This window comes from Anolis sagrei, chromosome 12 (assembly GCF_037176765.1).
Source record: "Anolis sagrei isolate rAnoSag1 chromosome 12, rAnoSag1.mat, whole genome shotgun sequence".
Classification (NCBI taxonomy): Eukaryota; Metazoa; Chordata; class Lepidosauria; order Squamata; family Dactyloidae; genus Anolis; species Anolis sagrei.
In genome coordinates, this window is record NC_090032.1 from 2009346 (window position 1) to 2080527 (window position 71182).

The following is a 71182-nucleotide window of genomic DNA, read 5'->3' on the forward strand; positions in this document are numbered from 1 at the left end:
AAGGAAGGGAAGAAAGGAAGGAAGGAAGGAAGGAAGGAAGGAAGGAAGGAAGGAAGGAAGGAAGGAAGGAAGGGGAGAAAGAGCAAGGGAAAGAAAAGGGGGGAAGGGAAGAGGAAGAGAGGAAGGAAGGAGAGAAAGAAGGAGAGAAAGAAGGAGAGAAAAAAGGAGAGAAGGTTGGCCCCAGCAACGAGTGGTGGGTACAGCTAGTTAAGTATACATTATTATATTCAATCTGTCCCAAAATGGGAAGACGAAAGCTTAAACGGGACTTGTCGAATCGAAGCAGTTGGAGGGGGTGCCGAGACAATATCAGGGACCCTTTGGGCCATTTGACGGACACAAGGTGGGAGAAGACAGGAAATATTCAAGTGCAAGTCTTGGCCATAATGCTGAGAACAATTGACAATGCCAGGACGTGTTGGACAACGAGCTACGGCGCTCACAGGAAGCGTGGAGAATCCAGTCCCAGCGGCACAGATGTGCTTGGAATGCAAGTTCGGGCACATCCAATGGAGGAAGGAGATGGTTTCCGTTTGGTTTCCAAAGACCTTTGGATTTCGAAAGATGTCAAGAGCTTAAGCCTCACCTGGTTATTGATGGTCCCGACTGTCATTAGAAAAACAAACAAACAAACAACGCAAAGAGTTCATCCGTGTCAGATTTTGCGGAGGTGGCTTCCTTGTCGGGTTGGATGCCATAGAGGTTATTGTGGGCGATGGACCCACTCTGGGATTTAGTCCAGACTTTTTCGCAGTTTTCTAAGACCATGAACCACTTCATAGAGCAGTGGTTCTCAACCTTCCTAATGTGGTGACCCCTTAATACAGTTCCTCGTGTTGTGGTGACCCCCAACCATAAAATTATTTTCATTACTCCTGTTATGAATCACAATGTCAATATCTGATATGCAGGTTGTATTTTCATTCATTGAACCAAATTTGGCAGAAATGCCCGATAGGCCCAAATTTGAATTCTGGTGGGATTTTGGGGGGGGGGGGGGGGAGGATTTTGTCATTTGGGAGTTGTAGTTGATGGGATTTATAGTTCACCTACAATCAAAGAGCATTGTGGATTCCCCTAATGATGAAATTGAACTAAACTTGGCATACAGAACTCCCATTACTAATAGAAAATACTGGAAGGATTTGATGAATATTGAGTTTTGGAGTTGTAGTTCACCTACATCCAGAGAGCACTGTGGACTCAAACAGACAGAGACTGTGCTGGTCTCCATCACGGATCACCTTTGATGACAGCTTGACCAGGGCAGGTCAGTGCTGCTTGTGTTATTGGATCTCACAGCAGCATTGGACACAAGTCGATTACAATCTTGTGACCCACCGCCTTGCTGTTGCTGGAATCAGGGTGACAGCTTTAAACTGGCTCCCTTCCTTTCTTCACAACCGTGGACAGCGAGTGGAGAGGGGAGGCCTGGTCTCTGAGAGGTCCCCCCTCTCTCTCTTGTGGGTTTCCTCCTCAGGGGGCCATTCTCTCCCCTCTGTTGTTCAACATCTATATGCGACCACTTGCTCAGCTGGTTCGAGGTTTTGGGCTTGAGTGTTACCAGTACGCTGATGACACTCAGCTGGTGCTGAAGATGGAAGGCCAACCAGACTCTGTACCCGATTGTTTCCATCAGTGCCTTGAGGCCGTGACTGGATGGCTGCGTGCCAGCAGGTTGAGGGTGAATCCAGCAAAGATGGAGATCCTATGGCTGGGCCAACCAGGCAGTGGGGATATCCATCTGCCCACCCTGGATGGCGAGGCGCTATGCCCATCATTGTTGGTCAAGAGTCTGGGAGTCCTTTTGGACCCTCTGCTGACGATGGAGGCCCAGGTCTCTCTCCGCCGTGAGCAGAACCGCCTTCTTTCACCTGTGGCAGGCTAGACGGCTGGCCCCCTCCCTGTCCAGGGACGACCTAGCTACGGTGATCCAGGCCACGGTCATCTCAAGACTGGACTACTGTAACACCCTCTCCATTGGCCTTCCTCTGTCGGTGATCCTGAAGCTCAAGTTGGTACAAAATGCAGCTGCTTGGCTTCTTGCGGGAATTCCGATGAGATGCCACATCACCCCAATCTTACTACAGCTGCATTGGTTACCAATTGAGCACCGGATCACTTTCAAAGGGATGGGACTCACCTTGAAGGCCTGGCATGGTCTGGGGCCGATGTACCTGAGGGACCGCCTCACCCCCTCCCAACCCCAGAGATCCCTCCGTTCTGAGGACCAAGATCTATTGGAAGTCCCCAGTGTCAAGACCTTGCGTCTAACAGCAACCAGACGCAGAGCCTTCACAGCAGTGGCACCATCACTCTGGAATACTCTGCCACCCGAAGTCCGTGCCTTGCGGGACTTATCAGCTTTCCGCAGGGCATGTCAGACAGATCTGTTTCAACGGGCCTTTGATCTCTGATATTGCTGTTTTTAAATTGTTTTAAATTGTTTTTAAATTGTGTTAGATTTTAGCCTGTTCTTGTAAGCCACTCCGAGCCCCAGGGGAGTGGCGGCATAGAAGTTCGAATAATAAATATATAAAAGAAATAAATCTTACCAAACAGAAGCCCCATGGTCAACAGATGGTCTTTGGTGACCCGTCTGACACCCCCCTTGTTGGGACCCCCTGCTCAGGGGTCCCGATGATGGCGAAAGGGCAAGGCGGGCGAGGGGCCTTTGCGCAAAGTCAGGTCTTGCGTGAAGGAGCTCTCACCTGGCCCGTGCCCTTGGGGCAGGGCCAACGGAGGTGGCCTCACGACCCCTTCAAAATGGCCAGGAGACCCCCCTGGGGGTCGCAACCCCCAGGTTGAGAACCACTGTCATAGAGGATTTCATTAAAACTGGGATTACTTACTTACTTAGTTACAGTATTTATATTTCATAGAATCATAGAATCCTAGAATCCTAGAGTTGGAAGAGACCTCATGGGCCATCCAGTCCAACCCCGTTCTGCCAAGAAGCAGGAATGTTGCATTCAAATCACCCCTGACAAATGGCCATCCAGCCTCTGCTTAAAAGCTTCCAAAGAAGGAGCCTCCACCACACTCTGGGGCAGAGAGTTCCACTGCTGAACGGCTCTCACAGTCAGGAAGTTCTTCCTCATGTTCAGATGGAATCTCCTCTCTTGTAGTTTGAAGCCATTGCTCCATTGCGTCCCAGTCTCCAAGGAAGTAGAAAACAAGCTTGCTCCCTCCTCCTCCCTGTGGCTTCCTCTCACATATTTATACATGGCTCTTATCATATCTCCTCTCAGCCTTCTCTTCTTCAGGCTAAACATGCCCAGTTCCCTAAGCCGCTCCTCATAGGGCTTGTTCTCCAGACCCTTGAACATTTGAGTCGCCCTCCTCTGGACACATTCCAGCTTGTCAATATCTCTCTTGAATTGTGGTGCCCAGAATTGGACACAATGTGATTCCAGGTGTGGTCTAACCAAAGCAGAATAGAGGGGTAGCATTACTTCCTTAGATCTAGACACTAGGCTCCTCTTCATGCAGGCCAAAATCCCATTGGCTTTTTTTGCCACCACATCACATTCCTGGCTCATGTTTAACTTCCTGTCCACGAGGACTCCAAGATCGTTTTCACACGTACTGCTCTCGAGCCAGGCGTCCCCCATTCTGTATCTTTGCATTTCATTTTTTCTGCCAAAGTGGAGTATCTTGCATTTGTCACTGTTGAACTTCATTTTGTTAGTTTTGGCCCTTCATCTCTCTAATCTGTCAAGATCCCTTTGAATCCTGCTCCTGTCCTCTGGACTATTGGCTATCCCTCCCAATTTGGTGTCGTCTGCAAACTTGATGATCCTGCCTTCTAACCCTTCATCTGAGTCATTAATAAAGATCCTGAACAGGACCGGGCCCAGGGGGGAACCCTGCGGCACTCCACTCGTCACTTCTTTCCAAGATGAAGAGGAAGCATTAGTGAGCACTCTCTGTGTTCGTCCACTTAACCAATTACAGATCCACCTCACCGTAGTTTTGCCTAGCCCACATTGGACTAGTTTCCTTGCCAGAAGGTCATGGGGGACCTTGTCCAAGAAGGCCTTCCTGAAATCCAGACACGCTCCATCCACGGCATCATTCCCCGCATCTACCCAGCTTGTAGCTCTATCGAAGAAAGAGATCAGATTAGTCTGGCATGACTTGTTTTTGATAAATCCATAATTTCACCCTTCTCACCCCGAAGGGGACTCGGGGTGGATAACGGAACACATATATGGCAAACATTCAATGCCAATTATATAAGACAGACAACAGATAGAGCAATATCTATCGCCAGTCTGACAACGATGGATCCGCACTACTGGTACTTCTCAACCTTACCGCAGCGTTTGACACCGTCGACTACGATCTAATGATTCACCGTCTTGCCATGTCCGGGGTTTGCGGTCAGGCCCTTAATTGGTTCAACGTTCACTTTTGTGGAGATGTGGCTGCCAAGGGATTGTAAAGGGTCAATATTTTCTAATGCTACACCGTTGAGCTGTATTTCCGGCATTGCAGAGTGATTGGCTGGTGCTCCCTTGGCAGCCACCTCTCCACAAAAGGCAACATTGACACTGAAATACAACACCACCTGAGCTCTGTGAGTGCAGCATTTTTCCGAATGAAGCAGAAAGTGTTTGAGGACTGGGACAACCATAGGGAGACCGAGATGCTGGTTTATAAACTGGAGGTCAGCTTTGACTAGCAATGTTGTTGAAGGGGCATGAATGGAGGGTGAAAGGGAGAAATGTGCCAAGAGGAAGGCGTGTCAAACAAACCCTGATCGTGACCGCCTTCCATCTGGAAACTGATGCCCTCATTGTGGAAGAACATGTAGATCAAGGATAGGGTTCCACATCACCTAGGGACCCACCACCAAGACACTACACTTGGAAGGCCATCATACTTGGCCAATGAGGGGTTGTCTAAGTAAGTAAGTAAGTAAGTAAGTACTCGCTGTTCCAAAAAGCTTTCTCTGGGGTCTGGATTGATCCAAATTGTGGTAGACATACTCCCTATTGCTGAGCTTCTTGTTCAAGCGGTCCCTTTTCAATGTGGTCCCTGGTCAAAGTTGTCCCTGGTCAAGTGATCCCTGATCAAAGTGCTCCCTGGTCAAAGTGGTCCCTGGCCAAAATGGTCTCTGGTCACGTGGTCCCTGGTCAAAGTGGTCCCTGGTCAAGTGGTCCCTGGTCAAAGTGGTCCCTGGTCAAAGTGGTCCCTGGTCAAAGTGGTCCCTGGTCAAGTGGTCCCTGGTCAAAGTGGTCCCTGGTCAAAGTGGTCCCTGGTCAAGTGGTCCCTGGTCAAAGTGGTCCCTGGTCAAAGTGGTCCCTGGTCAAGTGGTCCCTGGTCAAAGTGGTCCCTGGTCAAAGTGGTCCCTGGTCAAGTGGTCCCTGGTCAAAATGGTCCCTGGTCACGTGGTCCCTGGTCAAGTGGTCCCTGGTCAAAGTGGTCCCTGGTCAAAGTGGTCCCTGGTCAAGTGGTCCCTGGTCAACGTGGTCCCTGGTCAAAGTGGTCCCTGTTCCAGTGGTCCCTGGTCAAAGTGATTCCTGGTCAAAGTGGTCCCTGTTCAAGTGGTCATTTTTCAAAGTGGTGCCTGGTTAAACTGGTTCCTGGTCAAAGTGGTCCCTGTTCAAGTGGTCCCTGTTCAATGTGATCCCTGGTCAAAGTGGTCCCTGGTCACAGTAATCCCTGGTCAAAGTGGTCCCTGGTCAAAGTTGTCCCTGGTCAAGTGATCCCTGGTCAAGTAGTCCCTGTTCAAGTGGTCCCTGGTCAAAGTGGTCCCTGGTCAAAGTGGTCCCTGGTCAAAGTGGTCCCTGGTCAAAGTGGTCCCTGGTCAAAGTGATCCCTGGTGGAAATTCTCCCTATCGTGAGCTTCCTGTAAAGGACTATGTTTTGGAATATCTCCCAACTTTGGTTATCTTAGTTTAAAGTTCTTAAAGCATTGGCATGAAAGGCTCTATTTTGAAGACATTGGTTACATTGGTTTAAGACCCATCAAACATTGACACAAAGGGCTTTATTCTGGAGTATTTCCTGACTTCGGTCATCTAGGTTCAAAGCCCAACGTCAGTGTAGATGGGCCCCTTGAGGCGGAAACTCAAAGTTTCCCATATTTTTTCCCAAGGACCTTATCCAAACAAGCATTACACAACCCACCAAACACTGTCAAAATTAAGACTAATGGCAGGGCACTCCCACCACACGAAGGGCTACATTTCAGAATGTTTCCTGACTTTGGTTCTCTTCGTTTAAAGCACGTAGCAACACGCATTTGTGGCATGCGTTGGATCACTGATGCACTGTTACATGTGGTCTCGGGTCAAAGTGGCCCCTGGTCAAAGTGGTCCCTATTCAAGTGGTCCCTGGTCAAAGTGATCCCTGGTCAAAGTGGTCCCTAATCAATGTGGTCCCTGTTCTGGTGCTCCCTGGTCAAAGTGATCCCTGGTCAAAGTGGTCCCTGGTCAAAGTGATCCCTGGTCAAAGTGATCCTTGGTCAAAGTGGTCCCTAATCAATGTGGTCCCTGTTCCAGTGGTCCCTGGTCAAAGTGATTCCTGGTCAAAGTGGTCCCTGTTCAAGTGGTCCTTTTTCAAAGTGGTGCCTGGTTAAACTGGTTCCTGGTCAAAGTGGTCCCTGGTAAAGTGGTCCCTGTTCAAGTGGTCCCTGTTCAATGTGATCCCTGGTCAAAGTGGTCCCTGGTCAAAGTGGTCCTTGGTCAAAGTAGTCCCTGGTCAAAGTGGTCCCTGGTCAAAGTTGTCCCTGGTCAAGTGGTCCCTGTTCAAGTGGTCCCTGGTCAAAGTGATCCCTGGTCAAGATGGTCCCTAATCAAAGTTGTCCCTGTTCTGGTGGTCCCTGGTCAGGTGATCCCTGGTCAAAGTGGTCCCTGGTCAAAGTGGTCTCTGGTTTAGTGGTCCCTGGTCAAAGTGATCCCTGGTCAAAGTGGTCCCTGATCAAAGTGGTGCCTGGTCAAAATGGTCCCTAGTCAAAGTGATCCCTGGTCAAAGTAGTCCCTGGTCAAAGTGGTCCCTAGTCAAAGTGATCCCTGGTCAAAGTAGTCCCTGTTCAAGTTGTCCCTGTTGAAGTGGTTCCTGGTCAAGTGATCCCTGGTCAAAGTGGTCCCTGTTCAAGTGGTCCCTTTTCAAAGTGGTCCCTATTCAAGTGCTCCCTGGTCAAAGTGATCCCTGGTCAAAGTGGTCTGTGGTCAAATGGTCACTGGCCAAGTGTTCCTTGGTCAAGTGGTCCCTATTCAAAAAAAAGTTGGGAACTGCATTCAATGGTCAATGTAGATGGTCCCCCCGAAGCTGAAACCCAAACAGGGCTAGTAGACACCAACCAATTAAGCTATTACACAACCCATCAAATGCTGCCGAAATTGCGACTAATCCGATGGCAGCGGTAATCCCTTGCCACTCACTGCAGTGGCAGAGCCTTGCCTTCAGCGCATTGTCCTCTTTTGCTGTCCCACCCAGATCAGGGAGACAAGTCAATCCTTAACAAATTGGCATCCATAATCCCATCCACTCCTTGGTTTGTTGTGACATTTGGCACTGATGCCGAGAAATCAGAATAAGTGGCAGGTTGGACAGATCTTAGATACACCAATTACTTAGACAATGTCACGGGATTTGGGTGGGAGGGGTATCTTGGTCCTTTATTTCCCCGGCAAGCATAATCTTGGCAACAAAGCGAAGCCCAACGCCCAAAAGAAGGGTCTAAACAAAGAAGGACTGGGTGGGGTGGATATGGTAGAGCCAAGAAAAGGAGGACATTGGGCTATAAATAAGACGAGCCTTCTTTGACATCTCCATCCCATTCATCCTTCATTGATCTGCTTGGATCCTGAGCTTGGTAAGTTTCAATTAGAAGACATCCTTCTCCCTGTCTTCTGTATGTCCTCCCGCTTTTGTTTCCTCCATAAGTTCTTCTGTCCGTTTTCTCCAAAGTTTCTTCTGCTTGGAAGTCAAGGTTCTTCTATATGTTTTCTCTAAAGGTTCTGTTGTCTGGAGACAAATGTTCTTCTCTCTGGAAACCAAGGTTCTTCTATTTGTTTCCTCCAAAGCTTCTTCTGTCTGGTGACAAAGGTTCTTCTGTTTTCTCCAAAATTTCTTCTCTATGAAAACCAAGGTTGTTCTATGTGTTTTCTCCAAAGGTTCTACTGTTTGGAAACCAAGGTTCTTCTGTCTGTTTCTTCCAAAGTTCTCCTGTCTGGAGACAAAAGTCCTTCTTCTGTTTCCTCCAAAATTTCTTCTGTCTGGAAACCAAGGTTCTTCTATATGTTTTCTCCAAAGGTTCTTCTATTTGGAATCCAAGGTTCTTCTATCTGTTTTCTCTAAAGGTTCTACTGTCTGGAAACCAAGGTTCTGCTGTCTGTTTCTTCCAAAGGTTCTCCTGTCTGGAGACAAAAGCTCTTCTATCTGTTTTCTCCAAAGGTTCTTCTATCTGGAGGCCAAGGTTCTTGTATCCCTTTTCTCCAAACGTTCTTCTATCTAGAGGCCAAGGTTCTTCTATCTCTTTTCTCCAAAGGTTCTTCTATCTGGAGGTCAAGGTTCTTCTATCCCTTTTCTTCAAAGGTTCTTCTGTCTGGAAACCAAGGTTCTTCTGTCTGTTTCTTCCAAAGTTCTCCTGTCTGGAGACAAAAGTCCTTCTTCTGTTTCCTCCAAAATTTCTTCTGTCTAGAAACTAAGGTTCTTCTATATTTTTTCTCCAAAGGTTCTACTCTTCTGGAAACCAAGGTTCTTAAATCTGTTTTCTCCAAAGGTTCTACTGTTTGGAAACCAAGGTTCTTCTGTCTGTTTCTTCCAAAGGTTCTCCTGTCTGGAGACAAAAGTTCTTCTGTTTCTTTCAAAATTTCTTCTGTCTGGAAACCAAGGTTCTTCTATATGTTTTCTCCAAAGGTTCTACTGTTTGGAAACCAAGGTTCTTCTGTCAGTTTCTTCCAAAGGTTCTCCTGTCTGGAGACAAAAGTTCTTCTGTTTCTTTCAAAAATTTCTTCTGTCTGGAAACCAAGGTTCTTCTATTTGTTTTCCCCAAAGCTTCTTCTGTCTGGAGACAAACGTTCTTCTTCTGTTTTCTCCAAAGTTTCTACTGTCTGGAAACTAAGGTTCTTCTGTCTGTTTCTTCCAAAGGTTCTTCTGTTTGGAGACCAAAGTTCTTCTTCTGTTTCCTCCAAAATTTCTTCTGTCTGGAAACCAAGGTTCTTCTATATGTTTTCTCCAGAGGTTCTACTGTCTGGAAACCAACGTTCTTCTGTCTGTTTCTTCCAAAGGTTCTTCTATTTCTTTTCTCCAAAGGTTCTTGTATTTGGAATCCAAGATTTTTCTGTATCTTTTCTCCAATGGTTCTACTGTCTGGAAACTAAGGTTCTTTTGTTTGTTTCTTCCAAAAGTTCTTCTGTCTACAGACAAATGTTATTCTATCTGTTTCCTCCAAAGGTTCTTCTGTCTGGAAACCAAGGTTCTTCTGTTTCTTTCTTCCAAAGTTTCTTCTGTGTGCAGACAAATGTTCTTCTGTCTATTTCCTCCAAAGGTTCTTCTATCTGAAGACCAAGGTTCTTCTATCCCCCCCCAAAGGTTCTTCTGTCTGGAGATTAAGGTTCTTCTATCCCTTTTCTCTAAAGGTTCTTCTGTCTGGAAACCAAAGTTCTTCTGTTTGTTTCCTCCAAAGGTTCTTCTATCTGAAGACCAAGGTTCTTCTATCCATTTTCTTCAAAGGTTCTTCTGTCTGGAGACCAAGGTTCTTCTATCTCTTTTCTCTAAAGGTTCTTCTGTCTGGAAACCAAAGTTCTTCTGTTTGTTTCTTCCAAAGGTTCTTCTGTCTGGAGACCAAGGTTCTTCTATTCCTTTTCTCTAAAGGTTCTTCTGTCTGGAAACCAAAGTTCTTCTGTTTGTTTCCTCCAAAGGTTCTTCTATCTGAAGACCAAGGTTCTTCTATCCCTTTTCTTCAAAGGATCTTCAGTCTGGAGACCAAGGTTCTTCTATCTCTTTTCTCCAAAGGTTCCTCTCTCTGGAAACCAAGGTTCTTCTACCTCTTTTCTCCAAAGGTTATTCTTCTGTCTGGAAACAGACCTGTAGTCCACAAAGGAAGGAATTGCTATAACCCTTATAATTGCCCTCCATTATAGAAGAAATCCCTATAGCATGGTGGCCTTGGTTAGGGTCAAATGGCCAAGGAAGGATATCACTAATGAAACCATTAGCCCTATTAGATGTTTGCTTCCAACAAATAGGATATCTGGTTTCTTTATGCGCTCTTCCTTGGTCATTTGGCTATAAACCAAGACCACCATGCAGCAGAATCTTTTCTGAATGGCACCGTGGATAAAGTGTGCCCAAGATGGTGGTGTTACAGTTCTTCTTTCTTCTAAAACTAGGGCCAGTTATGACGGTTGTACCAGTTCCTTGCATCATGACCTATGTGTGTGTTTTCAGACTCGATTATAATTCTAGTTATTGCTGATGATGTCCTATACAGCTTAGGTCCAGATGGGCTGTGTCTTCCCCTATAAGTCTGCCTCAACCCCAAAATCCGCAGGGGAGATCGTTCACCACCTTTCCAGATAAGGTTGATTGACAACCTGAATAATTCCATCTTCCGCTCCTATAAATCATGGTCAATCCTCCCCAAACCTCTGGGTATGCGTACTCAGCAGCAGAGTAGCATAGCGCAAGGGCGGATGTCTTCACTGTGTCTGGTTGTGATCCCCAGGTTGTGCCAGTCAGCTTTCGTATGATATTGTTTCTAGTGCCCACATTTTGCTTGATATTCAGGCAGTGCTTCTTGTAGGTCAGAGTACTGTCCAGAGTGACTCCCAGGTATTTGGGTGCGCTGCAATGCTCCAGAGGGATTTCTTCCCAGCAGAGGCGGCCCTAGGTAATTTTCAATGGTAAGCAAACAGTATTTTGGCACCCCCCCCCCCCCCACCAATCACTGATATATATTTTCTGTTCATCGTGGGAGTTCTGGGTGCCATATTTGGTTCAATTCCATCATTGGTGGAGTTCAGAATGCACTTTGATTGTAGGTGAACTATACATCCCAGTAACTACAACTCGCATATGTCAAGGTCTATTTTCCCCCAAGAGCGCTCAAGAGTGCCCCTGGGCAAAATCAACTATACTGCAAATGCTTACTTTGCGTAATGGGTTGAGCCGCCCCTGCTTCCCAGGTAATCCTCAGAGCTCGGGATGCTTGTCTGTTCTTAAGGTGAAAGGCACATGTCTGTGTTTTGGATGGATTAGGGATCAGTTGGTTTTCCCTGTAATAGGCAGTAAGGGCACCTAGAGCTTCGGAGAGCTTCTGTTCTATTATTTATTTACTTTGCTTATATACCGCTGTTCTCAGCCCGGGGGCGACTCACAGTGGTGTACAACATAGAAACAAGTTCAAATTCAAGACACACTCTAAAATAATCGATCTAGCATTAACCAAAAACATCGCCATCAAAAACATCATCAATAATACTACCACCTCAAAGCTCCCTGCTTGAGCGGTGATGGCGCGATCATCAGCATAGATGAAGCTCTCTGTCCCTTCTGGCAGTGAAGGGACAGAGTGTAGATGTTGAACATGGATGGAGTGAGCACGCTCCCCTGAGGCAGGCCGTTCTTCTGTTTCCGCCATCTGCTTCTCTGGCCCGGGAACTCAACAAAAAAGCTCCTGTTCTGTAGCTGATTTCCTTGAGTGGTGATGGCACGATCATCAGCATAGATGAAGCTCTCTGTCCCTTCTGGCAGTGGCTGGTCGTTTGTGTAGATGTTGAACATGGATGGAGCAAGCACGCTCCCCTGAGGCAGGCCGTTCTTCTGTTTCCGCCATCTGCTTCTCTGGCCCGGGAACTCAACAAAAAAGCTCCTGTTCTGTAGCTGATTTCCTTGAGTGGTGATGGCACGATCATCAGCATAGATGAAGCTCTCTGTCCCTTCTGGCAGTGGCTGGTCGTTTGTGTAGATGTTGAACATGGATGGAGCAAGCACGCTCCCCTGAGGCAGGCCGTTCTTCTGTTTCCGCCATCTGCTTCTCTGGCCCGGGAACTCAACAAAAAAGCTCCTGTTCTGTAGCTGATTTCCTTGAGTGGTGATGGCACGATCATCAGCATAGATGAAGCTCTCTGTCCCTTCTGGCAGTGGCTGGTCGTTTGTGTAGATGTTGAACATGGATGGAGCAAGCACGCTCCCCTGAGGCAGGCCGTTCTTCTGTTTCCGCCATCTGCTTCTCTGGCCCGGGAACTCAACAAAAAAGCTCCTGTTCTGTAGCTGATTTCCTTGAGTGGTGATGGCACGATCATCAGCATAGATGAAGCTCTCTGTCCCTTCTGGCAGTGGCTGGTCGTTTGTGTAGATGTTGAACATGGATGGAGCGAGCCTGCTCCCCTGAGGCAGGCCGTCCTTCTGTTTCCGCCATCTGCTTCTCTGGCCCTGGAACTCAACAAAAAAGCTCCTGTTTTGTAGCAGGTTTCCTATGAGGCGGGTGAGGTGGTTGTCCTGTGTGATATTATACATTTTCCTCAGGAGGAGGCAGTGGTTGACGGTATCATAAGCCGCTGACAGGTCTATGAAGACAGCTCCTGTGATCTGCTGCCTTTCAAAGCCATCTTCTATGTGCTGAGTTTTTTTTTTTAGTGATGGTCACTCCTTGGATTGTAAGTTTTGTTGCCAAATTTGGTGTCATTTGGCCCCGTAGTTTTTTTGTTTTTAAGGTACTCGTTATGCACAGAGCATTTTTTATATATATAGATTATTTTTCTTTAAAGAATGCGGATAGAAAGAGGAATTGACAGATTGTCCCCATTTTCTCCTTATTCGTTCTAGGTTGCTCCCTGAAGCTATTCAAGATGTCTAGGACTAAGCTGGAGCAGTGTGCCGATGACTACATTGACATCTTCCAGGAGTTTGCTCGGCAATCCAAGGATACGGAAACAGACACTCTGAATAAGACTGAATTTAAGAACCTGATCGAACAGCAGATGCCTTGTTTCCTCAAGGTGATGTTTCCCAAACTTAAACTGGCACCTATCTTCTATCCCTTATTCCCCACTTTTCAAAGTTCCCCTTTCCTAGGAATTCCGGTCATTTATTTCTCGTGTCAGGGCAGCCAGTCAATTATATTACATTTCCAACAGAACAAAGCAAACAAACAGACAAAATACAAAATGTGTGAGTTTGGTAGTTGATTAAATGTCCTTTGACCAGTATCTGGTCACTTGGAGTGCCTCTGGTGTTGCCGCAAGGAGGTCCTCCCTTGTGCATGTGGCAGGGCTCAGGGTGCATTGCAGCAGGTGGTCAGTGGTTTGCTCTTCTCCGCACTCGCATGTCAAGGATTCCACTTTGTGGCCCCATTTCTTGAGGTTGGCTCTGCATCTCGTGGTGCCAGAGCGCATTCTGTTCAGTGCCTTCCAAGTCGCCCAGTCCTCTGTGTGCCCAGGGGGGAGTATGTCATCTGGTATCACCCATAGATTGAGGTTCTGGGTTTGAGCCTGCCACTTTTGGACTCTCGCTTGCTGAGGTGTTCCAGCGAGTGTCTCTGTAGATCTTAGAAAACTATGTCTGGATGTAAGTCGTTGACGTGCTGGCTGATACCCAAACAGGGGATGAGCTGGGGATGTCTCTGCCTTGGTCCTTTCACTATTGGCTGCTCCTTCCCGGCGGATGTCTGGTGGTGCAATACCAGATAAGCAGTGTAATTTCTCCAGTGGTGTAGGGCGCAGGCACCCCGTGAGAATGCGGCATGTCTCATTCAGAGCCACATCCACTGAGATGTGTTCCACACTGGGCATGCATACTCAGCAGCAGAGTAGCATAGCACAAGGGCAGATGTCTTCACTGTATCTGGTTGTGATCCCCAGGTTGTGCCAGTCAGCTTTCGTATGATATTGTTTCTAGTGCCCACTTTTTGCTTGATGTTCAGGCAGTGCTTCTTGTAGGTCAGAGCACGGTCCAGAGTGACTCCCAGGTATTTGGGTGTGCTGCAATGCTCCAGTGGGATTCCTTCCCAGGTGATCTTCAGAGCTCGGGATGCTTGTCTGTTCTTGAGATGAAAGGCACATGTCTGTGTTTTAGATGGATTAGGGATCAGCTGGTTTTCCCTGTAATAGGCAGTAAGAGCACCTAGAGCTTCGGAAAGCTTCTGTCCAACCATCTCAAAGCTCCCTGCTTGAGCGGTGATGGTGCGATCATCAGCATAGATGAAACTCTCTGTCCCTTCTGGCAGTGGCTGGTCATTGGTGTAGATGTTGAACATGGATGGAGCGAGCACGCTCCCCTTCCGGTCATGAAGGTAGGCGGGTCCCAAACAGTTTAGGAGCAGCTTTTAGAGCTGGAGAAGGGAGAATGAAGAGCGGAAGAAAAGAAAGAAAGAAAAAGAAAGGAAAATAAATGAAAAGAGAAGGAAAAGGGAGGAAAGGGAGGAAGAGAAAAGGAAAAGTGTGAGGGAATCGAAGGAAAGAAAGAGCAAAAGAAAGGAAGGATGAAAAAAAGAAAAGGAAGGAAGGGAGTGTCATGACCTTATTTCCTGGTTTTGTGTGAAGCAAAACAAGCGTGAAGGTTGCCATGGAAACTGAAGCAATGGAGGGGCCGGTATGAGGGAAAGAAACTGGCAGTTGGAATTTTGTTGCGTTCTCTAATGCATGCTTTTGAATTAAAGCCTTCCAACTTTGCTCGTGAGGCAATTAGCTACAGTATGAGGGAAATAAACTGGCAGTTGGAATTTTGTTGTGTTCCCTAATGTATGCTTTTGAATTAAATCCTTCCAACTTTGTTTGTGAGGGAATTAGCTACAGTATGAGGGAAATAAACTGGCAGTTGGAATTTTGTTGCATTCCCTAATGTATGCTTTTGAATTAAATCCTTCCAACTTAGTTTGCGAGGCAATTAGCTACACTATGAGGGAAATAAACTGGCAGTTGGAATTTTGTTGCGTTCCCTCATGTATGCTTTTGAATTAAAGCTCTCCCCTCTTTCTCTTTGCAGCAAGTTCGTGATCCCAAGGCTCTGAACCAATTCTTTGCCAAGGTGGATGCAAACAAAGATGGGAAGATTGATTTCGTGGAATGCACAAAACTTCTGTCGGAATTCTTGTTGCTCTGCCATGAGAAGCTCGTCCAGCACGAGGGTGGACCCCACGGCCATCCTCATTGCCACTGAAAGGCCAGGCTCAACGGTTTGGGCAAAATAAATCAAATCAAACCAGCCTTCCGAAATACGGATGTATACACCTTCCTAGAATACCTGGAATGGAATGATTGAAGCAGCAAATTAAAAAAAAGAAAATAAAAATATATTAACTTGCACCTTCTCTGAGGGTTTCTTCATTTGATTCCACCGCATAGGACAAAGGTTCCCAATCTGTGGTCCGTGTCTCTAAAGCTGGTGCTTTGCTTCGAAAGTGTCTTGAAAGTTCTGTTGGTGAAAATTTCAGAGCTCTATCAAAACTTTCAAAATTTCATTATTATTTCCTAAATGGCGATTTTTTTAAATGACAGAACCAATTAGGAATTGCCATTTATAGAACTTTTGAAAGTTTTTGTTAGAGTTCTGAAATTTTCACCATCAGAACTTTCGAAACACTTTAGAAGCAAACCAGCACCACCTAGTGTTGTAAGTAGTTTAGAACCATTTAGAACCATGGATTGCACATGCCTAGTATCTTGGTTCTTCTATCTGTTTTCTCTAAATGTTCTTCTGTCTGGAGACAAGGGTTCTCCTGTCTGGAAACAAGGTTCTTTTTTCTGTTCTCTCCAAAGGTTCCTCTGTCTGGAAACCAAGGTTCAATCCGTTTCCTCGAAATGTTCTTTTGTCTGGAAACAAAGGTTCCTCTGTCTGGAAACCAAGGTTCTTCAATCTGTTTTCTCTAAATGTTCTTCTGTCTCGAGACAAGGGTTCTCCTGTCTGGAAATCAAGGTTCTTCTATCTGTTTTCTCTAAATGTTCTTCTGTCTGGAGACAAAAGTTCCTCTGTCTGGAAACCAAGGTTCTTCTATCTATTTTCTTTAGATGTTCTTCTGTCTGGAGACAAAGGTTCCTCTGGAAACCAAGGTTCTTCTATCTGTTTTCTTTAGATGTTCTTCTTTCTGGAGACAAGGCTTCTCCTGCCTGGAAACCATGGTTCTTTTTTCTGTTCTCTCCAAAGGTTCTTCTATCTGGAATCCAAGGTTCTTCTATCTGTTTTCTTAAATGTTCCTCTGTCTGGAGACAAGGCTTCTCCTGTCTGGAAACCAAGGTTCTTTTTCTGTTCTCTCCAAAGGTTCTTCTGTCTGGAATCCAAGGTTCTTCTCTCTATTTTCTCTAAATGTTCTTCTGTCTGGAGACAAGGCTTCTCCTGTCTGGAAACAAAGGTTCTTCTATCTGTTTTCTTTAAATGTTCTTTTGTCTGGAGACAAGGCTTCTCCTGTCTGGAAACCAAGGTTCTTTTTTCTGTTCTCTCCAAAGCTTCCTTTGGCTGGAAACCAAGGTTCTTCTATCTGTTTTCTTTAAATATTCTTCTGTCTGGAGACAAGGCTTCTCCCGTCTGGAAACCAAGGTTCTTTTTCTGTTCTCTCCAAAGCTTCCTCTGTCTGGAATCCAAGGTTCTTCAATCTGTTTTCTTTAAATATTTTTCTGTCTGGAGACAAGGGTTCTCCTTTCTGGAAACAAAGGTTCTTCTATCTGTTTTCTTTAAATGGTCAAGTGGTCCCTGGTCAAAGTGGTCCCTGATAAAAATGGTCCCTGGGGAAGTGGTTCCTGGTTAAGTGTTCCCCAGTCAAAGTGGTCCTTGTTCAAGTGGTCCCTGGTCAAAGCGGGCCCTGGTCAAGTGGTTTCTGGTCAGGCGGTCCCTTGTCAAGTGGTCCCTGGTCAAAGTGGGCCCTGGTCAAAATGGTCCCTAGGGAAGTGGTTCCTGGTTAAGTGTTCCCCAGTCAAAGTGGTCCCTGTTCAAGTGGTCCCTGGTCAAAGCGGGCCCTGGTCAAGTGGTCTCTGGTCAGGTGGTCCCTGGTCAAGTGGTCCCTGGTCAAAGTGGGCCCTGGTGAAATGGTCCCTGGCCAAAAAAACGTTGGGAACCATTGGTATAGGATATGCTTTGTTTCTTAAAACTGTACAGATAAACCACTTTGCATAACTGGGGCCCTCTTGTCCAAAAGATGTACTCGTAGCTGCTATCTTGGCTCCATATATTGGGATTGGATGCCATCAGAATTATCAGATTAAGGGTTCTGGGCCAATTCATTAGTGCCAGAGAATAGCATTGGCTGGGAGCTGCTAACTATGATAGTTCAATATTGCCTTCGTGGTCACTGCCTCTATTGGTGCATCTTCACTGCAGAATTAATGCAGTTTGGTCCTACTTTAACTACCGCACTATTGGAATTATGGGAGTTGTGTGACAGGAGCTCAAGAACTGCCAGGATATCATGGCAGTTACAATGGTGTTTGGCCCAATAAAGGGAGACCTACTTTCGTGGATTTTGGAGTATGGCCATCACAGCTCCCCTTGAATACGTTTCCTGGAGCTACAGATGGTCATCATGGTGGTTTTGAAGCCTCAGGTGTTTGATCCAAACGGGATGTGGGGTCCGGGAGGGAGAAGAGGCAGGGGATGAAGCAAGAGCTTCGTCTGCCATAAAGATCTTTAACACGGTGAGGGTCTTGCCCAAGACTGTCCACTTCTTGCGGCGAATGTTGCGTCCTACCTTTATCAGCTGGTTCCTCGCAACCTTTTTATGAGTTTGAAAAAGAAGTCTTGGGGAGAATTGCTCAAGGGAAGGGGGTAGGCCTTTGTAGAGGATTGCTATTTCGAGAAGAATCTGGTCACACGCCTTGGGCAAGAGCCTGATACTGGGATGGACAAGCAGGTTTGGTAAGGGAGAACAATTGCACAACCTTGGAGAGGAGGGCTGTCTTCAAAGAGGGAGGTAAGAATATAAGAAGGGACGACATCCTAGGGGTCTTCACACCATCTTGAACCGCTCCTCTTCTCCTCTTCATCGCTGATTCAGGTAAGTTCTAGACACTCTGGTGGCTCTCTTTGCTTGTGGGACACTATGCATCCCAACAAGATTGGTTAGGGGTCTACAAAGGAAGAGAAGGGTCTGTAGGCTAGGTTTTGAGAGAAGATGAGACTTCCTAGTCTAAGAAAACTCCAAAATTAAGGTGCTATAAGGCACCTTAAAGATCAACTGAGAGAATGGATCTGGAAGCAGAACGTTCTGAAGTTCTGTAAGACCAATGCCGTTGGACACCACTTGACTTGGCTCAATAGTAGAGTGTAGTTTTGCTAAAGAGTGCTGGTGACCTACCAAACAACAACTCCCTGATTCCATAGCATTGACCCACAGCAGTTAAAAAGTTGTCCAACTGCATTCATTCTACTATGTAGATCAGTGGTTCCCAACCTTTGGTCCTTCAAGTGCTTTGGACTTCAGCTCCCACAATTCCTAACAGCTGGTAAGCAGACCGGGACTTCTGGGAGTTGAAGTCCAAGACAACTGGAGGACCAAAGGTTGGGAACCACTGAGGTAGATGAATCCTCCTTTTCACCTTGAGATTCTTCTATGACAGAATGAGGTTGGACAAGATTGTCCCTCCAACTTCAAGGTTCTACAATTCCAAGTCAACTGTTGATTTATGGAATTGTTTGGGTTTTCTTAGACTAGAAATTTTCAGCTTCTCTTAAAACCTAGCCAACAGACCCTTCCCTTCCTTTGTAGACCTCTATCCAATCTTGGTGGGGAGGGGTATTCAGAAGCTATGGGACTTCTGGGAGTTGAAGTCCAAGACAACTGGAGGACCAAAGGTTGGGAACCACTGAGGTAGATGAATCCTCCTTTTCACCTTGAGATTCTTCTATGACAGAATGAGGTTGGACAAGATTGTCCCTCCAACTCCAAGGTTCTATGATTCCAAGTCAACTGTTGCTTCATTGAATTGTTTGGGTTTTCTTAGACTAGGAATTTTCATCTTCTCTTAAAACCTAGCCAACAGACCCTTCCCTTCCTTTGTAGACCTCTATCCAATCTTGGTAGGGAGGGGTATCAGAAGCTATGGGACTTCTGGGAGTTGAAGTCCAAGACAACTGGAGGACCAAAGGTTGGGAACCACTGAGGTAGATGAATCCTCCTTTTCACTCTGAGATTCTTCTATGACAGAATGGGGTTGGACAAAATTGTCCCTCCAACTTCAAGGTTCTACAATTCCAAGTCAACTGTTGCTTTATGGAATTGTTTGGGTTTTCTTAGACTAGGAATTCTCAGCTTCTCTTAAAACCTAGCCAACAGAACCTTCCCTTCCTTTTGTAGACCATCATCCAATCTTGGTGGGGAGGGGGATCAGAAGCTATTCATGGGGTTGTCCTCTGCCCATCCTGATGGAGTGCTTCAAAGAATACCAATTAAAATGGCAATAATCCCTTAACTAGAACTAACGGAGAAAGAATTACACTTCCAAGATGGCCTCAAGGACTCGTCTTCTTCCACCTTGAGTTCTGAAGGTTCTCGTTGGTCTTCAGTGGCCATGTTGGAAGGCCAAGCTGGCCTTGTAGAAGACCATATTTTGATAAATCTCTCTCTAGCCCCCATTAAAATAAATCTCATTCTTGTAGGTCAACCACCAAGTCAAGATGTCTCCCACTCAAATGGAAAGTTGCATGGAGACCGTTGTCAATATTTTCCACCAATATTCCGTGCGTCAAGATCATTTTGACAAGCTCAGCAAGAAGGAGATGTCTCAGCTGGTTCACAAGCAGTTCCCCAACTGGTTGAAGGTGAGCATTGGGCATAACCTCATTTTTTTCAGAAGGAATCCCATTCCCTTCCTTATTGAGATCTATTGACCTACACATAGATTTGGGAGGGAAGGAACCGAATGATGGGTGGGAAGCAAAGTTTGGGTGATACCAGAGCTTGGTTCGAAATGAGGTGGACTGCAGGTCCCATAAGATCTGAATACTGATTGTGTTGGCTTGGGATTTATGGAAGTTCTAACCCCAAAAACCAGATTCGATTCCCCTTGGTTTAACATGTTTCAGATCTACAGTTATGGCAGTTCGATACCACTTGAACACTACAACAGGTCCTGAAAGTTGTAATTTACTCAAGTATTTCCAATGCATTATTTGTGTCACAATTTTGTGAAGGACTGAAGAGGAAAACAGATATATTTCTGGGTACTACAGAATCTGGGGATGGTTTTGTGGGGTGAGGTTGAGGTATTCTTCAAAAACATTCCACACGTTGATGTCCCATGTATTAAAGTACACACACACACATATACACACAGTCATGTTTACTACCATAGTTCCATCCTATAGGACCTTGGGATTTTTAGTTTGGTTGGGTATGTCAGATTCTCTGCCAGATAGTTCTTGTTCCCTCCCATACTCTAAAACAGTTGACCATTTCAGAAGAAGATTTGAAATCCCTCACCAAACTACACATCCCAGGAAATCAGACAATTCTAACTGCATGTTGTTATTTATATTTATATTTGTCCCATAAGAGTGTCCATACTTCATCCTTGGAAATCTCTAGGAGGTCCTATTTGGGTCTGGATGCAACCCTAAACCCCATAATATCTAAGCTTTGATATATTTTTAATTAAATAATAATATTATTGTGTCCCTAGGAGCAAAAGAACCCCAAGGCCATTGAAGAATTGTTCAAACAGCTGGACCAGGACCAGGACAACCAACTGTCCTTTGGAGAATTCATGGTCTTCATCTGCAAGTTGACCATTGCCACTCATGAGCACATTCACCAGGAAGGGGATGATGGGCATGCCCACCACCAGAAATAAGTCCTTTGTGGAAGATTGAGAGGACTGGAAAAGCAATCCCAGCTTCTCCAATGGGCCTGGGAAAGGGGTTCGAACCAGCAGGTCACAATAAACTTAATTCCAGAGAAAGTTGTTTCGTGTTGTTTTTGAAAAAAAAATCCATGTTCTTGAGAAGGTTCTGGAGGAATGTTTGGAGAACATTGTCACGGGTCTTTTTCTAGAGAAGGAGGACAACTTCAATCTCATCTATCAAGGTGGAGACTGGGGCGGGTAGCAGCAGATAATCTGTGCTGAAGGCCACGAAGGAATGTCCTAGCCAACCTAAAGATAGCCTACAGTTGTGGTCCATTTCAGTTCATTTGACCCAAATGCTCATAACAAGGCCGAAGAACGGGAGTCCCTCCAAAAATAGCTGGATTCTAATTCTCATTAGATCCATTGCAGAGGACTGTAGGTTCTCCATCACTTAGTTTAGGATAGACAATGATGTATCTCCAGATATTGTTGGACTGCAACTTTCATTAGTCCTAGCTGACACAGTGACTGGTCAGGGCTCATGAGGGTTCCAGTTGAAGAACATCTGGAGGAAAACAATTGTCTACTTACATTGCTATATCCTTATATTGTCCTTATGGACCTTTAAATCAACAAACCAGTGGTTCTCAAAGTGTGCTCCATGGAGCCTTTGGGACTCCTCAAAGCGTACTCCGCAGTCCATGGGAAACTTTGGCGTCAATAGGACTCCATGGCTGAAAAAGTTTGAGATAGATCCAGTGGTGGCTTGCCATTGTCTCCTTCGATGGTTCAGAGAGTAGCTCAGCCAAGGTTCTCTGGTGGGTTTCCATAGCTGAGTGAAGACTCGAACTATGGTCTTCTGGAATTTGCCAGATGCACCTTGCCATTGTCTCTTTTGATGGTTCAGAAAGTAGCTCAGCCAAGGTTCTCTGGTGGGTTTCCATAGCTGAGTGAAGACTTGAACTATGGTCTTTTGGAATTTGCCAGCCGCACCTTGCCATTGTCTCCTTCGATGGTTCAGAAAGTAGCTCAGCCAAGGTTCTCTGGTGGGTTTCCATAGCTGAGTGAAGACTTGAACTATGGTCTTCTGGAATTTGCCAGCCGCACCTTGCCATTGTCTCCTTCGATGGTTCAGAAAGTAGCTCAGCCAAGGTTCTCTGGTGGGTTTCCATAGCTGAGTGAAGACTTGAACTATGGTCTTCTGGAATTTGCCAGCTGCACCTTGCCATTGTCTCCTTCGATGGTTCAGAAAGTAGCTCAGCCAAGGTTCTCTGGTGGGTTTCCATAGCTGAGTGAAGACTCGAACTATGGTCTTCTGGAATTTGCCAGCCGCACCTTGCCATTGTCTCCTTCGATGGTTCAGAAAGTAGCTCAGCCAAGGTTCTCTGGTGGGTTTCCATAGCTGAGTGAAGACTCGAACTATGGTCTTCTGGAATTTGCCAGCCGAACCTTCTCAGGATGGAGTTGTCCATCACTTCAACCATTTCACAGCACTGGTTCTCATACATGATAGACCTATGTTATGGAATCGTGAGAGTGGTAGTAGGGCACCAGCAGACTTTGGCAGAAAAGACTTATTAAACTACTAGCCGTTCCCTGCCACGCGTTGCTGTGGCACACATGGAGGAAGTTTGGCCCAATTCTATCGTTGGTGGGGTTCAGAATGCTCTGTGATTGTAGGTGAACTATAAATTCCAGCAACTGCAACTTCCAAATGTCAAGATTCTATTTTTTCCAAACTCCACCAATGTTCAAATTTGGGCATATTGAGTATTCGTGTAGAGTTTGGTCCAGATCCATCATTGTTTGAGTCCACAGTGATCTCTGGATGTAGGTGAACTACAACTCCAAAACCAAAGGACACTCCCCTCCAAACCCTTCCAGTATTTTCCGTTGGTCATGGGAGAAGTATGTGCCAAGTTTGGCCCAATTCGATCATTGGTGGGGTTCAGAATGCTCTTTGATTATAGGTGAACTATAAATCCCAGCAACTACAACTCCCAAATGACAAAATCAATTTTTTTGAGTGAAGGACATACATTGGGTTGTTAGGTATCTTGCGTTCCAAATTTGGTGTCAATTCGTTCAGTGGTTTTTGAGTTCTGTTAATCCCACAAACGAACATTACATTTTTATTTACATAGATAACCCCTATGTTTCCATAGCCTTGAGCCAGGGCAGTGAAAGTGGTGCCAAATCACATCAGATTCTACTGTGTAGATACACCCAATAGTGACCTGGTAAGGTGTATCTGGAGTTTGTTCTATTTGGCTCTATGACCAAGACTGCTCCCCTGATCACAACTGCTTTGTGGGTGTTTTGTCAAAGTCCAAATGTCTCTGGAGTGCAGGGAGTTTGGGGGAGAAGGGTCCAAAGAAGAAGCAAGTATGAACCCATCTCACACTTTCCAGAGAAGATATCTATGCAGAGCAAATAGAATCATAGAATCCTAGAGTTGGAAGAGACCTCCTGGGCCATCCAGTCCAACCCCATTCTGCCAAGAAGCAGGAATATTGCATTCAAATCACCCCCCACAGATGGCCACCCAGCCTCTGTTTAAAAGCCTCCAAAGAAGGAGCCTCCACCACACTCCGGGGCAGAGAGTTCCACTGCTGAACGGCTCTCACAGTCAGGAAGTTCTTCCTCATGTTCAGATGGAATCTCCTCTCTTGTAGTTTGAAGCCATTGTTCCACGTCCTAGTCTCCAGGGAAGCAGAAAACAAGCTTGCTCCCTCCTCCTCCCTGTGGCTTCCTCTCACATCTTTATATATGGCTATCATATCTCCTCTCACTCTTCTCTTCTTCAGGCTAAACATGCTCAGCTCCTTAAGCCACTCCTCATAGGGCTTGTTCTCCAGACCCTTGATCATTTTAGTTGCCCTCCTCTGGACACATTCCAGCTTGTCAATATCTCTCTTGAATTGTGGTGCCCAGAATTGGACACAATATTCCAGGTAAAGTGGTCTAACCAAAGCGGAATAGAGCATGGGGAGCATGATTTCCCTAGATCTAGACACTAGGCTCCTCTTGATGCAGGCCAACATCCCATTGGCTTTTTTTGCCGCCACATCACATTGTTGGCTCATGTTTAACTTGTTGTCCACGAGGACTCCAAGATCTTTTCCACACGTCCTGCTCACGAGCCAGGCATTGTCCCCCATTCTGTATCTTTGCATTTTGTTTTTCCTGCCAAAGTGGAGTCTCTTGCATTTGTCCCTGTTGAACTTCATTTTGTTAGTTTTGGCCATTCATCTATCTAATCTGTCAAGATCGTTTGAATCCTACTCCTTTCCTCTGGAGTCTTGGCTCTCCTTCCCAATTTGGTCCCGTCTGCAAACTTGATGATCCTGCCTTCTCACCCTTCATCTAAGTCATGATTGAAGATCCTGATCAGGACCGGGCCCAGGATGGAACCCTCCGGATGGCACTTCTTTCCAGGATGAAGAGGAAGTCTTGGGGAGAATCACCCTCTGGGTTCGTCCATTTAACCAATTACAGATCCACCTCACCGTAGTTTGGCTTCGCCCACATTGGACTACTTTCCTTGCCAGAAGGTCATGGGGGACCTTGTCAAAGAAGGCCTTCCTGAGATCCAGGTACGCTCCATCCACAGCATTCCCCGCATCTACCCAGCTTGTAACTGGGAGCTGAAATTGGTCAATATCTGGAGGGCCATAAGTCTTTCAACCTTGGTTTAGGTGGTCCACCATAAACTGTCCTATGTTTAATGTTACTTTTCACCCTTTTTATATCATTAATTCATTACTGCTGAACTGGAGAAATATTCTTGTGGAGCCCAGTGATTGTTGGCCATAGCCAACATGGGGATGGTGAAGGCCCATGATGCTTTCTTAGTGGCCTGCCATTTCTTGACTATGTAATGTTGACTGGGGAAGCCAAGAATGTGGCCATATAGCCCGAAAAACCTACAACAACCTGAAGCCAAGAAACTTTGAAACATTGCCAGGAGCTTGAGGAGAAGCACCACCTGGAGATCTAACCTCTTGTTCACCTCTTGCGAAATGAGTTGCTCAACTTTCCCTAAGCTTAAAAGCTGATGTTGTCTATCTTTATTGGTCTTTTCTGGAACAAAGAGCCAAGGTGGTAAAGGTTTTGATCATAGCTTAGGGAGAAGTCCGTTTAACTAGGGTCACCTGAAGATCAATATTTTCTCACCTCCAGCATGATTGTGGAGGAGAACCTGTTATTCCAGATGGTCCTGCTGGAAATTACCTGGACTTTCAAGCATGTTGAAGTACTCTCCCTATTCGGGTATGTGCAGATGGACTGTCAAAGTGACCCATTCTCATTCACAGGCAGAAAGAATTGGATGCTGGTGTGAGGAACAGTGAGAGATTTCTCCAGAACTTCCTTTCAGTGCTTGCTAAAGGTACTTGTTTGGACTACAATTCCCCAGAACCCCCTGGTGTTCTTGAAATATTGTGTGGAGCTCATAATTCATACTAGATGTTTGCTATTGTTCTTAAGTGTCTTCAAGTCAACTTTGGTGTATGGTGACTCCATGAATGAAAGACCTCCAAGTCAACCCATCCTCAACCTCCTTGCTTAGGTCTTCCAAACTTGGGTCCATAGCTTCCTAGATTGAGTCTGTCCAACTAGAATGGGCTCTTCCTTTTTTCTGGCTTCTGGTGGATGTTGACCATAGACTCGTGGTCTACACATACTCAGAGAGGAATCTCCATTTCCAAAAATATGACTTACTGGTCAAGTACTGGTGGAAGTCAACTGTAGCATCATGCTGGAGGACCCAGAGAAGTATTCCCTTTATGCATTTCTTGGTCCTCCAATACAAATATACGGTCAATCATTGGTGGAAGTTGACCATAGAATTGTGCTGGAGGACCCAGTGATTCTTAGAGACAACATACTAATCAAACCCACAAGTAACCAAATCAGTGAATGTGTCATAGTGAATATTTGGGGGGAAATTTTCCATTCCAGAAGCGGAATAATGTCACTTCCTGTTGAAGGAATCAACAGAAATATGGCTTTTGAAAGGGGGTGGTTGGGACTCAGGACATCAAGTCTTCCGTATTCTTGAGATGGTTTGGGGTTTTCTTGGCCAAAGTTAGGTAAGCATTGGTGGCTTTGGAGGCCCCTCAAAATAATGTGTTCCACAAGCTACATCTTCTCCGAGAAGCAATTTTCCTGCTTCTTGGCAGGGGGTTGGACTGGATGGCCCATGAGGTTTCTTCCAACTCTACGATTCTATGATTCTGAATAGCTTTTGGTTTTCAGATCAAGCAGCAGAGCAGATAGAGCAAGGAACTCTTGCCTTGGTTCTGGCTTCAAGCCATGTCCTGGTCAAGTTTTGCTTTAAGTCTTGGGGATTTTACCATCAACTCAAGCTCATGTATTGTTCTTTGATTCTTAGATTACTCATGTTGATGTTTTATTCCTTGTCTTTTGGATTATCAAACCTCTCCAACGTTCATCTCGGATTTTTTGATTTCAAACCCCTCCAACGTTCATCTCGGGAGGTAGAAAGTGTTATTTTTCTCCCTTTGGCGAACAAAACACGCTGAATTAGTTAGGGCTGAAGAGTGACTTCAATCTGCCCGAGAGTCCTTTGCTTGACTTTCCGGACATCACTGTCTTGCTAGAGCCACACTATCTCCACCTTCCTGCTCCATACATGGCTTCAAGCCATGTCCTGGTCAAGTTTTGCTTTAAGTCTTGGGGATTTTACCATCAACTCAAGCTCATGTATTGTTCTTTGATTCTTAGATTACGCATGTTGATGTTTTATTCCTTGTCTTTTTCATCTCATTCATCTCGGATTTTTGGATTTCAAACCCCTCCAACGTTCATCTCGGGAGGTAGAAAGTGTTATTTTTCTCCCTTTGGCGAACAAAACATGCTGAACTAGTTAGGGCTGAAGAGTGACTTCAATCTGCCCGAGAGTCCTTTGCTTGACTTTCCAGACATCACTGTCTTGCTAGAGCCACACTGTCTCCACCTTCCTGCTCCATCGCCTTGGAATCCTCAGATATTATTCTCCATCCCAGTCTCTGTCATGATGCGAAGGTCAGTCTGCCCTCCTTTCCTCTTCTCTGGGTCAGTCCTTTCAGATGTTCTTCAACTGCAATTCCCATTAGTCTTAAGCAGTGGGTATCTTGGCTATCATAGAATCAAAGAGTTGGAAGAGACCTCATGGGCCATCCAGTCGAACCCCAATCTGCCAAGAAGCAGGAATATTGCATTCAAATCACCCCTGACAGATGGCCATCCAGCCTCTGCTTAAAAGCTTCCAAAGAAGGAGCCTCCACCACACTCCGGGGCAGAGAGTTCCACTGCTGAACGGCTCTCACAGTCAGGAAGTTCTTCCTCATGTTCAGATGGAATCTCCTCTCTTGTAGTTTGAAGCCATTGTTTCGTGTCCTAGTCTCCAGGGAAGCAGAAAACCGGTGGGCTGGGCACATATTTATACCTGGCTATCATATCTCCTCTTATCCTTCTCTTCTTCAGGCTAAAAATGCTCAGCTCCTTAAGCCAGTCCTCATAGGGCTTGTTCTCCAGACTTTGATCATTTTAGTTGCCCTCTGGACACATTCCAGCTTGTCAACATCTCTCTTGAATTGTGGTGCCCAGAATTGGACACAATATTCCAGGTGTGGTCTAACCAAAGCAGAATAGAGCATGGGAAGCATGACTTCCCTAGATCTAGACACTATGCTCCTCTTGATGCAGGCCAAAATCCCATTGGCTTTTTTTGCCGCCGCATCACATTGTTGGCTCATGTTTAACTTGTTGTCCACGAGGACTCCAAGATCTTTTTCACATGTACTGCTCTTGAGCCAGGCGTCACCCATTCTGTATCTTTGAATTTCATTTTTCTTGCCATAGTGGAGTCTCTTGCATTTGTCCCTGTTGAACTTCATTTTGTTAGTTTTGGCCATTCATCTCTCCAATCTGTCAAGATTGTTTTGAATTCTGCTCCTGTCCTCTGGAGTCTTGGCTCTCCCTTCCAATTTGGTGTTTTCTGCAAACTTAATTAGGAAAAGAATAGGCCTTACTGAAATCCAGGTACGCTACGTCCACTGCATTCCCCGCATCTACAAGCCGGGTAGATGCAAGGAACGCCGTGGATGTAGCATATCTGGATTTCAGAAAGGCCTTCTTTGACAAGGTCCCCATGACCTTCTGGCAAGGAAACCAGTCCAATGTGGGAGAGGCAAAACTACGGTGAGGTGGATCTGGAATTGGTTAAGCGGACGAACCCAGAGGGTGATTCTCCCCAAGGCTTCCTCTTCATCCTGGAAAGAAGTGACGAGTGGAGTGCCATCATCAGGTCTCCGTCCTGGGCCCAATTCTGTTCAGGATCTTGATTCATGACTTAGATGAAAGGTTAGAAGGCAGGATCATCAAGTTTGCAGAAGACACCAAATTGGGAAGGATAGCCAATACTCCAGAAGACAGGAACAGGATTCAAAATGATCTTGATTAGAGAGATGATGGGCCAAAGCTAACAAAATGAAGTTCAACAGGGACAAATGCAAGATACTCCACTTAGGCAGAAAAAAATGAAATGCAAAGATACAGAATGGGGGACAATGCCTGGCTTGAGAGCAGGTGTTTGGGGAAAATAGACCTTGACATTGGGGAGTTGTAGTTGCTGGGATTTATAGTTCACCTAAAATCAAAGAGCATTCCGAACCCCACCAACGATAGAATTGGGCCAAACTTTCCACACAGAACTCCCACAACCAACAGAAAATACTGTGTTTTCTGATGGTCTTTGGCGACCCCTCTGACACCCCCTCACGACCCCCCCAGGGGTCCCGACCCCCAGGTGATAAACGTTGGGCTATATGTTCATGGCGCTCGCTATAACCTGAGCCATGGCAGTTAAAGTGGCGTCAATCTGAACTAATTCTACTGTGTATTGAGAGGCTTCAGGGACGTGGGAAGTGGATAGACCTCTAATTCCTCCTTCTCCTCTGTCTTTGTCAAGTCGTGGCTTCCTTACGACTTTGTTTTTGGTGGGCTGGGCAGCGTCTTTGATCCGTTTCCTCAACCCGGGGCTGCCCCAGTGGCGGAAGCTTGAAACCACCAGTTTCAACAAGACTTGCCTTCTTCTCTTTTTCCATCAAGTGGGGCAACATTCCTCAAATGGGTTGAAACAAGGAAAAAAGGAGAAGGATTCAGGCAGTGAGAACCGATGCTGTCAATTGGGTTGTCAAACGGAGGTCGTCCAAAACGGACATGCCTTGCCTTGAAAAATAATTCAAGATTAGGAGTTGACGGACTGGCCAAAGACATTGTCATAGGCAATTGCAATTACAGATTATTACCACTACTACTACTACTACTACTACTACTATTATCATTATCATTATCATTATTATTAGATATTATATTATATTATATTATATTATATTATATTATATTATATTATATTATTTGAAAAAGTCATTTTTTAATTTTACAAAATGCATGAGGTTGTGGGTGAACTACAACTCCCATCATGACAGGTTAACCCCCTGAAACTCCATCAGTACTTAAAGTTTGTTAGGTTCAACAAGTTTCCTCTAGATACATCATTGGTGGAGTTCAGTGTGGAGTCAATTCCCCAAACTCCTCCAGTATATTTAGTTGCTGATTAGTTTTGCTCTGTTTGTTGTGCAGATGGAGTAGAAAAGAGTAGGAAAGGGTTAAGTGAGGGGCAGTAGGTGGGATCATGGAAATTCCACACCAATGGAGAGAGTAAGGAACACTGGGATGTCGGTGGTGGAGGAAACACGTTTGCTAAGTTTTTCTGCTCTGTTTGTTATGCAGACAAAATTGAAAAGAGTAGGAAAGGGTTAAGGGAGAGGCAGTGGGCAGGATCATGCAAATTCCACACCAATGGAGAGAGTAAGGAACACTGGGATGTCTGTGGTGGAGGAAACACATTTGCTGATTATTTCTGTGATGTTTATTGTGCAAATAGAATTGAAAAGAGTAGGAAAGGATTAAGGGAGAGGCAGTGGGCAGGATCATGCAAATTCAACACCAATGGAGAGTGAGTCAGGAACACTGGGATGTCTGTGGTGGAGGAAACACATTTGCTGATTATTTCTGCTCTGTTTGTTATGCAGAAAAAATTGAAAAGAGTAGGAAAGGGTTAAGGGAGAGGCCGTGGGCAGGAACATGCAAATTCCACATCAATTGAGAGAGTAAGGAACACTGGGATGTCGGTAGTGCTGATTATTTCTGTGATGTTTGTTGTTCAGATGGAGTAGAAAAGAGTAGGAAAGGATTAAGTGAGGAGCAGTAGGTGGAAACATGGAAATTTCACACCAATGGAGAGAGTAAGGAACACTGGGATGTCGGTGGTGGAGGAAACACATTTGCTGATTATTTCTGCTCTGTTTGTTGTGCAGACAAAATTGAAAAGAGTAGGAAAGGGTTAAGGGAGAGGCAGTGGGCAGGATCATGCAAATTCCACACCAATGGAAAGAGTCAGAAACACTGGGATGTCTGTGGTGGAGGAAACACATTTGCTGATTATTTCTGCTCTGTTTGTTATGCATACAAAATTGAAAAGAGTAGGAAAGGGTTAAGGGAGAGGCAGTGGGCAGGATCATGCAAATTCCACACCAATGGAGAGTGAGTCAGGAATACTAGGATGCCTGTGGTGGAAGAAACACCTAAAATCTAGGATGAAATGGTCCCCGAATGAAAGCATTCCTTGGGTGGTGAGCAGTATGGAGTTTGTGGAGGACATTTACAGGGCTCTTGGACATGTTCATGGCACTTGCTATAACCTGAGGATATGGAGGATATGAAGGAGTTACAACATGGATTATGGATATGGAGGAGTTACAATAAGGATGCATCTACGTTGGAGAATGAGCACAGCTTTAACTGTGGTGGCTCAATGTTATGGAAGCCTGGGAGATGTAGTTTTTCCATGACTTTCATTTTCTCTGCTAAAGGAGGATGGTGCTTCACTAAACTACAATCCCCACGGTACTATGGCATGAAGCGAAGAGTAGCATTGAGTTTTAGTCTGAATTTGAGACTCTAGGTTCTGGTCCTATTTGGGGAGGTGAGATCCAACACCTTGGATAGTTCTTTTAAAGTATGGACTTAATCCCAGAGCAGATCCATAAAGTCATTGTAAAGGAAATGTTCCTCTTCCTCTCGGCCTCCTTTTCCTTCTAAGTAAGGAAAACTCATTTGTGGCATTGCTGCTCCCTTGTGGCATGAACAGGGAATGCTTTCATGGCAAAATATGGGACAATTTGCTAAGAAACTACATCCTTATGTGTTGGGTCTGCAGATAGTTTGTAGGTTGTGGTTCTTCATCGGTTTCCCTGTGTGGTCAGTGGTTCCCTTGATGTATGGCAAGAACACTTTTCTTCTGGTGGGTCTTTGTCTTGCCTCTCGTGGCTTCTTCTTGGTCTTGGAGCTCTTCTGATGTCTGTGGTGGAGTCTCCATTGGCCTCCAGAACTCAGTTGAGGTAGTTCCGTTCATCTTGGAGAAGGTGGGCTTCACAGATGCTTGTTGCATCGTCTCCCAGGGCTTTGATTGTGCTTCTTTGTTGACTTGGGTGAGGGTTGGAGTTTTTGTGTAGGTATCCATCTGTGTGTGTAGGTTTCTCGTGGCTTGTTCTCGATCTTGAAGCTCTTCTGATGTCTATGGTGTGGTCTCCATTGGCCTCCAGAGCTTAGTTGAGGTGGTTCTGTTCACCCTGGAGGAAGTAAGCTTCATAGATTGTGGTTGCATGGTCTCCTAGGGCTTTGATTGCGCTTCTTTGTTGACTTGGGTGAGGGTTGGATTTTTTGTGTAGGTATCTATCCGTGTGTGTAGGTTTCTCATGGCTTGTTCTCGATCTTGAAGCTCTTCTGATGTCTATGGTGGAGTTTCCATTGACCTCCAGAGCTCAGTTGAGGTGGTTCCGTTCACCTTGGAGAAGGTGGGCCTCACAGATTCCTTTTTGCATGGTCTACCAGGGCTTTGATTGTGCTTCTTTGTTGACTTGGGTGAGGGTTGGAAGTTTTGTGTAGGTATCTATCCATGTGTGTAGGTTTCTCATGGCTTGTTCTCGATCTTGAAGCTCTTCTGATGTCTATGGTTAACTTGGGTGATGGTTGGAGTATAGGAGAAGTGTTCACATTAAGTGAAAATGGATCTAACCTGCCGTTGCCAATCTGATTTGTAGCTGCTGCTGATGACTCTCCCATTGGAGCTGGAGACACCTGGAACCTGAACCTGAGACCTTCACCACATGATGCAGGTATACCATTTGATTGAAATGGGATCTCTAGGTCCTCCAAGATGGACTCTATGCTGGAGGACCTAGGCATTTCTAGGGAGACCATATCTCTAGGAATCTCTAGGTCCTCCAATGGGATTCTGTTCTTGATTTCCATAAGATGTTCACCATAGTTTTGTTGAAAGCCCTAGACATTCCTAAGAAGGTGTTCTCTTGGGTTAAAAAACTAGCATTTTCACCTTCATGGGGGCCCTATGCCCCTAATCCAGGCAAATGTGGAGGGCTGATACTCTAGAGAAAGCTCCTCCCATTTCTCTCTGACACTGTCGATCACACCTCCACATCAGAGGTGAGAGTTTCGTTGTTACAGTCTCCTGGTCACGCCCTCAATGGCATTGACACTCATCACTGTGTTTGGATTTGTTGTGACATCCCGGTTTTCCCTATACTCCACCACCTGCCTTTAAAAGGAATGGGATGAGAAAGCTAGAGCTCTTAGGAAGAGCAAGAACCTGGGCTTAGACAAAGCGGAAGAGGTAGGTTCCAAAACTATGTCTTATTGGGGAGTGGTCAGTGCAGGGGACCACCTAGATTCTTCCAACTACACATCCCATCATCTGCTAGCATTCTAGCATTGGTCATGCTGGGTTAGGCTTCTGGACACCAAGCTATGTGTGGTGATCCATGATCCAAAAGATGTCCTACTTCAGAAGCGAATTCACCTAGCTCTTTGACTCCTATGGTCCTTAAAGATTTGGGGATTTGTAGAAGTTCTTGGAATTCTGTTGATGAGCAGGTAAAGCCATTGGAGTGTTCTCACCAAGAATTATCTCCAATGTTGTGTATCTTCATGTCTTATGGAGACATGAAAAGTATCTCCATTGTTGCCATGAATCTTCATGTCTTACGGAGACCCAGAATGGGCTTTCTGTTGTGGAGAACGTGTGACTCCATGGCCAAGTGAGGACTCATCCCTGGACTTCAGTTATGGTCCAATGCTCAAACCACTTGTTGTTCATTCGTTCAGTTGTCTCCGACTCTTTGTGACCTCATGGACCAGCCCACGCCAGAGCTCCCTGTCGGCCGTCACCACCCCCAGCTCCTTCAAGGTCAGTCCAGTCCCTTCAAGGATGCCATCCATCCATCTTGCCCTTGGTCGTCCCCTCTTCCTTTTGCCTTCCACTTTCCTCAGCATAATTGTCTTCTCTAGGCTTTGCTGTCTCCTCATGATGTGGCCAAACCACTACAAACCGCATATTCCATAAGTAGCACATTTGTATATAGTTGCACCCATTGCCACACAGCTCTTACTGTTCATATGTTCCACTGAAATGAATCATTCCTTAACTCCAGCCCAGTAGATCCAATCTTACCCTCAAGGGGGCAGCAAATATGACATCTATGGGTTGTCCCTCCTACATATTTTTTCTTATTCTACTAACCAGTAAGCCCATCAATTTCATTGAGGTTGGGACACAAGGCCCTTGTGAAAGTGGAAAAAACATGAATTCAAGTGGAGCTATTTTTCAACTTGATGGAAAACCTTTCCAATAATGTCTATGTCCTCCATGTTAATATTGTTGTTGACCTCCATCATAAAATTGTGGTGGAGATTCCTAGAGACAAGATATCTTTAGGAATTTCCAGGACAACTCTATGGTCAATGTCTGATGGAACCACTCTGTAGGCCAGTTCTATGGTCAATATCTGATGGAATCACTCTGATGGCCAGTTCTATGGTCAATGTCTGATGGAATCACTCTGGAGGCCAGTTCTATGGCCAATGTCTGATGGAATCATTCTGGAGGCCAGTTCTATGGTCAATGTCTGACAGAACAACTCTGGAGGCCAGTTCTATGGTCAATATCTGATGGGACCACTCTGGAGGCCAGTTCTATGGTTAATGTCTGATAGAACCACTCTGGAGGCCAGTTCTATGGTCAATGTCTGATGGAACCACTCTGGAGGCCAGTTCTATGGTCAATGTCTGATAGAACCACTCTGGAGGCCAGTTCTATGGTCAATGTCTGATGGAACCACTCTGGAGACCAGTTCTATGGTCAATGTCTGATGGAACCACTCTGGAGGCCAGTTCTATGGTCAATATCTGATGGAACCACTCTGGAGGCCAGTTCTATGGTCAATGTCTGATGGAATCACTCTGGAGGCCAGTTTTATGGTCAATGTCTGATGGAATCATTCTGGAGGCCAGTTCTATGGTTAATGTCTGATGAAACCACTCTGGAGGCCTGTCCTATGGTCAATATTTGATGGAATCGCTCTGGAGGCCAGTTCTATGGTCAATGTCTGACGGAATCATTCTGGAGGCCAGTTCTATGGTCAATGTCTGATGGAACCACTCTGGGGGCTAGTTCTATGGTCAATATCTGATGGAACCACTCTGGAGGCCAGTTCTATGGTCAATATCTGATGGAATCATTCTGGAGGCCAGTTCTATGCTTAATGTCTAATGGAACCACTCTGCAGGCCAGTTCTACGGTCAATATCTGATGGAACTACTCTGGAGCCCAGTTCTATGGTCAATTTCTGATGGAATCACTCTGGAGGCCCTAGAGATTCTTAGAGATATCTTCTCTCTAGGAAACTCTGGGTCCTTCAGCATGACTCTAAACATAACCATAGTGTTGCCCTGAAGGACCTACAGATTCCTAGAGAGGAAAAAATAATGATTGAACCTATTTCATTCTGCAGATACTTCATTTCCTCCAGGTTGTTTTTGAGCTCTTTGGGTTGGACATCAATACGAAGAAGATGGTCAAGGCGGAGATTCTTCTGTTCGTGTTGTGTGTGCTGTCAGAAGGTAACTAGTCAAAATCACTAAAAGGAAGAAAGGGCTTCCAGTGGGGAGAAACCATGGTTAGATATGGAGAGTCCATGGACCTCTTGGCTCCCACTTTGGTGGAGGTGGATGAACTTTGAAGACTCAATCCATGGGCTGAAACCCATCCTCAAAGTTGGCCAATCTATTTAATTTGCTTTGAGTTGTAGTTCAAATGTTTTGGAAGAGGTTCAGCACCTTTGGTGGTTCTTTCAAAGTTCTGATCAAAACCCAATTGGTTGACCCATGGTAGTCTCTAGATGCAGAAGATAAGAAGATGGAGGCTGAATGTTGAAGCCAAGGGACCATATAGTTTTGCTGTTTATTCCTCACAGCCACGGCATGTTTCCAACTCATCACACCATCCAAGTGGGGAGCCAAGCCGGCCAACTGTTCTGCACCTTTGCATGGTGTTCTCCCAGAATACGTTGTCATCAGCCATACTGCGGGCACAACCTGCACCACCCGTGAAGAATGCAGCCGGGAGACCAGAAATGCCCAGGACTATCACCAGCGCATCAAGCGATGGTGTGACATTGCTTACAAGTAAGACGATGCCTAAAGACTTTGAGTTCTCATGGCCTCCTCTGTGTTGACCTGGTTGACATCAAAGTTGGCTGGTGGCCAGTATTTGATGAGATAACTGGATCTCATTAAGGTTTTGTCCTCAACTTTGGAAGAGATATGTGCTGAACCTTGGTTGGGAGGTGTAGTGAATTCCCTACCAGATAGGCTAAGAGAAGCCTAGGAAAAAGTAGGCCCAAGAGGTTTGGCAGCCATCTTGGAAAGGGTGCTGGGGAAATCCATTTTAGTTACTCATTTCCTGAAAGGGGCGTGTTTAGAGAGAGAGCAGCTTTGGAGAGAAATGAGGGAAGATGATGATTGGCTGAATTAGAGTGGCCGGAGCCTAACTTGGAAAAAGAAAATAAATGTCTTTAAGGAAAGGTTTTAAAAACCCTGTCAGGAGATTGAACCTGGGTGTCGAAGGGAGAGGGTGTTAGGAGTTTGAAGTGGTGTAGAGGGTTAGAGAGAAAGGCCTGAGATTGGCCAGTTTGCTAGCGGGAATAGCTAGTGTGAAGAATACAGCTATTTAGGGAAGATAGCTGGGGAGTGGAGAGGCAGATCCCAAAAGTCAAGGACTGCCTGTGTGGTGGCATTTAGGAATTACTGTCAGAGAAACTATCCTGTCAGTATTCTGGTGTGGAGGGAGAGTGAAGTGATTCTGTGTAACTAAATCTGAACTGCTTCATGTAACCACACGCTTTTAAGACAATACTCTGAAACAGCCAAGCTTTATTCCTGAATTGTTCCGGTTCTTTTAAATAAACTTCTTTGATGTATTGTTCATTACATCTGCCTCAAGTGTGCCTCTGTGCTTAAAGGTGCAAAAGCAGCTTTAAGCAGAAAACAAACGTTTATGGTGGCAGCGAATGTTTTAAAGAACTATCTTTAAAGGGTACCTCAGTAACACTAGCCTGAGGGCTAATACCATCACATTCTTTCACAAGATACCTCAAGTAAGCCAAAGGCTTAACAGTGCTTCTAGGTTGGTGGGTGCTAGTGCGCTTTCAAAAAGGGTTTTTCAGCCAGGAAAAAAGCTTTCTATTACAGCTTTTTGATTTTTGGCTTTCGATTACCAGAAGCCACATTGGTGGGAGTTTAGCCCCAAACTTCCAGGACTGGTGTTCAGAGTTTTGGGGGGGATTTTTATTTACCAAAATTAATCCTCCATCCTTTTATAGGATTCAGCCACTAGGTTGTAGAAGGTTCTTTGCTCTTGGACTATAGGATTAAAGTATTATCAACAATGAAAATTTTGTTCCTTTGTTTCTTCGTTCCTTCCTTTGTTTGTTCATTTGTTCATTCCTTTGTTCTTTTCCAGCTTCCTGATCGGTGAGGATGGTTATGTTTATGAAGGACGTGGGTGGCGCAGCGAAGGTGCCCACACCTATGGCTACAACGACATCTCCCTTGGCATTGCTTTCATAGGGACCTTCACAGGTATGTCCTTCACCCTATGGAACAAAACACCACCATCTGTGATTGATGGACCCTAACTTGGTTAGATGGTCCTTCCTCTCAGAGTTTTAGTCTGAATGTTAAATGAACTCTCAAAGGTGATAAGCCTTAAACTCAGAATGTATTTGACATCTTGGGAAGCCCACAAAATCTTAGGTGCAATTCACAACAGTCGTGGTCAACGCCATCTTCTATGTGATGAGTCAGGTTCAGCACTTGCGATGTGCAGCTTTTGCCTTTTCTGAAGCCAGCTTGCTGTGGGATCAGACAGGGGTCTATATTTTCCGTAATTCTATGCAAAATAAGTCTCTCCAGAACTTTGTAGAGGTGGCACAACAGGGAGATTGGTCTGTAGCTTTTTGGGTCATTACGGTCTTTGCCTGGCTTCACGATGGCGATGACTCTTGCTTTCCTCCAGATTTTGGGGATCTGACAGGATGCAGTGCAGTTGTTCCACAGCTCTAGCAGCCAGTGCCTTGCTTTTGGACCAAAGTTCTTGATTTGTTCAAGATTTGTTCAAGATATAGGTGAACTATAAATCCCAGTACTTACAATGGCTATAAATCAAGGTGAATTGCCCCTAAACCTCTCCAGGATTTTTCTTTGGTCATGGGGATTCTTTGTGCCAAATGTAGTCCAGGTCCATTGGCAGTGGGGAGTTACAGTGCTCTGACTTGATGCAGAGTGAACTACAACTTCTAGCATTTGGAGTCGATCCCCCAAACTCCTCTAGTATGTTAAGTTGCTGCTCTGTTTGTTGAGTAGGAAAGTATTAAGTGAGAGGCAGTAGGTGGGACCATGCAAATTTCACACCAATGGAGAGAGTAAGGAACACTGGGATGTCTGTGGCAGAGGAAACACGTTTGCTGATTATTTCTGCTCTGTTGTGCAGACAGAATTGAAAAGATTTGGGATATGGTGGCAGGGTATAAATAAAGATTATTATTATTATTATTATTACTACTACTACTACTCCCATTTGCATGATTTCGAACTGCTAGGTTGGCAGAAGCTGGGGCTAACAGTGGGAGCTCACTCCGCTCCCCAGATTCAAGCCATTGACCTTTTCGTCAGCAGATTTGGATATGGTGGCAGGGTATAAATAAAGATTATTATTATTATTATTATTATTATTATTACTACTCCCATTTGCATGATTTCAAACTGCTAGGTTGGCAGAAGCTGGGGCTAACAGCGGGAGCTCACTCCGCTCCCCGGATTCAAGCCATTGACCTTTTCGTCAGCAGATTTGGGATATGGTGGCAGGGTATAAATAAAGATTATTATTATTATTATTACTACTACTACTACTACTACTACTACTACTCCCATTTGCATGATTTCGAACTGCTAGGTTGGCAGAAGCTGGGGCGAACAGTGGGAGCTCACTCCGCTCCCCGGATTCAAACCACTGATCTTTTGGTCAGCAGATTTGGGATATGGTGGCAGGGTATAAATAAAGATTATTATTATTATTATTATTATTACTCCCATTTGCATGATTTCGAACTGCTAGGTTGGCAGAAGCTGGGGCTAACAGTGGGAGCTCACTCCGCTCCCCAGATTCAAACCATTGACCTTTTGGTCAGCAGATTTGGGATATGGTGGCAGGGTATAAATAAAGATTATTATTACTATTACTATTATTATTATTATTATTATTATTGTTATTACTACTCCCATTTGCATGATTTCAAACTGCTAGGTTGGCAGAAGCTGGGGCTAACAGTGGGAGCTCACTTCGCTCCCCGGATTCAAGTCATTGACCTTTTGGTCAGCAGATTTGGGATATGGTGGCAGGGTATAAATAAAGATTATTATTATTATTATTGTTGTTGTTGTTGTTTTTGTTGTTGTTATTATTACTCCCATTTGCATGATTTCGAACTGCTAGGTTGGCAGAAGCTGGGGCTAACTGTGGGAGCTCACTTCGCTCCCCGGATTCAAGCCATTGACCTTTTGGTCAGCAGATTTGGGATATGGTGGCAGGGTATACATAAAGATTATTATTATTATTATTATTATTATTATTATTATTGTTGTTGTTGTTGTTATTACTACTCCCTTTTGCATGATTTCGAACTGCTAGGTTGGCAGAAGCTGGGGCTAACAGTGGGAGCTCACTCCGCTCCCTGGATTCAAACCACCGACCTTTTGGTCAGCAGATTTGGGATATGGTGGCAGGGTATAAATAAAGATTATTATTATTATTATTGTTGTTGTTGTTGTTGTTGTTGTTGTTGTTATTACTACTCCCATTTGCATGATTTCAAACTGCTAGGTTGGCAGAAGCTGGGGCTAACAGTGGGAGCTCACTCCGTTCCCCGGATTCAAACCACCGACCTTTTGGTCAGCAGATTTGGGATATGGTGGCAGGGTATAAATAAAGATTATTATTATTATTATTATTATTATTATTGTTATTGTTATTGTTTTTACTACTCCCATTTGCATGATTTCAAACTGCTAGGTTGGCAGAAGCTGGGGCTAACAGCGGGAGCTCACCCCACTCCCCGGATTCAAACCACCGACCTTTCGGTCAGCAAGTTCAGCAGCTCGGCGGTTTAACCCACTGAAATAATACTTGGAATAATAACTGTTGTAACTGTCGTGTATTGACTTTTGATTCCACAGACAAGCTTCCCAACCAAGCGGCGTGGAAATCCCTGAAATGTCTGCTTGACTTTTCGGTGAAGATTGGCTACTTGTCGGAGGAATATCTCATCATGGCGCACAGCGACGTCAGCGATATTGTTTCGCCGGGAGAGCCCATCCGCGCCGAAATTTCCAAGTGGCCGAATTACAAGTACAACTAAGGACTCCCCTTCTAGCCAGTCGTTTCCCTTTTTTGGAGACTCGATCGTGGAAGCTTGTTCTGGGAGTTTTAGGTTGCTGAGGTCTCAGCACTCTTTGGCAGAGATGGATAAATATCTCGCAAAATTAAAGCATCCATCATTCCAAAACCTTGAACTATGGCTGTTATAGGGGTGCCGAATTGCATTTATTTCGTGATGTAGATACACTCTGAATCCGTCTTCTGGACTTCTCAACGGAGAACACCAACTCTCAACAGCCCCAAATGGGAATGAAAAAGTAAATATTTAGATTACAAAATGCATAAGGTTGTGGGTGAACTACAACTCCCATCATGACAGGTTAACCCCCTGAAACTCCATCAGTGCTATTTATTATTATTATTATTAGATATTATATTCTATTTGAATATTATTATTATTATTATTATTATTATTATTATTTGAAAAAGTCATTTTTTAATTTTACAAAATGCATAAGGTTGTGGGTGAACTACAACTCCCATCATGACAGGTTAACCCTCTGAAACTCCATCAGTATATTTATTATTATTATTATTATTATTATATTATATCTTATTATTTGAGAAGTCATTTTTTAATTTTAAATATTATATTATATTATATTATATCTTATTATTTGAAAAAGTCATTTTTTAATTTTACAAAATGCATAAGGTTGTGGGTGAACTACAACTCCCATCACGAGAACTTAACCCCCTGAAACTCCATCAGTACTTATTATTATTATTATTATTATTAGATATTATATTATATCTTATTATTTGAAAAAGTCATTTTTTTAATTTTACAAAATGCATAAAGTTGTGGGTGAACTACAACTCCCATCATGACAAGTTAACCCCCTAAAAATCCATCAGTACTATTCATTATTATTATTATTAGATATTATATTATATTTGAATATTATTATTATTATTATTATTATTATTAATATTATTATATCTTATTATTTGAAAAAGTCATTTTTTAATTTTACAAAATGCATAAGGTTGTGGGTGAACTACAACTCCCATCATGACAAGTTAATCCCGTGAAACTCCATCAGTACTATTTATTATTATTATTATTATTATTAGATATTATATTATATCTTATTATTTGAAAAAGTCATTTTTTTAATTTTGCAAAATGCATAAGGTTGTGGGTGAACTACAACTCCCATCATGACAAGTTAATCCCCTGAAACTCCATCAGTACTATTTATTATTATTATTATTATTATTAGATATTATATTATATCTTATTATTTGAAAAAAGTCATTTTTTAATTTTACAAAATGCATAAGCTTGTGGGTGAACTACAACTCCCATCATGACAGGTTAATCCCCTGAAACTCCATCAGTACTATTTATTATTATTATTATTATTATTATTAGATATTATATTATATTTGATTATTATTATTATTATTATTATTATTATTTGAAAAAGTCATTTTTTAATTTTACAAAATGCATAAGGTTGTGGGTGAACTACAACTCCCATCGTGACAAGTTAACCCCCTAAAAATCTATCAGTACTATTTATTATTATTATTAGATATTATATTATATTTGAATATTATTATTATTATTATTATTATTATTATTATTAATAATAATATTATTATATCTTATTATTTGAAAAAAGTCATTTTTTAATTTTACAAAATGCATAAGGTTGTGGGTGAACTACAACTCCCATCATGACAAGTTAATCCCGTGAAACTCCATCAGTACTATTTATTATTATTATTATTATTATTAGATATTATATTATATCTTATTATTTGAAAAAGTCATTTTTTTAATTTTGCAAAATGCATAAGGTTGTGGGTGAACTACAACTCCCATCATGACAAGTTAATCCCCTGAAACTCCATCAGTACTATTTATTATTATTATTATTATTATTAGATATTATATTATATCTTATTATTTGAAAAAAGTCATTTTTTAATTTTACAAAATGCATAAGCTTGTGGGTGAACTACAACTCCCATCATGACAGGTTAATCCCCTGAAACTCCATCAGTACTATTTATTATTATTATTATTATTATTATTAGATATTATATTATATTTGATTATTATTATTATTATTATTATTATTATTTGAAAAAGTCATTTTTTAATTTTACAAAATGCATAAGGTTGTGGGTGAACTACAACTCCCATCGTGACAAGTTAACCCCCTAAAAATCTATCAGTACTATTTATTATTATTATTAGATATTATATTATATTTGAATATTATTATTATTATTATTATTATTATTATTATTAATAATAATATTATTATATCTTATTATTTGAAAAAAGTCATTTTTTAATTTTACAAAATGCATAAGGTTGTGGGTGAACTACAACTCCCATCATGACAAGTTAATCCCCTGAAACTCCATCAGTATATTTATTATTATTATTATTATTATTAGATATTATATTATATCTTATTATTTGAAAAAGTCATTTTTTTAATTTTGCAAAATGCATAAGGTTGTGGGTGAACTACAACTCCCATCATGACAAGTTAACCCCCTGAAACTCCATCAGTACTATTTATTATTATTATTATTATTATTATTATTATTAGATATTATATTATATATGATTATTTGAAAAAGTCATTTTTTTAATTTTACAAAATGCATAAGGTTGTGGGTGAACTACAACTCCCATAATGACAAGTTAACCCCCTGAAACTCCACTAGTACTATTTATTATTATTATTATTATTATTATTATTATTATTATTATTATTAGATATTATATTATATATTATTATTATTATTATTATTATTATTTGAAAAAGTCATTTTTTTAATTTTACAAAATGCATAAGGTTGTGGGTGAACTACAACTCCCATCATGACAAGTTAACCCCCTGAAACTCCATCAGTATATTTATTATTATTATTATTATTATTATTATTAGATATTATATTATATATGATTATTTGAAAAAGTCATTTTTTTAATTTTACAAAATGCATAAGGTTGTGGGTGAACTACAACTCCCATCATGACAAGTTAACCCCTTGAAACTCCATCAGTGCTATTTATTATTATTATTATTAGATATTATATTATATTTGAATATTATTATTATTATTATTATTATTTGAAAAAGTCATTTTTTAATTTTACAAAATGCATAAGGTTGTGGGTGAACTACAACTCCCATCATGACAGGTTAACCCCCTGAAACTCCATCAGTATATTTATTATTATTATTATTATTATTATTATTATTAGATATTATATTATATATGATTATTTGAAAAAGTCATTTTTTTAATTTTACAAAATGCATAAGGTTGTGGGTGAACTACAACTCCCATCATGACAGATTAACCCCCTGAAACTCCATCAATACTATTTATTATTATTATTATTATTATTATTATTATTATTATTATTATTAGATATTATATTATATATAATTATTTGAAAAAGTCATTTTTTTAATTTTACAAAATGCATAAGGTTGTGGGTGAACTACAACTCCCATCACGACAACTTAACCCCCTGAAACTCCATCAGTACTATTTATTATTATTATTATTATTATTATTATTATTAGATATTATATTATATTATATCTTGTTATTTGAAAAAGTCATTTTTTTATTTTACAAAATGCATAAGGTTGTGGGTGAACTACAACTCCCATCATGACAGGTTAACCCCCTGAAACTCCATCAGTATATTTATTATTATTATTATTATTATTATTATTATTAGATATTATATTATATCTTATTATTGAAAAAGTCATTTTTTAATTTTACAAAATGCATAAGGTTGTGGGTGAACTACAACTCCCATCATGACAAGTTAACCCCCTAAAAATCCATCAGTACTATTTATTATTATTATTAGATATTATATTATATTTGAATATTATTATTATTATTATTAATATTATTATTATTATTATTATTATTTGAAAAAGTCATTTTTTAATTTTACAAAATGCATAAGGTTGTGGGTGAACTACAACTCCCATCATGACAGGTTAACCCCCTGAAACTCCATCAGTATATTTATTATTATTATTATTATTATTATTATTATTATTAGATATTATATTATATCTTATTATTGAAAAAGTCATTTTTTAATTTTACAAAATGCATAAGGTTGTGGGTGAACTACAACTCCCATCATGACAAGTTAACCCCCTAAAAATCCATCAGTACTATTTATTATTATTATTAGATATTATATTATATTTGAATATTATTATTATTATTATTAATATTATTATTATTATTATTATTATTTGAAAAAGTCATTTTTTAATTTTACAAAATGCATAAGGTTGTGGGTGAACTACAACTCACATCATGACAGGTTAACCCCCTGAAACTCCATCAGTACTTAAAGTTTTTCATGTTCAACAAGTTTCCTCAAGATACATCGTTGGTGGAGTTAGGTGTTATCTCTGGCAATAGGATAAACTACAACTCATTTTACAAAATGCATAAGATTGTGGGTGAACTACACCTCCCATCATGATAGATTAACCCCTTGAAACTCCATCAGTACTTAAAGTTTGTCATGTTCAACAAGTTTCCTCAAGATACATCATTGGTGGAGTTCAGTGTGATCTCTGGCAATAGGATAAACTACAACTCATTTTACAAAATGCATAAGGTTGTGGGTGAACTACAACTCCCATCATGATAGATTAACCCCCTGAAACTCCATCAGTACTTAAAGTTTGTTATGTTCAACAAGTTTCCTCGAGATACATTATTGGTGGAGTTCAGTGTCATCTCTGGTTACAGGATAAACTACAACTTCCACCATGGTGGGTCAGTCCCCTCAAATCCCTCCAGTAGGTTGAGTCCGTCATGGCGGTTCTGTGTGCCAAGTCTGGTCCAGGTCCATCATCGGTGGAGGTCACATTTTCCCTGGTTGTGGGTGAACTACAACTCCCAGAAAGTAAGGTCAGGTCCTCCCAAATCCCTCCAGTAGTCAAATTTCAGTTTATCAGGTATGGGTGCTAAGTTTGGTCCAGATCCATTGGTGTTTGGATTCACAGTGCTCTCTGGATGTAAGTGAACTACATGTCGCCCAAATCAAGGTGAATTTGGGTAAACTACAATTCCCACCATGGTGGATCATTCCCCTCAAATCCCTCCAGTAGGTTGAGTTGGTCATAGAGGTTCTGTGTGACAAGTTTGGTCCAGATCCATCATCAGTGGTGGTCACAGTGTCTCTGGATGTAAGAGAACTATATCTCCCCCAAATCAAGGTGAATTTGGGTAAACTACAATTCCCACCATGGTGGATCACTCCCCTCAAATCCCTCCAGTAGGTTCAGTTGGTCATAGAGGTTCTGTGTGCCAAGTTTGGTCCAGATCCATCATCAGTGGTGGTCACAGTGTCTCTGGATGTAAGAGAACTATATCTCCCCCAAATCAAGGTGAATTTGGGTAAACTACAATTCCCACCATGGTGGATCAGTCTCGTCAAATCCCTCTAGTAGGTTCAGTTGGTCATAGAGGTTTTGTGTGCCAAGTGTGGTCCAGATCCATCATCCGTGGTGGTCACAGTATCTCTGGATGTAAGAGAACTACAACTTCCAGAAATGAAGGTCAGTTCCTCCCAAAGCCCTCCATTATTTTCTGTTGGTCATGATGGTTCTTTGTGCTAAGTTAGATCCAGGGACATCATTGGTGGTGTCCAGAGTGTACTTTGATTGCAGGTGAACTATAAATCCCAGTACCTACAATGGCTATAACACAAGGTGAATTCCCCCTAAACCTCTCCAGGATTTTTCTTTAGTCATGGGGGTTCTGTGTGCCAAATGTGGTCCAAATCCATTGTCAGTGGGGGTCACAGTGCTCTGACTTGATGCAGGGTGAACTATAACTTCCATCATGTGGAGTCAATCCTTCAAATTCCTCCAGTATGTTAAGTTACTGCTCAGTTCTGCTCTGTTTGATGTGCAGACAGAGTAGAAAAGAGTAGGGAAGTATTAAGTGAGAGGCAGTAGGCGGGATGATGTAAATTCCACACCAATGGAGAGAGTAAGGAACACTGGGATGTCTGTGGCAGAGAAAACACGCTTGCTGATTATTTCTGCTTTGTTTGTTGTGCAGACAGAGTAGAAAAGAGTAGGGAAGTATTAAGAGAGAGGCAGTGGATGGGATCATGAAAATTCCACACCAATGGAGAGAGTAAGAAACACTGAGATGTCTGTGGTGGAGGAAACACATTTGCTGATTATTTTTGCTCTGTTTGTTGTGCAGACAGAATTGGAAAGAGTAGGAAAGGATTAAGAGAGAGGCAGTGGATGGGATCATGCAAATTCCACACCAATGGTGAGAGTAAGGAACACCGGGATGTCTGTGGTGGAGGAAACATGTTTGCTGATTAGTTCTGCTCTGTTTGTTGTGCAGACAGAATTGAAAAGAGTAGGAAAGGATTAAGAGAGAGGCAGTGGGTGGGGTCATGCAAATTTCACACCAATGGTGAGAGTAAGGAACACTGGGATGTCTGTGGTGGAGAAAAACATATAATTAGGATGAAATTGTCCCCGAATGAAAGCATTAAGAGAAAGGCAGTGGATGGGATCATGAAAATTCCACACCAATGGTGAGAGTAAGGAACACTGGGATATCTGTGGTGGAGGAAACATGTTTGCTGTTTATTTCTGCTCCGTTTTTTGTGCAGACAGAATTGAAAAAAGTAGAAAAGGGTTAAGGGAGATGCAGTGGGTGGGATCATGCAACTTCCACACCAATGGAGAGAGTAAGGAACACCGGGATGTCTGTGGTGGAGGAAACACGTTTGCTGATTATTTCTGCTCTGTTTGTTGTGTTCACAGAATTGAAAAAGTAGGAAAGGATTAAGAGAGAGGCAGTGGATGGGATCATGCAAATTCCACACCAATGGTGAGAGTAAGGAACACCGGGATGTCAGTGGTGGAGGAAACATATTTGCTGATTATTTCTGCCCTGTTTGTTGTGCAGACAGAGTAGAAAACAGTAGAAAAGTATTCAGTGAGAGGCAGTAGGTGGGATCATGCAAATTCCACACCAATGGAGAGAGTAGGGAACACCGTGATGTCTGTGGTGGAGGAAACACGTTTGCTGAGTATTTCTGCTCTGTTTACTGTGCAGACAAAATTGAAAAGAGTACTAAAGGATTAAGAGAGAGGCAGTGGGTGGGATCATACAAATTCTACACTAATGGTGAGAGTAGGGAACACTGGGATATCTGTGGTGGAAGAAACTCATAAAATCTAGTATGAAATGGTCCCCGAATGAAAGCATTAAGAGAGAGGCAGTGGCTGGGATCATGCAAATTCCACACCAATGGTGAGAGTAAGGAACACCGGGATGTCTGTGATGGAGGAAACATGTTTGCTGATTATTTCTGCTCTCTTTGTTGTGCAGACAAAATTGAAAAAAGTAGGAAAGGATTAAGAGAGAGCAGTGGATGAGATCATGCAAATTCCACACCAATGGTGAGAGTAAGGAACACTGGGATATATGTGGTGGAGGACACATGTTTGCTGATTATTTCTGCTCTGTTTGTTGTGCAGACAAAATTGAAAAAAGTAGGAAAGGATTAAGAGAGAGCAGTGGATGAGATCATGCAAATTCCACACCAATGGTGAGAGTAAGGAACACTGGGATATATGTGGTGGAGGACACATGTTTGCTGATTATTTCTGCTCTGTTTGTTGTGCAGACAGAATTGAAAAGAGTAGGAAAAGTTTAAGGGAGACACAGTGGGTGGGATCATGTAAATTCCACAGCAATGGTGAGAGTAAGGAACACTTGGATGTCTGTGGTGGAGGAAACATGTTTGCTGCTTATTTCTGTTCTGTTTGTTGTGCAGACAGAGTAGAAAACAGTAGGAAAGTATTAAGTGAGAGGCAGTAGGTGGGATCATGCAAATTCCACACCAATGGAGAGAGTAGGGAACACCGTGATGTCTGTGGTGGAGGAAACATGTTTGCTGCTTATTTCTGCTCTGTTTGTTGTGCAGACAGAATTGAAAAGAGTGGGTAAGGGTTAAGGGAGAGACAGTGGGCGGGATCACGCAAATTCCACACCAATGGTGAGAGTCAGGAACACTGGGATGTCTGTGGTGGAGGAAACACGTATAATTAGGATGAAATTGTCCCCGAATGAATGCATTCCTTGGGTGCTGGGCAGTATGATGTTTGGGGAGGAGATTGGCAGGGGTTGGGAGATATGTTAATGGCTCTCGCTATAACCTGAAATGTCATTTGATGTCTCCTCAGCACTGTGGGTTAAAGCTATTTGTGGAAGTGGGCACCACAGTCACATACACACATGCATATTATGTGTTTGTGTGTGTATATAGACAAGAACCATGGGTAGCAAATATCTGCATGGCTTGGAGAGATGTGTTGCAACTGGAGACATGATGCATGCCTATAATAACACAGGAAAACCACAAAGGAGGCGCTTGGATCTGAAACCATTGCGATTACATAAATCATGCCTGCGTTTAGGAATCCTCTCAGGAAATTGTGTGGGTTTTCAGGTGGAGAAGGAACTAGTATGTTGACATGACCTGAAACTTCCTCCAAGGGTCAAGACCATATCCTTCTGCTTTATCTCCCCAACATCTGGTCATGCTTTGGGACAGCAACCAGCTCCACGTCCCCATTGAACCTCCTGGTTGAACTAAAGTTAGAGCTGAACCTCGTTCTTCTGGATTAACTCAAACATACTTGAGAAAAAGGAATATATTCTGATGTAGTCTACACAAACCCTCATTCTGGTGATGATGGACCTGTGTCTGGAGCACCATCTTCTCCAAGGTCTTCTTTCACACATTTAATCCTGGCTCTTATGTTGTTATAGAGCTGGAATTTAGGAGGCAGAGACCAATCAGACTCTTTAAAGAGTTCTTTACCCTGGCGAGACAGAGATAATTATTTATTTTTATTTATTTAGAAGTTTTATATACCGGTCTTCTCACCTCCAAGGAGGGACTCAGGCCGGTTCACAACATGTATTCATATACAGTAATATACAAAACAGCACAATGCATCCTCATTATATATTAAGATATAAGTACAATAAAAACATCATCATGAAGGGAGACAATGCATTCTGGAGTGGATTATGGAGTTTTAATGTCCTTAGGCTTATCGAGGCTGGGGATCGGCCTTTCAGAGAAGCACCCTGTACTGTTATGCGCGAACCAATTGTACAGGTGTGGATGATTATGGAGGGAATTAATCTCAGGCCTCAACTGTGTATAAGAATATATTATAGAGGAGGCCAATTATTATTTGTAAATTAAGGTAACTGCCACCAAAGTGAGGTATTTGAGGTACCACCGATGAGATCTGGCTTTACAGACGCAGATTAATTGAGATGAGACGGTCTTCAACAAAGGATAACAAGTTTATTGTGTACAAAGCGTATGGTTGCAGGCTGTTAAATAACTTATAGAACTTTGAATATCACTTGGTTTGTAATACAGTCCACTCTTCCAAATAACACAGCTCGTGGCTAACTTTTACTGAGGTGAAGCTCTTTAGTGAACAACGTTTCCTACTATGAATAGCCTTCCAATTTGATCTTTCCTTTATCTAATCTCTGATCTCTAGTCCTTCCTTGACTAGGGATCCTAACAAGCTTCCTTTAGTCTTCCTTGACTAAAGAAACTGGCCAGGTTTCTCTCTTCAGCCCTTCTAGACTGAAAAACCTCCAGCTGCTCACACACACCTCTCTCCCAGGCATTTCAAGCCTCACTCTTTTCCAAAGACGCACATCACTTATCCTGCTTGGCTCCTCCCACTTCTCACTCTCCTGAGCTAGCCTGCCCGGTCTCCTTGGCAACGCTCACTGTGGATTCAAACCAGATAACTCTAGTTTTAGCTACTGTTACAAACACAAATATATACTCTAACAGTTAAACACATACATAGTATCAATGACTTCTGCACACACGCAATCCCTGATTTTTCCCAATAAAAGGTCTCACCAAGTGGAAGGAAGTGCCACCGAGATGTTTTATTAGCGATTCAGCTGAAAAGGATGCAGAGCGACAATCATTTGCTAAGCAGAGCATGTGGTTACAGAAAACAGGCCATTTTTTAGAAAATACAGAATTGTGAGTTTCAAAATTCCCACTCTTCCCTCCCACCCAGCTCGAAGGGGATTGGCTGACGCGTAAACAGCTGGGAGGAGGCTTGGCTGTCCCTCATGCATCAGGACCAATTGCAGGGCTTTCACGTGGCGCCAGAGCCTATCAGGAGGCCCCTGCTGCCTCGACAATCCAGCAAATCAGAAGTGAGGGAGGCGGGATGAAGGGAGACAATGCATTCTGGAGTGGATTATGGAGTTTTAATGTCCTTAGGCTTATCAAGTCCGGGGATCGGCCTTCCAGAGAAGACACTTAATTGTCCTGAGATGGGTCTGTGATAAGCATTGATGGCTTAATCCGGGTTTTCCTCTTACAATCAGATAGGGCACAAAGGGGAAACTTTTGTGAATGTCCTTAGTGGAAAGAATTGAAAGAAAAACGGCTTGGAGGAAAAGAGGACTTTCCTAAGGTCATATCCCCCCCCCCCATTGTTATATGATTAAAAAGTCTGCCAAACAGAAATCCTAATGGTGGCCCAACTCCGAAGACAAAAGGATTTCCTTGATTATTGTCCATGCAAAGAATGTCCAAAGATAAGGATCTTTTCATGATCGCTGATTGCTTTTCCCGAGGCAGGGCAGCTTCCTTGTAGAGTTCCCCCAAGAAGAGGGGAAGGGGGCAAAAGGGTCAGGGCAAGGTCAAATACATGAAGGGAAATATAGAAATACAGGAGAAAATATGAAAATATAGAAACAGAGAGTAAACTCAACTACCTTCCCCCAGTGTCCATAGTTCATATTATTAAATATCCATGAGAGGGAAAGTGAGTCCCTTGTTTGTGAGATGGAGGACCATCAGGAGCCCAGGTGTGCCTCAGATAGAAAAATTCAAATACTTTTGTGGCATGATTTTCAGTAATAAATTGGTTACCTTCTGCTGTAAACATAAAAATAGGGCATAAAGCCTTGATTAAATGATACACACCAAACTGACCAAGACTTAACCCTTATTATCCAGCCTGGCGTCCTTGCCCTTAGCAAAACTATAAGTTACTATCTCTTATGGGGGGGGGGGTCATGTTCGACTTCAATGTCCCCTCCCAACCTTCAAATCTCCAAGTTGAACATGTCCAGTTCCCTAAGCCACTCCTCAGAAGGAATCATGACTTACAGGCCTTTGACCGTTTTGGTGGACCTTCTTGATGCACTTTTCATCTTGTTGATATCCTTCTCCAACTGTGAAGATAATATCCCAGGTGGTCCAGGGACCACCATTTCCCCATCCCTCCCTTTTCCGTTGGGTAGGAAAGACTCTCCCTCTGTGTTTTCCTCCATTCCATCCAAGGCCAAGGGCTGACCACTTCCACACTCCCTTCCACCCACTTGTGGGTAGATGCCTCCTAATCACAATATGATCATCTGGGAGGATTCCAACCAAGCAGCGAAGAGAAACAAGGATCGACAACAATAACAGAGCAGGTTTGACCAGAAGGCAACTTCATCATCCACCGCCCACTTTCCCAAACTCCAAGGAAGCCAGAGGTTGATGTGTATGGTGCCTTTTTTCCCCCGCTTCCTTGCTGCTCATTGCTGAAGACCTGGGTAAGTCTTCTGATTTTCTTGCTCTCTGGTATTGGTTTTGAATTGGGAATTGCCTTTGGGGTTGGCAAAGAGGGGCCTCTGGAGAATGAAGAACCATAGAATTGGAAGAAGTCCATGGGTCATGGGGTCCAACTCATTGTTCAGTCCAGGATCTCCTAGTCTCTTTTGGAAGATGTCCATCAAGAAGTTCTTTCTAGAGTTTAGTTGATGTGTTGTGCTTCCAAACCAGAAGACCTGTTTCCACCGTATGGGAACCTACTTTTCCTCAAATGATTATTATTTTGATTGTCCTTCTCCAAATCCACCCAGTCCAGCTTGTTGTTGTGTATGGGGCCTTTGGAGAATGTAGAACCATAGAACTGGAAGAAGTCCATGGGTCATGGGGTCCAACTCATTGTTCAGTCCAGGATCTCCTAGTCTCTTTTGGAAGATGTCCATCAAGAAGTTCTTTCTAGAGTTCAGTTGATGTGTTGTGCTTCCAAACCAGTAGACCTGTTTCCACTGTATCGGGCATCAGCTCTATCCCTTCCTTAAATACCCTTGAGATATTTAAAGTGGTCTTTCATGCCACACCTCCATCTTCTCATCACCAAGCTGAACATGCCCAACTATTTCAACTTTTCCTCAAATGTTTATTATTTTGGTTGTCCTTCTCCAAATCCACCCAGTCCAGCTTGTTGTTGTGTATGGGGCCTTTGGAGAATGTAGAACCATAGAACGATAGAACTGGAAGAAGTCCATGTGTCATGGGGTCCAACTCATTGTTCAGTCCAGGATCTCCTAGTTTCTTTTGGAAGATGTCCATCAAGAAGTTCTTTCTAGAGTTCAGTTGCTGTGCTGTCCTTCCAAACCAGTAGACCTGTTTCCACCATATGGGGCATCAGACCTATCCCTTCCTTAAATGCCCTTGAGATATTTGAAGAGGCCTTTCATGCCACATCTCTATCTTCTCATCATGAAACTGAACATGCCCAACTATTTCAACTTTTCCTCAAATGTTTATTATTTTGATTGTCCTTCTCCAAATCCACCCAGTCCAGCTTGTTGTTGTGTATGGGGCCTTTGGAGAATGTAGAACCATAGAATGATAGAACTGGAAGAAGTCCATGGGTCATGAGGTCCAACTCATTGTTCAGTCCAGGATCTCCTAGTTTCTTTTGGAAGATGTCCATCAAGAAGTTCTTTCTAGAGTTCAGTTGACGTGTTGTGCTTCCAAACCAGTAGACCTGTTTCCACCATATGGGACATCAGACCTATCCCTTCCTTAAATGCCCTTGAGATATTTAAAGAGATCTTTCATGCCACACCTCCATCTTCTAATCACCAATTGAACATGCCCAACTATTTCAACTTTTCCTCAAATGTTTATTATTTTGATTGTCCTTCTCCAAATCCACTCAGTCCAGCTTGTTGTTGTGTATGGGGCCTTTGGAGAATGTAGAACCATAGAACGATAGAACTGGAAGAAGTCCATGGGTCATGGGGTCCAACTCATTGTTTAGTCCAAGATCTCCTAGTCTCTTTTGGAAGATGTCCATCAAGAAGTTCTTTCTAGAGTTCAGTTGATGTGTTGTGCTTCCAAACCAGTAGACCTGTTTCCACCGTATGGGGCATCAGACCTATCCCTTCATAAACACCCTTGAGATATTTGAAGAGGTCTTTCATGCCACACCTCCATCTTCTCATCACCAAGCTGAACATCCCAACTATTTCAACTTTTCCTCAAATGTTTATTATTTTGGTTGTGCTTCTCCAAATCCACCCAGTCCAGCTTGTTGTTGTGTATGGGCACTGTTATGATGAAAATCCTGAAATCAAGTCCTGGGATTCAAGGGAGGGGTGCTTCATAAAGGGAAAAACAAAAGAGGAAATTGAACTGATTTGCATATGTATACCATCTTTTGTATAGGAAGTTGAAGACCAGAATATGATCTGGTCCTTGCATAATGTTTAAAAAAATAAGGAAACTTCATTTTGGATGTTATTGAATGCACAAATTCTGGACTTGCTTCCCAAAACAATGAACAAAAACAACCTCAACACCTAGTCTAAAGCAATTATCGATTGGAACACTCCAACCTCCTCTGAACCCCATTACAAAATCGACAATTAAAATAATAATCAGGCAGTGGCATCAAGAGAACGTATTCTTGAAGCCAGATGATCCCGTAAAATAGGTCAGCCTTGCTATAACTATATTGCAGAAGGAAAGGTTGAGTTTGACAAAGAGTGGGTTGCTTCAACTCGAGCTTTTGAAGGTATAATATCAATGGAGGAGTTCCTAGTTTAGGCCTTAGCCCAGCCTCCTTGTAGCCTTCTGGGTCAGGGATTCCCAAGTTAGACTTCAACTCCTAGAAGCCTTGGCTGACGGTCTCCCAGCTTCACCATCTGGGATCGACCCTCCAGGAAGGACCGGAGCCATGACAAAGCCATGCCTCCAAGGCCCATCCCGGAGAGTCGTCCCAGAAGGATTCCATTATCGATGGTATCGAAAGCCGCTGAGATGTCCAAGAGAACTTCAACTTCAACTCCTAGAAGCCTTGGCTGACTTGGTCTCCTAGTTTAGGCCTTAGCCTAGCCTCCTTGTAGCCTTCTGGGACAGGGATTCCCAAGTTAGACTTCAACTCCCAGAAGCCTTGACTGACTTGGTCAACAGCTAGAAATTCTGAGAGCTGAGGTCTGAAATACCTGGACATGTCTTGAAGAGCTCTGGGCTGAAGGCAGCTGGCTCCATCTCTAACCCATAATGTTCTTGTGGTTGTCAATAAAGGTTGAGAACCTGTCCTACAACTTCTCTGTGTTGATCTCTATGGAGTTGGCAGCCAGCCCAGGCAACGTGTGTGGGAGAAAAGATGCCCTACTTGTGGTGTGACTCACCACTAGATTGGCCTCTCAGCTCCCCACCTCCCTAGTTTTCCAATTTTAGAGAAGGGATGCAACGCTTGATGAGGCAATCGCTGGACCGGATCAGAGGAGAGGCAATAAGAAACGAAACCTTGAAGCGTTGGCTGCTCCCATCTCTTCTATTTAAGTTGCCTTCTCGGGGCTTCTCTATGACCCACCTCCATTTGTTCTTCACAGGAGAACATCAAGGTGCCCAAAGATGTCCAGGCTGATCAGGGCCTTCACAGACATGATGGAAGGCAACTATAAGTCCAACCCTAAGAAAGTGAAGGAGACAGAGACGTTCAAGAAGAGCGAATTTAAGAAGCTGATCCAACAGGAGCTGTCACCAGTCATGGTAATATTTCTCAAGTATAATGACATAAGGAAACTAATCCTTAGGGACATAAATCCTAGAGGAGAAAGGGAGGGGAAGGACCTTCAAAACAAATTCAGGAGTGATGATATTATAATTATGCTAAAATCACTCCACTGGCTATACATTACATTCTGGGCAACGCATAAGTTGTGGGTTATTACCTTTACAGTCATATACAATTTGATCCAGCTTGTCTTCTTCTGGAGATAAATGAGAAGTAACATTTCCTGGAGATGTGTGAGGGAGAATGCCTTCTTCTGTGTAATCCAACCCAGATACGTAGGTCATCTGGGGGAGTCCAGTCAGCCAGAACTAGACAGGAGTCCAGTCAGCCAGAACTAGACAGGAGAGCTGTTCATCAGTGAAACTCTCTGCTCCCAAGTGTGGTGGAGGCTCCTTCTTTGGAGGCTTTCAAGCAGAGGCTGGGTGGCCATTTGTTGGATGTGATTTTCCTGCTTCTTGGTGGGGGTTGTACTGGATGGCCCACGAGGTCTCTTCCAGCTCAATGATTCTATGATTCTATCTTGAGGATGTTTTTTTCAGCCACCCCAAAATAGTGGAATGACCTGCCAAAAGAACTTCAACAGTAATAGTAGTAGTAGTAGTACAAAAGCTGGATGGCCATATGCTTCTTGGTGGGGGTTGAACTGGATGGCCCACGAGGTCTCTTCCAGCTCAATGATTCTATGATTCTACCTCGAGAATGTTTTCTTCAGCTGTCCCAAAATAGTGGAATGACCTGCCAAAAGAGCTTCAACAGTAGTAGTAGTAGTAGTACAAAAGCTGGATGACCATATGCTTCTTGGTGGGGGTTGGACTGGATGGCCCACGAGGTCTCTTCCAGCTCAATGATTCTATCTTGAGGATGTTTTCTTCAGCCACCCAAAAATAGTGGAATGACCTGCCAAAAGAACTTCAACAGTAGTAGTAGTATAAAAGCTGGATGGCCATATGCTTCTTGGTGGGGGTTGGACTGGATGGCCCACGAGGTCTCTTCCAACTCTATGATTCTATGATTCTACCTCGAGGATGCTTTCTTTAGCCACCCCAAAATAGTGGAATGACCTGCCAAAAGAGCTTCAACAGTAGTAGTAGTACAAAAGCTGGATGGCCATATGCTTCTTGGTGGGGGTTGGACTGGATGGCCCACAAGGTCTCTTCCGGCTAAATGATTCTATGATTCTACCTTGAGGATGTTTTCTTCAGCTGCCCCAAAATAGTGGAATGACCTGCCAAAAGAGCTTCAACAGTAGTAGTAGTAGTAGTAGTACAAAAGCTGGATGATCATATGCTTCTTGGTGGGGGTTGGACTGGATGGCCCACGAGGTCTCTTCCAGCTCAATGATTCTATGATTCTACCTTGAGGATGTTTTCTTTAGCCGCCCCAAAATAGTGGAATGACCTGCCAATAGAACTTCAACAGTAGTAGTGGTAGTACAAAAGCTGGATGGCCATATGCTTCTTAGTGGGGGTTGGACTGGATGGCCCATGAGGTCTCTTCCAACTCAATGATTCTATAATTCTACCTCGAGGATGTTTTCTTCAGCCGCCCCAAAATAGTGGAATGACCTGCCAGAAGTCTGTTGACGTATTTTAATCTTTGGTCGATCCCTGCCGTGATCCATAGGAAAGGGTGGATAAGAAAGAAACCAACAGAGTAGTCAAAGTGCATTCGTTCTACAGAGTAGATGTAAACTGAATCTATATCGATAGAGATTGGTGTCAGGTGACAATTCATTTCCTTGGCTTTTTGCCTCTTTCTCCATCTCGCAACGATACAGGTCCAGCGATCGAGCAGCAGTAAGTACAAAAATATGAAGAATGCCCTTGATTCTGATGCTGAACTGATGACAGACAAAGAAACGGTACCTTGTGCTTATTGAAATCCATCCCATGTAGAGCGACCATAATTGAAGGTAATGTAGGCACATCACTTAGATTAGATTACTGTAAGGTGATTTATATGGGTCTCCCCTTGGAAGCTGTTTGGTAACATCCATTGGTCCAAAGAAATGGGAGCACACAACTTCTTTATTGCAACATATTGATGTTTGTTCTTGTTTTCAAGTAACATCAAGGTGGCTTCATGGAGACAATAAATGGAGGACCTCATTGAACTCTAGACATCAACCTTTCCGGAGAGAGTTGGCAATGCATCCTTCTCGTTTACTTGCTGCCTTCCATTTGATCTGGGATGAATGTTTTCCCTCAATGAACCGTGAATCATGAAGCATGCCTTGCGTTCTTTTTTATAGGACTTCCAATTTGCACAGAAGAATGTATGGACAATGAAACATAACAGGCTCAAGAATCCATGCTTTTTTGGAAGTTGGGGAGGGGGAGATTTCTATCAGAAGGAATCATTCTGATTTTTTCTCTCTCCAAGGGGAACTTACCAATTGTGAAAAAGGACTGTACGGGATTTTTATGTAATCTGAAACTCTGTCTGGTAGGCATGTGCAAAAAAATCGGAAAGCGTCGTAAATTGGATTTGTTTCGTATGATTCATACTGACGATGTGATATCTGACGTGCACATATGATCCATGCCAAAAATTAAGAAATTGAAACATACCCCACATTTTTTCGTTTTAGTTTTGGAAATATCGAAAGGCTTCCAAAGTCAGTTGCATGTGCATGGGTGATACACCTCCCTTCTCAGGCCCAATAAAAACCACTCACACAAGGGTGTTGAGATAAACAATGGCCACAACTCATTTGTGTGTGCAAGGGTGATACACCTCCCTCCAGACGACCCACGAAAACATGTCCACAAGGTGATTGGTGAAAAATTGGCCACAACTCGTTTATTAATAACAGGAACAAGGGTTGGCAGCCATGCATGGTCCTGGATCAAAATCAGGCAGCCCGCTGCTAATTGAAGATGCTACAAGCCTGGGTGCCACCGGCACAATACCAGTCACCAAAAACTCGGCACTACAGGCGTTATCCCCCCTTCCATCAAGGGGCGATAACTGGCCAGATCCAGGGCCCATGCTAAACACCAAACACAGAGTTGTGACAGTAGTAGTAGTACAAAAGCTGGATGGCCATATGCTTCTTGGTGGGGGTTGGACTGGATGGCCCACGAGGTCTCTTCCAAATCAATGATTCTATGATTCTACCTCGAGGATGTTTTCTTTAGCCGCCCCAAAATAGTGGAATTACCTGCCAAAAGAGCTTCAACAGTAGTAGTAGTAATAGTACAAAAGCTGGGTGGCCATATGCTTCTTGGTGGGGGTTGGACTGGATGGCCCACGAGGTCTCTTCCAGCTCAATGATTCTATGATTCCACCTCGAGGATATTTTCTTTAGCCGCCCCAAAATAGTGGAATGACCTGCCAAAAGAACTTCAACAGTAATAGTAGTAGTAGTACAAAAGCTGGATGGCCATATGCTTCTTGGTGGGGGTTGGACTGGATGGCCCACGAGGTCTCTTCCAACGCAATGATTCTATGATTCTACCTCGAGGATGTTTTCTTTAGCCGCCCCAAAATAGTGGAATGACCTGCCAAAAGAACTTCAACAGTAATAGTAGTAGTAGTACAAAAGCTGGATGGCCATATGCTTCTTGGTGGGGGTTGGACTGGATGGCCCACGAGGTCTCTTCCAACGCAATGATTCTATGATTCTACCTCGAGGATGTTTTCTTTGGCTGCCCCAAAATAGTGGAATGACCTGCCAGAAAATTAGTCTAACATAACAGTCCCCCAAAAGCCCAAACCAGCTAACATGAAGGGTGGATGGGATGGAAAAGCTGGACCAGGCAAGGCCTAGCCAGGGCCTCAGGCAGCCTTAAGTAGGCTGCCTGGGTGGAAGCTGTAGGCTGGCCCCAACGGCAGCAAACCTTCCTGCCACCCAGGGGGCTTCTGGGAAGAAGAACCCCCTGTGCCACATAGCGGCAAGGCCACCCTGCGCCGCAACCTGCTCGGCACGGTAAGTCGGGACAAGCCATTTATTGACAACAGGAACAAGGGTTGGCAGCCATGCATGGGTCCTGGATCAGGATTGGGCAGCCCACTGCTGTCTGATACCACGAGACATGCCAGGGTGACGCCGGCACAATACCAGGCCCGACGTAAACTCGGCACCCCCAAGACCACCAGGCGTTCCCCCCTACTGCTAGGCGGTAGGCCTGGGTAACAACGGAAAAATTTGTTTCTAAAATCGATTCGTTTTTTGGGGGTTTTTGCGTTTCGTTATTTAAAATAATTACAAAATTTTCCTTTTAAAAAGTTCGATATTTACGAAATTTCGTAAATGTGAAAAAAATTACAAAACATTAACGAATCGATTTCCGAAACAATAACGAATCGATTCGTTAATGGCGGACGCGACCGCGAAATACGCTAAAAAACCTCCAAAAACTTCTGAAGCTTCCCTCTCCCTCTGTTGTTGACTGTTGGTGTGATATTATAATTTTTTTTCACTAATTAAACAAAAAACAACCATAAAACTTGCCCCAGACATGCGGAAATAATAACGAAACGACCTCAGAACAATAACGAAACGAATACAATAACGAAATACGAAGCATTTACAAAACTATTTAAAAATTCGTTTTTAAAAAAAATTGCTCCAGAATGGTTCGTTATTGTTTTGTAATTGAAAAAATTAACGAATTATTAACGAATTACGAATTAACGAAACGAAACCGCCCAGCCCTACTAGGTGGGGATACCAAGCCAGATCCAGGGCCCATGCCCTACGCCACAAAAAGGGGGGTGGGCCCCCCACCCTCATTGCCGTCAACCCTGGTAGCTGCTCCCAATACAGAAAAAAACCCAAGATCAACCGGCGTAAAACAGTCCTTTGCTGTATCCAGGTTCTCTCTTGAATGCCTTTTGGAGCTGGCGATGCAAGGGGAGCATGGGGCAGCCTTAAGTAGGCTGCCCACGAGGGAGGAGAGGCCAACTCCAGCCTCTCCCGCCTGGAGGTGTGGCTGGCTAGCCGATTGGACCACCCGGCTGGATGGTGGGAAACCTTCCCGCCGAGTGAGGGGGTTTCTGGGAGGACGAAGCCCCCCCCTTTGGAAAAATGGCGGCGGAGGACGTCCCGCTCCGCAACTTCCCTGGCCCGGTAAGTCGGGCCATGACTTTTTCATATTCAGTGCAAGGAAGCAAAGCCATTAAGTCAAAAAGGCTGCCTGCTAGGGCTGGGCGGTTTCGTTTCGTTAATTCGTAATTCGTTAATAATTCGTTAATTTTGTTGATTACGAAGCGATAACGAACCATTCTGGAGCAATTTTTTAAAAAAACGAATTTTTAAACACGTTTTGTAAATGCTTCGTATTTCGTTATTGTATTCGTTTCGTTATTGTTCTGAGGTCGTTTCGTTATTATTTCCGCATGTCTGGGGCAAGTTTTTTGTTTAATTAGTGAAAAAAAATTATAATATCACACCAACAGTCAACAACAGAGGGAGAGGGAAGCTTCAGAAGTTTTTGGAGGTTTTTTAGCGTATTTCGCGGTCGCGTCCGCCATTAACGAATCGATTCGTTATTGTTTCGGAAATCGATTCGTTAATGTTTTGTAATTTTTTTCACATTTACAAAATTTCGTAAATATCGAACTTTTTAAAAGGAAAATTTTGTAATTATTTTAAATAACGAAACGCAAAAACCCCCAAAAAACGAATCGATTTTAGAAACAAATTTTTCCGTTGTTACCCAGGCCTACTGCCTGCCTGTAATTAATGGCCTCTTGGCATTAGGAGCCAGGAAAAGAGGGAGCAGTGCATTTTGGGAACAGCACAGAACTCTGGGAAGTGTAGTTTGGGGAGGGGAGGAGCCTTGTGCCAAAGAATTCAAAAGGCTCTACCAATTTAAGAAAGTTTCTGCCACAAAACAAAATTACATTCAAAGTAATAATAATAATAATAATAATAATAATAATCTTTATTTATGCCCCAATACCATCTCTCCAATGGGGACTCGGAGCAGCTTACATGGGACCAAGCCCGGACAACATGTTACAGAAAAATAAAACCAGAACATAAACAACAAGCAACATCATCAAAATTACATAGAAAAAAAGCATAAACACAGTAACAAAATAACATTCCAATAAACACAATCACGGTAACAGTGGGCGGGCCACATGTACAGAATAAAATGATTAAAAACTCTAATAAGATAAAAATAGGAGCAAGTTATTTGCAGGGAGCTCATACAAACACACAGCGCTGTGGAACTAAACTTCCCATTTGGAGGGCGTGTACTCCAGTGGCAGAAGCGTTGAGGGGAGCCATAGTGTCAAGTTGTGCACCTACTCGCCAAAGGCACAGTGGAAGAGCCAGGTTTTAAGGTCCTTTTTGAACATTTCTAGTGAAGGGGCTTTCCTGATCTCTCCAGGTAATGAGTTCGAGTAAGGGAGCCACAGAGGAGTTATTTCCTGTTTAAATGTGTATTTATTTATTTATTTATTTATTTATTTATTTATTTATTATTTGCACTTGTTAACCGCCACTCTCAGCCCGAGGGCGACTCGTGGCGGTGTACAGAACATAGAAAAGACAACAGTTTACAATAGATCAAGACCATAACACAACATCTTACTAATACAACAACTAATTAAACTAAAAATCCGCTTCGTCTTGTTGGGGTCATAATCAATCTCATAGTCATAGTCCATTCCGGTGGTCATTCCAAAAACATAGCACTTAGTTGAAGGCCTTTTCGAAGAGCCAGGTTTTCAGGCCCTTGCGGAAGACCAAGAGGGAAGGCGCCTGTCTGATTTCAGCAGGGAGGGAGTTCCATAGCCGGGGGGCCACCACCGAGAAGGCCCGCTCTCTTGTCCCCGCCAGGCGTGCCTGTGAGGCAGGCGGGACCGAGAGAAGGGCCTCCCCAGATGATCTCAAGGTCCTCGTGGGCTCGTAGGCCGAGATGCGGTTCGCAAGGTATTTTGGGCCGGAACCGTTTAGGGCTTTGTAGGATAACACCAGCACCTTAAATTGGGCCCGGTAGCAAATCGGCAGCCAGTGGAGCTGGGACAGCAAGGGCGTTGTGTGCTCCCTGCGTCCCGCTCCGGTTAACAACATGGCTGCCGCGCGCTGGACTAGCTGGAGCTTCCGGGCCGTCTTCAAGGGCAGCCCCACGTAGAGAGCGTTGCAGTAGTCGAGGCGGGATGTGACCAAAGCGTGTACCACCGTGGCCAAGTCAGACTTCCCAAGATACGGGCGCAGCTGGCGCACGAGCCTAAGCTGTGCAAATGCTCCCCTGGTCACCGCTGAAACCTGGGGTTCCAGGCTCAGCGATGAGTCCAGGGTCACACCCAAGCTGCGAACCTGCGCCTTCAAGGGGAGTGCGACCCCGTCCAGCACAGGCTGTAACCCTATACCCTGCTCGGCCTTGCGACTGACCAGGAGGACCTCTGTCTTGTCTGGATTTAATTTCAGTTTGTTCACCCTCATCCAGACCGTCACAGCGGCCAGGCACCGGTTCAGGACTTCGACAGCCTCCTTAGTAGCAGGTGGGAAGGAGTGACAGAGTTGGACATCATCTGCGTACAGGTGACACCGCACCCCGAAACTCCGGATGATCTCACCCAGCGGCTTCATGTAGATGTTAAACAGCATGGGGGACAGTATGGAGCCCTGAGGAACACCACAGGTCAAAGGCTGTGGTGTTGAACAGGAGTCCCCCAATAACACCTTTTGGGTACGACCCTCCAGAAATGACTGGAGCCACCGCAAAGCGGTGCCCCCAAGGCCCATCTCTGCAAGGCGTCCCAGAAGAATACCGTGGTCGACGGTATCGAAGGCCGCTGAGAGGTCCAGGAGCACCAACAGGGACACACTCCCCCTGTCTAGCTCCCGGCGGAGATCATCCACTAAGGCGACCAAGACCGTCTCGGTACCATGTCCCGGTCTGAAACCAGACTGTGCCGGATCCAGATAATCCGTGTCTCTCAAGAATACCTGGAGTTGTGAGGCCACCACGCTTTCCATGACTTTGCCCAAGAAGGGAAGATTGGAAACAGGCCGAAAGTTGTCAAATTTGGTGGGGTCCAGTGATGGTTTCTTCAACAGCGGCTTTATAATAGCCTGTTTTAGGCTCACTGGAATCTTGCCTTCCCGAAGGGAGGCATTAACCACCACCGTTACCCACTCAGCCAATCCCCCTCTGGCCTCTTTCAGAAGCCAGGATGGGCAGGGGTCTAGGATGGACGTGGTAGGCCTCATTCCTCCAAGTATCTTGTCCACATCCTCGGGCTTCACAAACTGAAAAGAATCCATCAAAATAGGACAAGCAGGTGCTTGTGTCACATCCACGGAGACTGCATTTAATGTGGCGTCCAGCCCAGAACGGATCAAAGCGACTTTGTCTGCAAAGAACCGAGCAAATGCTTCACAGCGCGTGGCCGAGTTGTCAGGGCTCCCGCCTGAGGTAGGGGGAGTTAAAAGACCTCTGACAATCCGAAACAACTCCGCCGGACGGTTTTTTGCAGACGCAATAGTGGCCGCAAAGAAAGTTTTCTTTGCGGCTTTTATTGCCGCGGCATATGCCCTTAGAAAGGACACAAACCGTGCTCGATTTGGCTCGCTTGGGTCCGAGCGCCACACGCTCTCTAGTTCCCTCTTCCTTCGCTTCATCGCTGCCAGCTCCTCAGTGAACCAAGGAGCTGGTTTAGCTCGGTTACTTGAGAGGGGACGTTCCGGAGCGATCCTGTCAATTGCCCTGGTCATCTCCCCATTCCAGAGAGCGACCAAGGCCTCGACATGGTCACCTACCGAGGTAGCGGGGAAATCCCCAAGAGCCGTCAGGAATCCATTCGGATCCATAAGCCTCCTGGGGCGGACCATCTTAATGGGTCCTCCACCTTTGCGGAGGTTAGGGGGCGCAGTGAGCCTAAATCTGATCAGGAAGTGGTCGGTCCATGGCAACGGAGAGATAGACAACTCCTCCACACCGCCACCCTGCTCCCATCCCTGGCAGAAAACCAAGTCCAATGTGTGTCCAGCACAGTGGGTGGGGCCAGTTATTTGTTGGGACAGCCCCATGGTTGCCATGGCAGACATGAAGTCCTGAGCCGCTCCTGTGAGGGTCGCCTCGGCATGGATGTTGAAGTCCCCCAGCACAAGAAGCCGTTGGGACTCCACCACCAGGCTCGAGACCACCCCCGCTAGCTCAGGCAGGGAGACTGTAGTGCAGCGAGGTGTACGGTACACTACAAGAATCCCTATTCTGTCCCGGTCACCCACCCTCAGGTGGACGCATTCGAAATTTGTGGTCTGCGGGATGGGACTCCTGGTCAGATGGATGGAATCTCTATAGACCACTGCGACCCCGCCTCCCCGTCCTCCGGCTCCTGGTTGGTGTTGCACGGAGAAGCCTGGAGGACAAAGCTGGGAGAGGTTTACGCCCCCCGCTTCATCCAGCCAGGTCTCCGTGATGCACGCCAGATCTGCCCGCTCCTCCAGGATTAAATCCTGAATCCAGGTCGTTTTTCCGTTGACAGATCTGGCGTTCAACAACACCACCTTCAAACCAGAGGGCCCGCTCACCTGGTTACACCAATTTACCTTAGGAGACCGGTTGGGGATTGTTAATATGGATAAGCGGTCCGAATTAGGCCGAATTCGAGGTCTCCTTTTCCCGCATCTCCTCCTTCCCACCACCACCTCTATGGGGGCCCCTCGGCTGATGGAACACCTCCCCCCCTCCATGCCGCAGTCTAAAGACAAGATCTTGCTTTCTGCTTTGTTCGTTGTTTGATTTTTCGGTCCTTGCCAATATCCTTTCTTCCCCTCTACCCCCCTCCCCACCTCATTTTTATTTACAGGCTCCAGCCCACCTCCTCCCCTGTCCCTTACACTATACAGTAGTAACAGGGATAGTACACAAAGGGGGATGGGGGACCACATGGATAACAGTAATACAAGGTGGTGTTAGATATTCCGGCCGCACCAATAGAATAGTTCATAAAGTGCACAAGTCTTAGGTGCAACACCGTCAGTAATAATAATTCAGTCAGCAACTACGTGCCGTTGGGCGCATTTGTAAAGTGCTAGGTCTAAAGTGCAATGAGTACCCTACATTGATTGGACGGTAGCTAAAGTAGCTAAAGTGCGGCACAGAGGGACAGGAAAGGGGTGAAAGTGCTAGTGCAGTTGGCGGCAGAGGCAGGCGCCTTAAAGTGCTCTCTTACGTAAAGTGCTATATTTCGTATTTATATCACATTATCAACAGATAATAGCCCAGGAATGTACAAGCTGATGGTATATAATCACCCTCCTATGGGGCTGAGATGATGGCAAGTTAGCTCAATGCTGTTATGACCCAGATGGGGTCTCTAGACGGTTGGAATGAAGCGGATGGGGGCTTCCGGAGATGGCAACTCGGCAATGGGACAGCACGGTTGGTCAGTTACAGTATTACACACTCTGTACTAACGCAGAGAGGGCCGGCATAAAGGTCAGCACAAATTGAGGTCAGCACAAAAGGTCTATACACAATCAAAGCACATATAAAGTTCTACACAGAATTAGTCAACACGGCAGCACAATCGCTGTTAGCTGGTAGCAGAGGCGAACTCCAGCAGCTGTGACACGGTGGCGGGCCAATGGTGGTGGCCTTGCTGGAAAGCAGCAGCGATGGCGAGGCGGTCCGGCCGCTGCGGCAGTAGCGATGGAACGGCAGTAGAGATGGTGAGGCGAGGCGCCAAAAAAGGCGGCTGCAACAGCCGCAGCGCTCTCCGTGCCTTGGCTTGGCCCGACGGTTCCACGGTGGTCCGGTTGTGGGAAGGCGGCGGCGCTGGAAGGCAGGACGCCAAAGATGGCGGCCACAACGGCCGCGGCGTGGTCTGTGCTCCGCCTCAACCCAGCGGCTCGAAAAAGGCCCGGCAGCAGCGGCAGCCACAGCGAACCACGCCAAGGCCGCAGCGGTGATCCAGCCAAGCGAGCCAAGCGAGGTCGCGGCGGTAGCTACGGCGAGCCACGACAGGCCGCAGCGGTGACCTGGCCACGCGAGGCGCCGGGAGACGCTCCGCCGCGGCCCGGTGATCCAGCCGTGACTTAGTGGCAGCGGCAGCTGCGGCTGCGAACGGTCCGGCAGCTCAGTGGCTCACCCGCAGTCCAACAGCAGCCGCCGCGGTGATGAGCAGTCGGCGGCGAGGCGCCAAGATGGCGGCCGCAACAGCCAGCTGCGCCCGTGTCTTGGGAAGTCTGACTTGGCCATGGTGGTACACCATCTTTGGCGTCCTGCCTTCCAGCGGGCCCCCAGGACCGAACGGGCCCTCGGGACTGAAGGCGGCGACCGACGACAGCAGCAGCGGTGGCGGTGAGCAGATAGGCAGCTCAGCTCAGCCCAGGCAGCTCGGACAAATAGCCTGGCGGCCCTCCAGGGGTTCAGCGGCCGCAGCAGTGGCAGCAAACAGCCCGGTAACGAGGCGCCCGGCTGGCAGTCGCAGCAGCAGGACAGCAAGGCAGCTCAGCAGCTCCGCAGCGGCAGAAGCAGCGGCAGACGCAGCCAAGATCGCTGCGCTCCGGCGGCGGCGCCCTCCAGCAAATTGGGTAGGTCTCCGCGTCTCCGTGTCTTAGGGGAGCCGCGTTACAATGGCGGCGGCGTTCACTGTGCTCGCTCGCTCGCTCGCCTACCTCCGCCTGTTGGTTGGCGCTCCTTGCGTGCCGGTCCTCGTAGGCTTGATAGGGTCGTAGGAGTGCTGACCCTCACGCCCCTTATTTTGGTGGTCGTAGGGGGGTGGGTTCCTTAGGATTCCTTTAGATTGTCTTTCTTTAGCGGCGCAGCTCCGCATTGTTGCTGCTGGCCGCCATAGCCGGAACCGGCTATGTTATTTCCTGTTTAAATGTGTAAGGATTACACATTTAAACAGGAAATAACACTTTCAAAATAGGAACAGATTTTCTATATTATTAAAAATGTTATTTATAAAGATTTTGAAAATTCACTAAAATCTATGGATAAGTGAAACGTTCTGAAACGTGGTGGGCTAAGAGTGGTAAATGTGTTCTACCACTGTAGTAAGTTTAATCTCAATAGTTTTAAAAATGAGGGAGACAGGAGCCCCTGAAATCTCCCCAATTAAAGTAATCAATTATGCACAATTACTACAACGAAAGGGTAACAAAAATTCATTATTGTTGTTATTATTATTATTATTATTATTATTATTGTAATGACATTTTCACCAAGTATACTTTAGAAACACTTTAGACATGATCTCACTTTTTAATTGATTGCACATTCCTACTGTCTGGTTAAGGTTGTAGGGTTTATGAAAGTTCAGGAATTCTGCAAGTGCCTTACACATTATATGGTGCATCACGAAAGTCAGGGACACTTCTGTCCAATTCAGATCAACAGGGTGAAAATTGCATTTGTGATATTGTTGAAAATACAAGTGCAGACATATTGCCTGTCCTTTTGGTCACATGTCTAATGGACAGTCAACTTCTACATCAGTTGTATATTGCTTCCATTTGTGAAGAATTGCATCTCCGGTTGAAGGAAGGCGACCTCTGCTGGTGGATGAAGATCTCCAATGGCCACCATGAATCAAAAGAGTAGACAACATGGATGCTAGTTTTCGTATTTCCTCCAGAATCACAAATCATTAACCAATAACAATAATTATGACCATGGTCCTCCCCCTTATTCACCCCCCCCCCCAATGATGGCAAACCATGAAGTGCATCTATACTATAGAATGAATGCAGTTTGGCATCACTTGAATTGTCCTGGCTCAATGTTATGGGATCCTGGGAGTTGTGTTTTCATGACGTCTTTAGCCTGCTCTGCCAAAGAGGGTTAAAGAACCCCAAGATTCCATAGCAATGAGTTGTAGAATTTGAAGTGGGGCCAAACTGAATTCATTCCACAATGTAGAATTAGTTCCACAATGTAGGGCCGGGCTTTAGCACAGTAGGTTAACCGTCAGCTGCAGTAAATCTTGCCGATTGAAAGGTTGACAAGTAATGCCCAGGTCAGGGTGAACTCCTGGCCTTTAGTCCAGCTTCTGCCTACCTAGCAGTTCGAAAGCAAATACGAGTAGATAAATAGGCACTACTTTATAGTGGGGAGGTATTTAAGGCACCCATAAGGAAATGCCAGAAAAATGCCAGTGATTTGATTAAGGAGGAAGTTTATGAACAAAGCTCTTCCGCAGGGAAGATGGAGTCACAGCACCCCCCTGTGGCCAGAATCAAGCATAAGCCTCCAAGATGCCGAAGATGGGAAAGCCTACATATACCACTATCTATGTACAGTGGTTTGTCTTGTCAGTGTATGACGGATTGAATGTGCCGTATATGTGTTCTATGATCCATCCTGAGTCCCCCTTCAGGGTGAGAAGGGTGGAATATAAATACGGTAAACAAACAAACAAACAAACAAATAAATAATAGATGGCACTCCCTTCAGGGAGAGGGAGTGGGATATAAATAAAGCATTATTATTATTATTATTATTATTATTATTATTATTATTACTTACTTACTTAGGCGATCCCTTGTTGTCTGAATAGGATTGTCTTCCAAGATCGGTGTCTTGGTGTTGGGTCCGTATGTGGCTGTGGAGCCCTATTCTAGATCTGCATGTTCTCCCACAGTGAGGGCATTGGTTTCCAGACAGAAGGTGGTTTCAGTCGGGGTTAGGTTGATGTGCCTTCCTCTTGGCACATTTCTCTCTTTCACCCTCCATTCGTGCCTCTTCAAATTCTACAGCACTGCTGGTCACAGCTGACCTCCAGCTGGAACGCTCAAAGGCCAGGGCTTCCCAGTTCTCAGTGTTTATTCCAGAGTTTTTAAGGTTGGCTTTGAGCCCATCTTTCAATCTCATTTCCTACCCACCTACATTCCGTTTTCCGTTCTTGAGTTCGGAGTAGATGGTGGTCAGGCATCCAGACAATGTGGCCGGTCCAGTGGAGTTGATGGCGGAGGACCGTCGCTTCAGTGCTGGTGGTCTTTGCTTCTTTCAGCACGCTGACATTTGTCAGCGTGCTGCAAATCTCCCAAGAGATTTGCAGGATTTTTGCAGAGGTAGTGCTGATGGAATCGTTCCAGGAGTTGCATGTGATGTCTGTAGACAGTCCACGTTTCACAGGTGTAGAGCAGGGTTGGGAGGACAATAGCTTTATAAACAAGCCCCTTGGTATCCCTACGGATGTCCCGGTCCTCAAACATTCTCTGCTTCATTCGGAAAAATGCTGCACTCGCAGAGCTCAGGCAGTGTTGAATTTCAGTGTCAATGTTTATGTCTGTAGACAGTCCACGTTTCACAGGTGTATAGCAGGGTTGGGAGGACAATCGCTTTATAAACACACACCTTGGTATCCCTACGGATGTCCCGGTCCTCAAACACTCTCTGCTTTATTATTATTATAGATGCACCTATGGGTGAGGACTTCAAAATGGAAATGTTCCTCTAGAAGCCTCCAGGAGGCAGGATTCTCCATTGGATGGCCTAGATCTATTTGTATGGACTAGATCTATATGGTTGAAGGAACCATTGTTTCTCAAAAACCGGGAAGTGTTTGTCTTCGTAATCTTGGTGGTCTGGAAAATGGAGAATGTAAACACTTGGACATTCCATGACTGCCTGCCTCCAGCAATATCAACAATGCCCACTCTTGGACATTATTTGCTTGGCTATGGTCCCACAGCAATGCAGGCACCAGTCTTGGCAAACTATGGATTGGAACTGGATGGGAAGTTCTTGAGATGCAAGCTCCCATCTGCCTTTGCCCACCTACCCAGTAGTGACAGACAGTGGGAGCTGTGATCTGACCACAGTTGGGCCATCAGAAATGGTCCACCATTGGTAAGAAGATACAAAGTGGCCTTCATGGGTGGGAAGGACTACCCATGAAAGATTACTACAACCACATCAGCTCTAGATCAGTGGTTCTCAACCTTTCTAATGCCATGACCCCTAAATAAAGTTCCTCATGTTGTGGGGACCCCCAACCATATTCGCCCGTGCACTTGCCAATGCCAGAGAGCGTTCCTCTCCCGGGGCCTAATGAAGTGGCTCCACGACCCCTCTGAAATTGCCAAACAACCCCTCTGGGGGTCGTGACCCCCAGGTTGAGTACTGCTGTTCTAGATTATTAAATATGGTTTTCTATGGGTGAGCAGATGGCATCTACTGCGATTACTCATAGTTTCCTTTCTAGGCAAGCGCAATTGACTATATGGCAATAACCATCACATGATTGAGAGATATCAACAGGTTTCCTATGGATAAGTCTTCTCCCCACATTTGCATTTTGTGTGTTGCGTATTTTTATGTCATATTGATATACACTGATTTGAATGTGTTTTTAATGTGTGCACAAGCTCTATGTAAAATATTTGTAAATACTCATGAATAAAATGCAGAAACACATGCATTCATATGCATATGCATTCATATTCATACGCATATGCATTTCCAAGATGGAGACATCAGTCCCACCCTCCTCCGAACTGATATTTAATTTATAGAGATCATAATCTTTCCATTGAACATACTGGGTTCTACTGGTGAATGGGAAATAGACATGGAATGACCATATCTATTGCAGGACATCTGCAGTTGTGTCTATCCACAAGGAGGCACTCCACACTAAGCCTTGCCTACACCAAATAGAAGACGAACTTCTAGCACAGTGGTTCTCAACCTGGGGTCTTCAGGTGTTTTTGGCCTACAACTCTCAGAAATCCCAGCCAGTTTACCAGCTGTTATGATTTTTGGGAGTTGAAGACCAAAAACATCTGGGGACCCCAGGTTGAGAACCACTGTTCTAGCAGAAGTGCTGGAGGATCTCAAGAGGAAACATATTCCCCATGTGATCAAATCCAACTTAGATCCATTACTCTTGTCAGTGATGTGTGGTGATCACTGGTGGGATGATATGGAAACATCATTTTGCTAGTAGAAGACACCTCCATCAAGCATCCCTCTGCTGGTTCTAGGTGTCACAACTACAAAAAGAATCCTTTGGGCCATATCATTGGGTAGACAATGATATGTGTTCATAGAATCATAGAATCAAAGAGTTGGAAGAGACCTCATGGGCCATCCAGTCCAACCCCATTCTGCCAAGAAGCAGGAATATTCAAATCACCCCTGACAGATGGCCATCCAGCCTCTGTTTAACGGCTCTCAGTCAGGAAGTTCTTCCTGGTGTTCAGATAGAATGTCCTCTCTTGTAGTTTGAAGCCATTGTTCCCTTGCGTCCTAGTCTCCAAGGAAGCAGAAAACAAGCTTGCTCCCTCCTCCTGTGGCTTCCTCTCATATATTTATACATGGCTATCATATCTCCTCTCAGCCTTCTCTTCTTCAGGCTAAACATGCCCAGCTCCTTAAGCCGCTCCCCATAGGGCTTGTTCTCCAGACCCTTGATCATTTTAGTCGCTCTCCTCTGGACACATTCCAGCTTGCCAATATCTCTCTTGAGTTGTGGTGCCCAGAATTGGACACAATATTCCAGGTGTGGTCTAATCAAAGCGGAATAGAACATGGGGAGCATGACTTCCAGGGATCTAGACACTATAGTGGCCAAAATCCCATTGGCTTTTTTTGCTGCCACATCACATTCCTGGCTCATGTTTAACTTGTTGTCCACGAGGACTCCAAGATCTTTTTCACACGTACTGC

The 71182-nt window shown here is 44.3% G+C and overlaps 3 protein-coding genes across 3 annotated transcripts; all 3 read left to right on the forward strand.

Moving 5' to 3' along the window:
* The first annotated feature begins 7691 nt into the window (after nucleotides 1–7691).
* On the forward strand, nucleotides 7692–15263 carry LOC132764502 (protein S100-A9-like). The gene is made up of 3 exons (XM_060758531.2): nucleotides 7692–7828; nucleotides 12787–12959; nucleotides 14944–15263. Exons 2-3 carry the CDS (start codon nucleotides 12810–12812, stop codon nucleotides 15115–15117), a joined length of 324 nt encoding a protein of 107 aa, XP_060614514.2. The 5' UTR covers nucleotides 7692–7828; nucleotides 12787–12809; the 3' UTR covers nucleotides 15118–15263.
* Nucleotides 15264–17771: 2508 nt separating this feature from the next.
* Nucleotides 17772–20834, forward strand: LOC132764501 (protein S100-A12-like). Its single transcript, XM_060758530.2, has 3 exons — nucleotides 17772–17941; nucleotides 19543–19704; nucleotides 20565–20834. The coding sequence occupies exons 2-3, from the start codon at nucleotides 19561–19563 to the stop codon at nucleotides 20733–20735; spliced, it is 315 nt and encodes a 104-aa protein (XP_060614513.2). The 5' UTR covers nucleotides 17772–17941; nucleotides 19543–19560; the 3' UTR covers nucleotides 20736–20834.
* Nucleotides 20835–32357: 11523 nt separating this feature from the next.
* LOC132764500 (peptidoglycan recognition protein 3-like) lies at nucleotides 32358–39791 on the forward strand. The gene is made up of 5 exons (XM_067472630.1): nucleotides 32358–32490; nucleotides 34667–34775; nucleotides 35129–35339; nucleotides 36676–36794; nucleotides 39447–39791. Exons 2-5 carry the CDS (start codon nucleotides 34727–34729, stop codon nucleotides 39626–39628), a joined length of 561 nt encoding a protein of 186 aa, XP_067328731.1. The 5' UTR covers nucleotides 32358–32490; nucleotides 34667–34726; the 3' UTR covers nucleotides 39629–39791.
* Nucleotides 39792–71182: the final 31391 nt, after the last annotated feature.

Coding starts and splice junctions, on each gene's coding strand:
- LOC132764500 (XM_067472630.1), top strand. CDS start 34,727: ATGGTCAAGGCGGAGATTCTTCTGTTCGTGTTGTGTGTGCTGTCAGAA. Junction 34,776..35,128: donor GTTGTGTGTGCTGTCAGAAG/GTAACTAGTCAA, acceptor TATTCCTCACAG/CCACGGCATGTTTCCAACTC. Junction 35,340..36,675: donor TGGTGTGACATTGCTTACAA/GTAAGACGATGC, acceptor GTTCTTTTCCAG/CTTCCTGATCGGTGAGGATG.
- LOC132764502 (XM_060758531.2), top strand. CDS start 12,810: ATGTCTAGGACTAAGCTGGAGCAGTGTGCCGATGACTACATTGACATC. Junction 12,960..14,943: donor AGATGCCTTGTTTCCTCAAG/GTGATGTTTCCC, acceptor TTCTCTTTGCAG/CAAGTTCGTGATCCCAAGGC.
- LOC132764501 (XM_060758530.2), top strand. CDS start 19,561: ATGTCTCCCACTCAAATGGAAAGTTGCATGGAGACCGTTGTCAATATT. Junction 19,705..20,564: donor AGTTCCCCAACTGGTTGAAG/GTGAGCATTGGG, acceptor TTGTGTCCCTAG/GAGCAAAAGAACCCCAAGGC.